Here is a 72,089-nt window from a genome sequence, read left to right as displayed (position 1 = left end):
ACGAACTAGACTCAGTACGCCCACCCAGTAGTTTCTCACTCCTCTTCACTTTGCCTGGCATCCAGCATTCTCTCAAGACACTGCACGATGTACTTGCAGTTTCTTTTAATTCCTCTGTCAGGGAATCCCTACTCTCCTTTAGAGAGAAGCTCCCATAGCACCTTTTCCAGGTAGCCTGCACTGACCTCTTTCTGTCTCCCATGTGGCCAGGTTAGGTGCACCTTCCCCGTGCTGTCATACCATGAGATGTTAGAGCACAGTCTTTACACACTGTGTAGTCATTACTCTGCCCACCCTCCTCCATTCTGGAGAGTGAGGACTCATCCCCATTGCAGATTCTCTGTGCCCTGCCCCAGCTTTTCTTTCTGGGTAACCTTTTAAAGATGTCAAGAGTCCAAGGATTAGTGAAGAAAGAAATTGTAAATGTGGGCTAAGATGTATATAAATGCCATAAGCATTAGAGGGATAATTTTCATCTTCATTCTACCACTCAAATATAATTGTTCTGTGTTATCACTAATAGACACCTTTCTGTATTGGATTTCCTTCAGGTGAAAAAGCAAAACCTGAGACCACAGAGCTTACTGCTTCTCAGCTGGCCTTCACTGAGGAAGCCCCTTTTGAGGAACAAGTGACACAGGGAGTCGCAAGGGATTCCAGGTTGGGGCAAGCAAGGGATCAGGAAAAGCTATCAGAAATGCAGGAAGGGAGCTTGAGGACAGGAACAGACCCCCACAAGGAGACATGCACTAGGAAATTGACCCGTAAACATGATGATTTGGAGACAGATGATCGTTTGTGTTTAACGGTTTTACAGGAGCGAGTCACTGCACAAGGTGATCTACAAGAACATGAACAAGGACTAGGAAAAGACCCTGTGATAGATGCAAGGAATAACTTGTATAAATGCAGAGAATGTGGGAAAAGATTTAGCAAGAATTGGGCCCTCGTTCGTCATCAACAGATTCATGCTGGAGTCAAGCCTTATAAATGCAGTGAATGTGGGAAAGCCTGTCGTTATATGGCAGACTTCATTCGACATATGAGGTTGCATACTGGGGAAAAACCATACAAGTGTATTGAGTGTGAGAAGGCCTTCAAACGCAGGTCTCACCTCACAGAGCACCAGCGCATTCACACTGGAGATAAGCCCTATGAGTGCAAAGAATGTGGTAAAACTTTTACCCACCGCTCCTCTTTTAACCAGCATAATATGACTCACACTAGGGAAAAGCCTTTTTTGTGCAAAGAATGTGGGAAAGCTTTTTACTACAGCTCTTCCTTTGCTCAACACATGAGGATTCACACGGGAAAGAAACTCTATGAGTGCAGTGAATGTGGGAAGGCTTTTACTCACCGCTCCACTTTTATCCAGCATAATATGACCCACACAGGAGAGAAACCCTTTTTGTGCAAAGAATGTGGAAAAGCTTTTTGCCTCAGCTCATCCTTCACTCAACACATGAGGATTCACACTGGAGAGAAACCCTATGAGTGCAATGACTGTGGAAAGGCCTTCACTCATCGCTCCACTTTTATCCGGCACAAGAGGACTCATACTGGAGAGAAACCCTTTGAGTGCAAGGAATGTGGGAAAGCCTTTTGTGACAGCTCTTCCTTAATTCAGCACCTGAGAATTCACACTGGTGAGAGGCCCTATAAGTGCAGTGAATGTGGAAAAGCCTTTACACACCACTCTGTTTTTATCCGACATAATAGGACCCACAGTGGAGAAAAACCTTTGGAGTGTAAACAATGTGCAAAAGCCTTCTACTACAGCTCTTCCTTTACTCGACACATGAGGATTCACACTGGCGAGAAGCCCTATGTATGCAGAGAATGTGGAAAGGCCTTTACCCAGCCTGCAAATTTTGTTCGTCATAATAGGATCCACACTGGAGAAAAACCATACGAATGCAAAGACTGTAAGAAGGCTTTTTGTGACAACTTTGCCTTAACTCAACACATGAGAACTCACACTGGGGAGAAACCCTTTGAATGTGGTGAATGTGGAAAAACCTTTAGCCACAGTTCATCCTTCACTCACCATCGAAAAATTCACACCAGAGTTTAAAGGCCTCTTCAGGTTGTTTACTTCAATCAATTTTAGTGACCTCATACTGGTGAAATATCTTTTCTTTTGAATATAACTATTCAGGAAAATCTTTTGGCCAGAGAAATATCTTGCTTGTTACTGATAATTCACACTGAAGGGAAACCTAATTGTCACCCCCGTGAGAGCTTTTTGTGGCAGGGCATCTCAAGGGTCAAATTAGAAATTGACCCAGCCTAGACCCTTACACTACCCCTGAGAATCATCCACAAGTGAGACCCAGTGGTTGTATCTTTGGGAAAAGTGTCAGCAAGAATTCTATGTTTATACTATAAAACCATCTCAAGAGTATTTTAAAAGTGCAATGAGTGGTAGAGGAGGGGATGTAGAAGAGAAAGGAAAAAGAAAAGCATATATGGCTTCTTTCCAGTTTTCCCTGCCAAGGTTGTAATAATTTGTCATTACGGCTGTAGTGGGGGGTGTTGGGCATATGGAGGATAAAAAGACCTCACCCGCATCGTGTTTTTAATATATCCATTATCAGGAGAGTTGGAGCACTGAAGGCAGCTGTGCTGCCAACATTTTTTGAGAATATTCCTTATTCTAAAACATTGTCATTTTTAAGTTTTAGGAGCATAAATGTTCGTGAGAGGTTTAGAAGCCTGAGTCATGAAATACTTAGACACACACAGACATGTATATTTAGTCAATTCTTGTTACTCATTGTAGTCATATTCTATAAATTCATCACAAACAGTGAATTCATGAATACTGAACCACTGCTCCTAGAGGAAATGCAAATTTAGGTTCACATTTTCATCAACCAATTAATGCATTATCTGTCATGGAATTTTTTTTTCTGTTTATAGGCATCTGAATTTAATATATGTTTCATATAAATTATATGCAGGATTATAAAAACACTTCAATTACATCATTTTTGTAGTGTATTGTTATTACACTACTAATTTAACTTAGTCATACAGTTACCACAGTTTAGTACCCACAATAAACACAGTAAACCGTAGAGTAATATGAACACCTACACTATGCTATACTGTACAGTCATGCAAAGAAAGTCCAGGAAAAAAAGGTTAAAATTAATCAAAGATTAACATTTAATAAAACTAGTTTTGATAGCGCTGTGGGCTGTGTGGTGGGGGTAGTGCACTCTGGATAAACCTCTCGACCATGGCTTGCCCTGAGAAAACCAATGTTGTAGCTGATGGTACTCGTGCAGAAGAGGAAGATGATGAGTCCGGAAGACCAACATCTAGCAGTTCTACCTCAGGAGTTTGACTCTTGCCACTTGTTGGTGACACTGGCAGTGTTCTTTCCTGAAGTGGCTTGAAAAATTGCATGAGGCTGCATTCAATGATAGGGTCACATTGTTTCACATCATGGAAAATTCTTCCAAGGCAGACTTTCATTCTGATATTACAGCTGCTGTGAGAGGGCTTATTCACTGAGTGGTAGACTGGTTTTTCAGCACCATCCTCATCACCGACTTCGGTGCCTTGTTTTGCCATCTCTTCTAGGTCTTTGTGGGCTCTACTACCCCTTCTGCCAAAACTTCTTCCACACCTTCCCTCATGCCACTGAAGCTTTTCCCACTATTTGCCACGTGATATGCATTATATGTTTGATACTCTCCTTTATACTTCTTGTAATACTTTCAAAACCTTTGAAATTTTATTTTATTTTTTTTTAAAGATTTTATTCATGACAGAGAGAGAGAGAGGCAGACACACAGGCAGAGGGAGAAGCAGGCTCCATGCAGGGAGTCCGATGTGGGACTTGATCCCAGGTCTCCAGGATCACGCCCTGGGCCGAAGGCAGGCACTAAACTGCTGAGCCACCGGGGCTCCCCAAAACCTTTGAAATTTTAAGTTTTACAGGCAGTCTGGCCATTTTCCCAGACGTTACTGATAGTAGTCTGCTTGATATGATCCCAGGCTCTGCACCACAATCACTGATAGTTCATGTAGTGACAGACTTCCAATAGTCCTCATGATGGTGTCCTTGTAGGTGTTGTGTGCTTTACTGTAAAGTTCCCTCATGCTGTGCACCGTGAAAGCTTTATTACGTCCCGATGGAGAGGTTAAATGACAGACTTGCTGTGTAGGGGTATGGAAAGTACATCTAGGTTGGGGTGGGCATTTGCAAGCTCTTCGTGGCAATGGATCGGGGCATTATTCAAAATCAATACAACTTCGTGGCAATGGATCGGGGCATTATTCAAAATCAATACAACTGGAAATAGTCCACTTTTTGGATGAGCAGCTGTGGAAGCAATCCTGGAATGTTTCTGACATCTCCTATGTTACATGTCAAACTCCTGAACCAGAGTTTCCTTTTAAGTTCTTGTGAATTTGGAGTTCTGTACACCTTGAGGGTTTGTACGTAAAGTCTGTTGCTGTTGGTATTGACACACAATAGCAAGATTGCATGGTATCTGGATAATTTGAAGACTGGGATTTGGAGGCCATTTGCATTATATAGGTTTTATTTGCCAAGAGCCTAGTAAAGCAAGTCAGTCTCCTTGGCATCAAAATCTGCTTTCAACATAACACTGTATGAACATTTAGCAGGTATTTTAAAGATTCCACAGCATCTTGATCTGCAGGACCTGCCTTCTCTGCACACTGTTCATATTCTATTGCCTCTTGAAAATGTGCAAGCCAGCTAACACTAGCTGATCCGGGTTTAACATTTTCCCTATCTCCGTAACATGACTAAATTTTGGCTTTCTGCCTCATGACAATGCCTTCCCAAACTTTTTAAATGGGTCTTCATTTTGCAAATCCACAACTTTACCTGCTTTTCCATCTTTTTTGTAGCTTAACCACAAATTATAAAAGTTACTTTTAACATTTTCTGGAGTGGCTTCATGTACAGACCAGTGAATTTCTTCTTCCTACTTTTGGATGTGCCGTATTGTTGATTCACTCACACTGAACTCTGAGCCAACAGCAGCACAACTCCTGACTGAAGGTAGCCCAGCTAACTTAACGTATTTTCTTTATGGTCCATGAAAGCCTTTTGCATTTAAAAACCCTGGACAGCCCTGGATGCCTGCATGGCACAACTGGGTGTCCAACTCTTGGTTTTGGCTCTGGTCCATGATCTCCGGGCCATGGGATCCCAAGTCCTGTGTTGGGTTTCACACTCAGTGCAGAGTCTGCTTAAGATTCTCTCCCTCTCCCCCCATTCTGTTCATCTCTCATACGATCTTTTTCAAAAAAAGAAAGTATATGCAAATTAGAAGTAAATGATAAAGCTAATAGCAGAAATGGAAAATAAACAAAAATACACTAAAAATGGGTTTTTAAAAGGTTAATGAAATTGACAAACCCCTAGAAAAATTGACCAGGAAATTAAAAAAAAAAATTTCCAGTGTCAGGAATGAAGGGAATCATCAGGAATCATCACTGCAGATTTGACAGAAATTAGGATAAAAAAAAAAAGAACAGGATAACAAGTGACCATAAACCATTGTATGAGGAAAATTGCACATCCATGTGGTTTTCCTATAAATTGTATCAAAAGTATAAGCTATAAAAAAAGTATAAGCTATTTTACTAAGGTTACACAACTTTTGAAAACAAAGATGGAAACTTTCATTCATTCTATAAAGAAGCTCTCATTACCCTAGTTAAAACAATGAAATTTAAAGATTAGTATCCCTCAGGAACATGGACATAAACATCTTTTTTTTTTTTAAGATTTTATTCATGAGAGACACACAGAGGCAGAGACACAGGCAGAAAGAGAAACAGGCTCCCCGTGATAAGCTCAATGACGGGACTTGATCCCAGGACCCCAGGATCACACCCTGAGCCAAAGGCAGATGCCTAACCACTGAGCCACCCAGGTGTCCTGACATAAACCTCTTTAATGACTATTTCAGGAAATAATCCAGCCAAATACAAGGATAATTTTGGGTGGGGTTTGTCCCAAGAATTAATGCTTAACATTTAAAGAATCCAATCAATGTAATTTATATTTACAGAATAAAGGAGAGAAGCCATATTATTATCTGAAATCTGTAAGTGAAGTAATTGACAAAATTCAATGCTTCATGCTCAAAGATTACTTCAAAGTAATCTCCACCAAAATAGAGATTGGAGGGCATTTCCTTGATATGATGAAACATATACAAAAAGCCTTCAGCTAATAGCATACCAAACACTTCTCTTAAGATCTGGATCCTGGAAAGGATGTTCCTTATCTTCACTGGATTCAATATTTTACAGCGTGTCAGAGCAAATGTAAAGGTAAAAAGAAGTAGTAAAAGGCATATTGATTAAAAGGGATTATGTAAAACTCTATTTACAGAAAACATGAATATATTTTTAAGAAGTCCTTTTTTTTAATTTGTTTTTTATTTTTATTTTTATGATAGAGAGAGAGAGAGGCTGAGACACAGGCAGAGGGAGAAGCAGGCTCCATGCACCGGGAGCCCGACGTGGGATTCGATCCCAGGTCTCCAGGATCGCGCCCTGGGCCAAAGGCAGGCGCCAAACCGCTGCGCCACCCAGGGATCCCTATTTTTAAGAAGTCCTAAGAAATCTACAAGAAATAACCAGAAGCATGGAGTGAATTTAGCATGCTTCCAGGATACAAGGTCAATATATAAAAACCAATTGTATATTTTATATGCTACCAGCAAAGATCTGAAAACTAAAATTTAAAAGATAACATTTACAATAGCATTTTTTATTTTTATTTTTTTAAGATGTTTTATTCATGAGAGACAGAGAGAGAGGCAGAGACACAGGCAGAGGAAGAAGCAGGCTCCATGCAGGGATCCTGACACGGGACTCGATCCTGCCCAGGATCATGCCCTGGGCTGAAGGCAGCACTAAATCACTGAGCCACCCAGGCTGCCCAACAATAGCATTTTTTAAATCTCATAAAGTACTAGAATAAATTAGGAGATACTGTGTAAGACCTGCACACTAAAAAGTACCAGCAGGGGTTGGCAAGCTTTCACTATAAAGCACAATAGGAAATAATTCAGGCTTTGCAGAAGTGGTGTCTGACATATTCTGGTGTTTTTTTAAATGTTAACATCTGAGTAGGGGGATAGGGGAACTGCATGACAGGCGTTAACAAGGGCATATGATGAGATGAACATTGGGTGTTACAATATTAGTAAATTGAACTTAAAAAAGTGAAAAAAAAAGTTAACACCATTTCAAGCTAATTGGCATTACAATAACAAGCCATGGGCCAAATTTGACCCACGATCTGTCATTTCTGGAACTCTGCTACAAAATAAGGAGAAAAAATTTTTAAAGACTTAAAGGAAAAGTACCAACTAATGAACTAGCAAAGTTAATATTGGTGAGTTGTTCCTCTTGACTGTGACCTTGAAAGCTGGTCTGTGGAATTATTACAAGAGATATTGGTGCCCTTGGGGCAAAAGGCTTATAAGCCAGGATAGATCCAGTGCACAACTGGTATGCGCCTGTTCATGAACCTGAAAGACCTCTCATAGCTGCAAGGTTCATACTGAAAAATGTTTGATAGGGATGAGTTACCAACTCACAATCCCTGTAGTACGTTTTCTGAGACTGAAGCCTCATGTGGCCAATGGTAGACTTACGAGTTGAGCCAAAAAAAGATCTCAAAGGCAGTGACTGCTCATTAAGGGTATGTAGCTGTACTAAGTATCAAAAAATGGTAATACAGGTGCATACCACAGTCTGGTAGCTAAATGCGTGAGCCCTGGAATCAGACAGCCTGGGTTAAAATTCTTGCTGCATTACACCTGTGTGACTTGAAAGTTCTAAGGCTTTCACCAAATTTGTGAAAACAAGGGAAGAGAACCTGTCTGTCAGAAAAGGATGTGCTGTGGTGTAGTATCTATGTCTCCACTGGCATTCGGAAACCTAGTAGTCCAGCTGGTGATGCTCATGACACTTGCCTTTCCAGAGTGACCACAGAAAAGGCGCCCCTGGCTCCAGGAACTAAGGAGGAGCTAGAGTGGCCTTTGGAGGAGGTGGTGTTCTGAGTCATGACCTACTGGCAACAGAAGGGGTAGGGGATAGGTTGTGAGAATTAACTGGTGGCTCCTGTGGTCATTACCTGAAAGGAAGAGACTGGGGTAAATTTACTGCCCTCCCACCTTAGCACATACCCTGCTGCAGCCATCCCCTACTGTCTGACACACCATTTGAGTGAGACACGGCCAACCCCCAGTCTCCCCACCTTTAGTTTTTTTTACCCCAACCTCCCATAAGCCATGCCCAAGGCATTGAGCAGTCTCTGCCCTCTAGTGATCACTGGGGGGAGGGCTAGTGACCCCCAACCACAGGTTTCCTCTGTTTCTGCCCTCCGTTTAGGCGCTAAGGTGACAGTCATTCAGGGTCTTGGAATTTATCGTCTTTAACGGTCTCACTAAACTGCCAGGCCCAGCTGGTGTCAAACACCTGCAACCAGCAGCAAGAACAGAAGTGCTAGAAAGTCCTGCTGGGATTCAGCCCCTGGGCCTTGCCCTTTGGCACTTTTTCCTCATGCCCTTTGCTGGTGTAGGCTCAGCTGGGTGTCCCGTGTTCCAGTGCCATGCCACAGCATCAGGCTGGAGAGTGCACGGTTTGCCACGGAGGAGCAGGTAGCTAGGAGAGCTCTCCAAATGTCACACGACACTTCCAAGACCCAATTGCATGAACTCTTCTTCATGGGCAGCTTCCTCAGCAAGCTTCTCGCTTGTGCTGTCCCTGGCCCTCAGCACACATGTGTCCCTCTTCTGGCAGAGATTGCCCTGCTGCCTCTGCTGCCCCTCCCCTTGGCCCCTTTCCTAGACAGTTCTGCCCGGATCCACTGCCTTTGCCTCTCCGTGTCCCATCCCCCTAACGGGTAGTATCCGATGAGGCAGCCTCAGCAACCCTCTAAAGGTCTTGAGGGGACTGACTCCCCGAAGAAGCTGCTGCTCTCTGCATGTACCTCAAAGTGTGTGTCCACTCTGGAATGGTAAAGATCCTTCCTAGGGCACACAATGACTCTCCTTCCTTTGTCACCTAATCAGGTAGTCCCCTCTATAAGGCGAGGGCCAGCCAATCACCCTCCAGATCCTTGCTTAAAGGAGACTGAGCTGAAGTCAGGAGTGTGAAGGAAGGGGATTGTCAAAGAAAAGTGTGCAAAGGGCAGGACTACCCAGAAGGGGGTTCCCATAGCAGTGGGTATGTACCATCAGCATCTAGGCTCCTGGTGACAGGTGGAGTTGTCACATTTTGGGGAGCATTCTGAGCCTCAGAAGGGAAATCTCTATTCGGAGACGATAGCACACACACGTCCCATGAGCTCCTTCCCCAAAGGCCATGCCTTCAGCAGCTCATACAGCCCTGCTGGAGGCTTCATGCCTCTGCAGGGGTGGTCCAGGTGCAGTGGGGTTCTGGCCCAGCCATATTCTCTTCTCAGATGCTAGAGAGGTTGAGAAAGAAAGAGCATGGTGAAAGCCCCTGACTTAGCTCTCTACCCTAATTGAAGTCAAAGAAGAAATCTCAAGAGAGAAAAGCTTTCAGATACCCTGTCAAGGAGAAATTCTCCATTCATACCTGTCAGTCGTGGGCTCTCTAAACAGTAATTTTCAGTGCCACAACTGCTGCTACTGCTGCCACTGCTGCTGCTACTGTCACTGTTTTGGGCTCAGAGGGAGCCTGCTCCCACCTCCTACCTTCCTTGTATGGTCATTGCTGAAGACCTCAGCTTGGAGAAAAACAGCACCAATGGAACCACAAGGTTGGAGGCTAAAACTCAGACCACTTTAGACAGCAGTGCCACTCAGCCTGTCTGTTCCTTCCTCTGTCTCTTGCGGGGAATACAGTTACTTTGCCATTGGTCACTCTCCCCTCGCAGATTCCAGAAATTGCCAAATCAGCAGTCATGGACTTGACTGACTTGTCTATGGGGGCCCAATCCTGTCTACCCCTTTACTTAACCCCTACACCAGATACTGATCATGAAATGGGATGCATAATTTCTAACTCTCCTTTTGCTGCCACTGCCATCATTGCTCACTTTAGATTCTGACCCATTTTTGAGGTTCCTCTTAACAATGAAAAATAGAGGCCCTTTGCATTCCAATCCCTCAGTCATGTTTGCGGGATCTTCTGCTTCTCGTACCATTCCTCCTAAACACCTCATCCCTTTCTATCTCCCTTCCATAGAATCGAGTCACCTACACCTGTGTGTGTGGATTCTCCTTCCTTTTTCTTACAGACTCCTCTTCAAGTCCCTTTCACCAGTGTCCCTGTCTTCACCAGCCAGCCCATCACTGCCTCCTCAGTCACCCTCAACATCCCAGCGGGCACCATCTGCGGATTGGGTGGACCTCAGCGGGTGCTTTGGACTTGGTGTAACTGGCGTAGACACAACACCACTCTGCCTTGCCAGGCTTTCATTTTCAGATTTCCACCAGGATCCTGCATGAGCTCCATCCCATGGGACCAGCTTCTCCCAGTGTGGAACAAATAACTCCTGCAAAGGCTCCAGTTGCCACCAGCCCACCGGCTTTTATGGCTAGCAGCCCCACTGGCACTTTCACCCTTCCCTTTAGGGCAGGAATCACCCATTAGCTGCAAGTTGGGAGCCTATGTGGACAGCAGCAGGAAGCCACTCTCTTCAGTGCCCCTGGTTTTGTTTTTTGTTTTTCTGGTCCATCTACCACTGCTTCTGCAGTAGCCTCACTCCAAGACTCTTCAGACTCGCCAACCAAGCCTGCCTTTGACTCTGATGAAATCGATGTGGATACCATGCTCAATTCCCAGCCTGCTATCTTCCTGCCTCTTTTTGCCAGCTTTAACAGCTCTTCCCCTTTGGGAAAGCTGGCAGCCCCAGCAGAACCTACATACCTAGCCTATACTATAGCAGTCCTGGAACCCAAGCAGTCAGCTTTTGGGAGTTTTGACACCCCTATGTTTCAAATTTGGCATCTCTGTCAGCACCCAGCCAGCTTTTGGTGGCACTTCAGTTGTTTTCCCCAATGGTATGGCCACTCCTTCCTGCTCTGGAGCTGCCACCAGCATGCATAGCACTGAAGATCACTGCTCACTTTTGCTAGTACTACTACAGACCCATTTGGGTTTATGGGATTTGCTACCTTATGGGTAGTGGAAGCTTTGGGGTCATTGTGGATGTCCCAGACTGTAGCTTCATGTCTGGAATACTCAGTTTTGGAGCAAGGCCAAGTGTGACACCAGCACCACAGCTCATGTTGGGAGGTGCTGTCAGTCTGTTGTATCCCTATTGCAATTGGAAAGGCCAGTACTGCTGAGAGCAAATCGGTCCATGGAAACACTTTCCTTCCTACCTATAATCAGAGCACCCAGAGCCAGCCCAGCTATCACATGCCTACTACTACTGGTCAAGAGAGCGTCAATGAGAAGGAACACATGCCATAAGACACTTTTGTTCTTCCTGTGGTCAGATCACCTGGAATCCATCCAACCAGGGTACATCTACTGTAGCCAAGAGGACAACATCATACCTGTGTCTGGGGGGGCTTTATGTTCCTATCTGCAGTCAGAGGTCTTGGGTCCCACTGGAAGGAGCACATGTTTTACAATGGGAAGGGCTGACCCCATAACTGTGTTTGGAGGATTTTTTTCCTGTATCTGGTCTGAGCACTTGGGGCCCATCTAGTCACAGGAAACCTGTTACTATTGGAGAAGCCTCCACCACTAAAAGATGTATGTCATTATACATCTGTTCCTGTCCTCCATCAGACACCTAATGTCCACCAGGCCAGAGCACATCTGTTGCTGTCTGAAGGGCTAGCATCATACCTGTGATTGGAAATGCTATGTCAGGGTACTTGATGGACGTGGTCCAAAACACAGGTGATACTGTAGGAAAAGGCAGCACCATAGCTGCCCTTCTGGATATTTTTGTTCTCTCAGAGCAGCTGGGGCACTCACAGTCAGAGCACATCTGTTGCGGTCTCATGAGAACATCATACACTTTTAGGAAGATTCTCTATTCACAGGAACATCATACACTTATAGGAAGATTCTCTTTTCACAGGAAATCCTAATTCACAGGAAAATAGGAATTCAGGAATTCTCTATTCACATCTTCACTCAGAACATTTGGAGTCTACTTAGAGTACTCTCTTTGAATAGTGAACACCACACCAAGGATATGTCCAAATTTCAGCACTTTTGTTGCTGTCTTTCAGAACAAATGTAGCTCTGGCATGGGCATGGCAAGCAACGCTCTCACTTTGGGTCACCATTATCACCTGCCCAGTTTTCTTTGGAGACAGAAGTGTTGGATCACCAACCCTTTCATTTTCTTCTACTGAAAGGGAAACAATATCTCAGCAAAAGCTTTCTAGAAATGGTGGGTGACCACTAATTGCCATTAACAGGGAGAGGCTCAGCCCCTCTAGTTATGTCAAACGAACTTAACCTACACTCTGTACTCTCAGAGCAAGCTGAAGCCCAATACCTCAGGGCGTTTGTATATGTGTAAAATGGTGTGGTTTCAGATGAGGCTGATCCGAAGTCAACACGCTGACTGACCACGAGAAGTTCCCCTGTGGCAAGAAGAAAGAGATCAGTAAGTATCAACCATGTCATACCTGGTTGCAACTGCTAACCTAGCAGACTCAAGCTATGGGCCAGTTTTCCTCTATTCTTGGGTAGGCAGGACCTCCTGCTACTACCCAAAGCTGTCCCCTACTGCATTTGCATTACCCATTTGCCTCAGTGGGCTTCTTTCTTACCCAGATTAGATAATATATAATATGACAAATTATGCATCATAATGTACTATATTATGTAATATACATATAACACATATACATTATTATATAAAAATATATAATATTATATATTACAATATATTAGGATATACCACATCCTATTTGCCGAACCACAGAACTTTAAAAAGTTAAGCCTGACTCCACACATTACCATTCACACAAGTCAATTTTTCCTCCACAGTTGAATAAAAGAACAAAAGATGTATGAACAGCAGATAAATTAACGAGAACAAGAAAAAATATATGTATATGGTTATGGTATAGCCACACTTTACAACTGCACATGCTGAGGTCCGAAACCTCTCTTTTAAATGTAAGGGATGGCAACCATGAGGAAGTGAAGTTCAGAGGCGAGAGAGATGGGTGGCCCTTTCCCATCACTCTGATTTCACTGTAGGTCAGATCATCCCTAATGTGCATTAGCAAAACACACTTAATAATTTTTAAAAATAAATGTTGTCATTTGTGTCTTTTTTAAAAAAAAAGATTTTATTTATTTAACAGAAAGAGAAAGAGACAGCCCAAGGGGGCGGGGGGCGGGGGAATGGCAGAGGGAGAGGGAGAAGCAGGCTCCCTGCTGAGCAGAGATTCCCAATCTGGGGCTTGATCTCAGGATCCTAGGATCATGACCAAAGGCAGGTGCTTAACCAATTGAGCCACCCAGGCACCCATTGTTTGTGTCTTTCTCTTTATTTTGAACTTAGGCAACCATCCCCACACATAATTCAACTAGAGAGGATGGATATGGCATCTAGGCTCTCTTGCCTTAAAGAACAAAGGGGAGAAAAGCTCACCACTGCTTTGTAATTATTGGAAATTTTAGGTTTAGAATGCTTCATATAGCAGTGTTTTCATGCTCCGTAAGAATTCGGAAAAGATTCCTTCTTCAAGAGAACTACTAGATATAGCCTGTTTGGAAAAATAATTGATCTGGCATTGCTCTAAACCTCTAAACTAGCAAATCACAACAGTTATAATTTCACCCAGTTCTGGCAGGCTGTAGAGTCCCCCTGTATCTCCACTACTTAACTCTTGAAAATACACTGCTTTCTAAGACAATTCATATCCTATAAGAACTATCTGAAGCTGGGAAAAAAAGAAAATATAAGCAGTTCCCTCATCTTTTACATATCATTTTATTAAATATTTATCCAGTTGATGATTCTACACTAGACATCATGCTGCCAGAGCCTAATAACAGAGTTGAGAGACCTCTCTTGCCTGAAAGGAATTTACAATATAGTAGGAGAGGACAGACGAATATATCAAGGTTAAAACTGGAGGGGTTGTTGGTAGGGATATGGGAGCAGGTAAGAAAGACATAAAACTAAGAATACCAATTCCTCAGAAACTCCATCCAGAAAAGAAGAGGGGACTTTCAATTCCACATTGAAGGAGCTGGGAAGTCACTACTCTGTCCTAACAAGGAGAGAAGCTGAACAGACGGAAAAGTCAACTACTCTTTTTAGATCTGTGAGAGTTAAGGACACTGCCCCTAGGATTGGAAAGACAGGTGAATATAGGGCATCATGGTTTACCAGAGACTCTTGAGTGGAAAAACCACTGTGGGAACCAGTGCCAAGGTTGGAAAACTATATTGTATGGCTGGAGGTTTCTGTGATTTGTCCCGCGTAACTGATCACGCTGACCTGCACGTACACAGGCAGGCTAAAGAGTATTGTTTATGAGACTCGTGCCACATAAGTGACTTTGGAAGCCCGGTTATTGACAGTGCTGGCCTCCAGATCAGAACTGGCCCTTCTAGGGACATCTGGGTGGGTCATGATCCTGGGGTCCTGGGATGGAGTCCTGCATCGTCCTTGCAGGGAGCCTGCTCCTCCCCCTGCCCGTCTCTGCCTCTTTCTCTGTGTCTCTCATGAATAAATATATAAAATCTTCTAAAAAATTAAAATGAAATAAAATAATATTATGTGTGGTTATCTATCTATGGTTATATATGCTTAGATATAGGTGGAATGAGTGACAGCAATGATACAAGGAGGGAGTATTTGGATTATTTTATTATTTTAAGGTACTCACCTGTGAGGTGGTATAGTATTACTTAAAGATAGACTTGTGTCAGTTGTAAATGTATATTGTAAACTCTAGGGCAACCACTAAGAGGGAAAAAGTGAAATATACCTGATATGTTTAAAAAAAGGAAAGAAAATGGAATAAAACAATTGTGACAGAAAAAGCAGAAGACAAAAAATAGGAACATAGAAGAAAGCAACAAACAAAAAAATAAGAAATATTAATCCAACTATATCTATGAACGGTGAAATAAAATGGAGTCGCTTATGTCAAGGGGTTTTATTATTTATTTATTTATTTATTTATTTTAAATAATAAATTTATTTTTTAATGGTGTTCAATTTACCAACATACAGAATAACACCCAGTGCTCATCCCGTCAAGTGCCCCCCTCAGTGCCCGTCACCCATTCACCCCCACCCCCTGCCCTCCTCCCCTTCCACCACCCCTAGTTCGTTTCCCAGAGTTAGGAGTCTTTCATGTTCTGTCTCCCTTTCTGATATTTCCCACACATTTCTTCTCCCTTCTCTTATATTCCCTTTCACTTTTATATTCCCCAAATGAATGAGACCATACACTGTTTGTCCTTCTCCAATTGACTCACTTCACTCAGCATAATACCCTCCAGTTCCATCCACGTTGAAGCAAATGGTGGGTATTTGTCGTTTCTAATGGCTGAGGAATATTCCATTGTGTACATAAACCACATCTTCTTTATCCATCATCTTTCGATGGGCACCGAGGCTCCTTCCACAGTTTGGCTATTGTGGACATGGCTGCTAGAAACATCGAGGTGCAGGTGTCCCGGCGTTTCATTGCATCTGAATCTTCGGGGTAAATCCCCAGCAGTGCAATTGCTGGGTCGTAGGGCAGGTCTATTTTTAACTCTTTGAGGAACCTCCACACGGTTTTCCAGAGTGGCTGCCCCAGTTCACATTCCCACCACATTCCCACATTCTCACATTTTCTCCGCATCCTCTTCAACATTTGTAGTTTCCTGCTGTCAAGGGGTTTTAAAATGGAGCCAGGAAGCCCAAAAGATGGGCTTTTTTGTTTTAAGATTGTATTTATTTGAGACAGAGAGAGAGAGAGAGAGAGAGCATGCACAAGCAGAGGGGAGGGGCAGAGGGAGAGGGAGAAGCAGGGTCCCAGCTGAGCAGGGAGCCCGACTCCGGGCTTGATCGCAGGACCCCAAGATTGTGAACGGAGACACCCAGGCACCCTAAGGAGATGGGCTTTAATGCAGGTCCTCTCCAGGTAGAACCTTGAACTCTTGAATTGAACCAAACCACAAACACCCCCCAAGGATTCTGCACAAACGCCTGCAATTTGCTACAGTAATGGACCTATTTTTGCTTAGTGATAGCTGTAGCAACCAGTTATGTTTGGCTGAGATTAGTTTTCTGCTGCCAACACCAATCAAAATTCTTTGTAAATAATGTGTACACGCATTCCTTTTTGTCTTTAAAAAATAATCCATTTTTGCTTCCTAGTGGGACACTATTTGAATTGCTACCCAAATCTGTGTACCCCAAGTTGCAGTTTGATCCCCTGATCAGCAGGGAGTCTGCTTCTCTCTACCCCTTCCTCTGTCCCCCCACCCTGCCCCCAGCTCATGCTCTCTCTCTCAAAAAAATAAATAAAATCTTTAAAAAATAATAATAGGGGCACCTGGGTGGCTCAGTGGTTGAGCATCTGCCTTTGGCTCAGGTTGTGATCCCAGGGTCCTGGGATCGAGTTCCATGTCAGGTTTCCTGTGGGGAGCCTGCTTCTCCCTCTCCTATGTCTCTGCCTCTCTCTGTGTCTCTCATAAATGGATGAATAAAATCTTTAAAAATAATAATAATAATAAATCTCTAAAATATTGTGAAAGAATTTTTAATGTCAGTGGTCATGAGAGTTATTAATCCATTGTGTTCTTTTTTGTTAATGTCTGGTATTAGGGTAATGCTGGCCACGTAGAACAAATTAGGGAAAATTTCCTTCTGTTTTTTTGAAAGAGTGTGCAGAACACTGGCAAAATTTGATAGAATTCACCAGTAAAATCATTTGGACCTGCAGTCCTTTTCCTGGAAAGGTGTTTTTAGTTCTGTTACTTGTTCAATATGTTTCATATCTGTATTCACTCTATCTTATTCATATTTCTAGTTATTTGGGGTGTTTCTTAGAGCTTTATTGAGATATGGTTCAGATACTCATACAGTTTACCCAATTAAAGTGTACAATTCAATGGCTTGCAGTATATTCACAGATACATGCAACTGTAATGGAGACTCACACTCTTGTGTCTCTTGCCTACTCTTACACTACCACACCACTACACTTCTGATACCAAACATGTAGGTTTTCTACGTATCAAGCAATTCTCCAATTCTCAGCAGAGTCCTACAAATTTAGCTCAATTCTGACACCGTCTATCTGGAGATAGTGTCAGATCCCTTAGGTTAAGGGCCGAGTCCCACAAGACCACCCCCATTTCAGGTGCCAACCACAAGTCTCAGGTTGTTACTCGTGCTTCTGATTGGCTATATATTGGGGGTTCCCATGACTTTCTCCACAGGTTCAATTAATTTGCTAGGGCAGCTCACAGAACTCAGGAAACCAGTTTACCTACTAAGCTGCTAGTTTACAATAGAGGGTTTAAAGGATATAAATGAATAGCTAGATGAAGAGATACACAGGCCAAGGTTGGGAAAAGTCCCAAACATGGGAGCCTCTTTCCCTGTGGAGTTCGGGTACACCACCTTATCAGCATGCATTCTGATTCACAAACATGCAAGTTGTCTGAACCCTGTCCTTTTGGGTTTTTGTTACATAGGCACGGCTGACTTAGTCACTGGCTATTGGTGATTGAACTCCATTTTCTCCAGTCCCTCTTCCCAAAGGTAGGTAGAAGGACTGGAAGTTCCAACCCTTTATTGATATAGTTGGTCCCTTACTAACATAACAAAAAATAACTATCACTCTTGTTACTTAGGAAATCCCAAAGTTCAGCAACCATCACCACCAAAATCAGTTAATCACCTCGAAAAGAAACCCCCTCCTGTTCAGCCACAACTCTATCTCCCAACCTTTCCAAGCCCTAGGCAAACCACGAATCTATTTTTTGTGTCAACACAGTCTATATTCTGGACATTTCATTTAAATGAAATCATATAATATGTGGTCTTTTGTGATTGTCTTCTTTCACTTAGTGTAAGGTTTTCAGAGTTTTATCCATGTTGTAGCATAAATCAGTGTTTCACTGCTTTTGTGTGGATACACTAATTTGTTTATCCATTTATCAGTTGACGGACATTTAGATTATTTTTACCTTTTGGCCTTGCTGAATAATGCTATAATCATTCAAATGCAGTTTCTATGTGGTCATATGTTTTCACTTCTCATGTACATATGCCTTGAAGTAGAATTGCTGGGACATAGGATAACTCTATGTTTAATATTTTGAGGAATTGACACACTGTTTTCCAAAGTGTCTGCACCCTTCTACATTCCTACTTAACAGTGTTTGAGGCTTCCAATTTTTCCATATTCTCACCCTTATTTGTTATCTTACTTTTTGATTCTAGTCATCCTAGTTGGTATGAACCGGCCTATCATCGTGGTTTTGATTTGCATTTCCCTGATGACTAATGCTGTTGAACACCTTTTCATTTGCAAATTGGCCACTTATATGTCTTACTAAGGAATGTCTATTCAGATACTTTGTCGATTTTTCTATTTTTTTGTCTATATCTTTCTATTATTGAGTTGTGTTACTTACAATACATATAGATACAAGTCCCTAATGAGATATATGAAGTATACCCATTTTCTCCCATTCTGTGGCTTTTCCTCTCAATTTCTTATTTTTTTAAAAGATTTTATTTATTTACTCATGAGACAGAGACACAGGCAGAGGGAGAAGCAGGCTCCATGCAGGGAGCCCAATGTGGGACTCGATCCCGGTACTTGGGATCACGCCCTGGGCGGAAAGCAGGTGCTAAACCACTGAGCCACCCAGGCATCCCTTGCTCTCCTTAATGACCATCACCCAATTACCCCATCTCTCCACCCACCTCCCCTCCAGCAACCCTTAGTTTGTTTCTTATAGCTAAGAGTCTCTTACGGTTTGTCTCCTTCTCTGATTCCATCTTATTTTTCCCTCCCTTCATCTATGATCCTCTATTTTATTTCTTAATTTCCATATATGTTTGGAAAACAGTATGGAGTTAGCTCAAAAAGTTAAAAAATAAATCTATCTACGATCCAGCAGTTGCACTACTAGGTATTTATCCAAAGGATATAAACATAGTGATTTGAAGGGGCACCTGTACCCTTAAGTCTATAGCAGCAATAGCCAAACTATGGAAAGAGCCCAGATGTCCATTGACAGATGAATGGATAAAGAAGATGTGAAAAAAGAAAAAAAAGAAGATGTGGTATACAATGGAATATTACTCTGCTCATTTTAAAATCAGGTTATTTAGTTTTTTGCTATTGTGTTATATGAGTTATTTCTGTTTTAGATATTAACTTTTTATCAGATATAGGATTTGCAAATATTTTTTCTCACTCAGGTTGGCTTTTCATTTCATTGATTTTTTCTTTTTTTTTTGTGCAGAAGCCTTTTGGTTTGATGTAGTCCCACTTATTTTTACTTTTGTTGCCTTTGCTTTGGGTGTCAAATCTAAAAAATCATTGCCAAAACCATATATACATACAGATACAGATATCTATGTCTATATATCATCTGTATCTGTGTCCATCTTTATCTGTACCTATTTCTCTATATACCACAGGAGTGGACTAGAAAAGTGAATATTGTTAAGTAGTAATTTTCAGCCAGGACCCCAAAAGCAGGTTATGGAATTATTTTAAGATATATTAAAAAAAAAAGATATATTGCAGTCCTTGGCTTTTAAGCTAGGGTGGATACTTCACCCACCTGAAATACATCTCCTCTCCTTGCCTCTGGGAGAAGATCCCTGATAGCCAGCTATGTAGTCAGCTGCAGGCTCAACTAGAAGAGAAATGCCCCGAATTGCTGTGCTGACAATTGTTGGTCCCTGCAAATGTAGGAGGTAAGAAAGAAAAAAAAAAGACATGCAGATTAAATAAAAGTAAAGCTGACTTTATTCAGAGATGTATGATTTACAGAAAATACTATGTGTATGGAGAAAACTCAAAGGAATCTGCAAAGAAACTACCAGAAGTAAAAAATTTAGCGAGGTACACACCCACATATATATACATATATACATATATGTATGTGTGTATATGTATATATTGTATCTCCACATATATCTAGAGGGGGGGGAGGGAGGGAAGGAAAGAGGGAGAGAAGTGTATTTCCCAGGTACTACTAATTACCTATTTAAAAGACACCATTTAGGGGCAGCCTGGAGGGTGCAGCGGTTTAGCACCTGCCTTTGGCCCAGGGCGCGATCCTGGAGACTCGGGATCGAGTCCCACGTCGGGCTCCCGGTGCATGGAGCCTGCTTCTCCCTCTGCCTGTGTCTCTGCCTCTCTCTCTCTCTCTCTCTCTCTCTCTCTCTCTCTCTCTCTCTCCCTCTCTCTCTCTGACTATCATAAAATAAATAAAAAAAAATAAAAGACACCATTTAGGGGCAGCCTGGAGGGCGCAGCAGTTTAGCCCCGCCTTCAGCCCAGGGCCTGATCCCAGGGTCCTGGAATCGAGTCCCGCATTGGGCTCCCCTCTGCCTGTGTCTCAGCCTCTCTCTCCGTGTCTCTCATGAATAAATACATAAAATCTTTAAAAACTATGTTAAAAAATGGTAATACCTGAGGCCTACAGGATGAAGAGGCACCACAGTCGAGTGGCTACATTGAGGAGCTCTGCCAGCCAGGCTGGGTTCCAGGGCTGCTCGGCCACGACCACCTGAATAAGGGGAGCAAAGTTCTAAGGCTTCAATGCGGTTTTACCGAAGTCACACACACACACACACACACACACGCACGCACGCACACACACACACACACGCACACACAGCAGCAGTGAGGAGAACCTGCCCGCTGGGACGAGCCGTGGACAGCAGCTTCCAGGCCGTTGGGGGCATCTGGCTTGCACCTCGGGGACGTCCCCGGCCAGAGCGGGTGCCCCTCCCGGCGCCGGGACAGGAGAGGCTCGTGGGGGGGGTGGGCAGCGGCGGGGGCTCCGCGCTGCCTGAGTGCGGGGACGGAGGGAAACCCTGTCCTCCCCGGGGCTGCCCCGAGGGTCGCGCGGGGGGTCCCGCACCGGGCGCGCCTCCGCCGTGCTCGGCAGTCTCGGCCCGGGGGGGCGCTCTGGGGCCCGACGCCCGCAGGCGGGGCACGGGGCGGGGGGCGCCCGGGCTCGGCTGGCCGCCGGCCGTTGGGCCCTCGCGCCCCGGGCTCGCGCTCGCCGTCTCCGCCACCCGTTGCGGCCGAGGCGCAGGACAGCCGCTGGGCGGCGCGGCCCGGTGGCCGAGCGGGGGGAGCGGGACGGCCCCTGCGCCCCAGGCCGCAGCCCGCACCCCGGGCCGCCGCGCCCCCCGCGCCCCCTCCTCCGCCCCCGCCGCCCCCGCCGCCCCCCAGCAGGGTTTCCCTCGGGGCTGGCACCGCCTCGCTCCCCCTGCGCCCCCGCGTGTCTCCGCAGGCTGCTCTAATGCAGTCCCGTGTCTTACGGCCCCTTAGTTTGCTCGCTTGCTTGCTTTTAAAGAAGTTTTATTTATTCATTCATGAGACACAGAGAGAGGCAGAGACACGGGCGGAGGGAGAAGCAGGCTCCACGCACGGAGCCCCACGCGGGACTCGATCCGGGGACTCCAGGGTCGCGCCCTGGGCCGAAGGCGGCGCTAAACGCTGAGCCACCCGGGCGTCTCTCATTTCTTTTCAATGATCTATTTTTGGCTATTTGGGGCTGCTCATATTGTTTCTGTTTTTTCTTTTCTTTTTTTCTTTTTTCTTTTTTCTTTTTTTACAGATATTTATTTGTTCATGAGAGACACACAGAGAGAGGCTGAGACACAGGCGGAGGGAGAAGCAGGCTCCATGCAGCCAGCCGGCTGTGGGGTCTGGGATCACAGCCCCAGCCCTAGCAAGGCAGACGGTCAACCGCTGAGCCCCCCTGCTGTCCCTCATACTGTCTTTAAGGACTTAAACTTAACCTTTTGATTTTAATGAGAGACCTAAGCATTTTGCACAAGTGCTGTGTAGTGAGCTCGATAATCCCCGTGTTTGATTCTATTTCTTGAGAATCCTACCTTTAGGTTCATTTGGACACCAAGATGAGAAACACGTCATTAGTATAGAAAAATGGGGATCCCTGGGTGGCGCAGCGGTTTGGCGCCTGCCTTTGGCCCAGGGCGCGATCCTGGAGACCCGGGATCGAATCCCACGTCCGGCTCCCGGTGCATGGAGCCTGCTTCTCCCTCTGCCTGTGTCTCTGCCTCTCTCTCTCTCTCTCTGTGACTATCATAAATAAATAAGAATTTAAAAAAAAAGATTTAAAAGGGTTGCAATAGTGTTAACATAACAATAAATTCTCTGAGACTATCTGATCATCCATACAGAAAAAATAATACGTTTGAATACTGGAATACTCACACTTTATCAAGTTTGCCATCCCTGTGATCAGTTTCTAAAGACAAAATAAAGTACACTTCTATCAATGAGAACTAGATGAGGGGAATAGGTAATTTTTTAAAAATATTTTATTTACTTATTTGAGAGAGAGCTTGAGCAGGAGGGCAAGAGGGAGAGGGAGAAGCAGACCTCCTGCTGAGCAAGGAACTGGATGTGGGGATCTTTTTTTTTTTAATTTTTATTTATTTATGATAGTCACATAGAATGAGAGAGAGAGAGGCAGAGACACAGGCAGAGGGAGAAGCAGGCTCCATGCACCGGGAGCCCGATGTGGGATTCGATCCCGTGACCCCAGGATCACGACCTGGGCCAAAGGCAGGCGCCAAACCGCTGCGCCACCCAGGGATCCCTGGATGTGGGGATCTAAATTGGTTCAGCCACTATGGAAAACAATATGGTTGGAGATCCCTGGGTGGCTCAGCGGTTTAGCGCCTGCCTTTGGCCCAGGGTGCGATCCTGGAGACCCGGGATCGGGTCCCACATCAGTCTCCCTGCGTGGAGCCTGCTTCTCTCTCTGCCTGTGTCTCTGCCTCTCTCTGTGTGTCTCTCATGAATAAACAAATAGAATATTTAAAAAAGTAGTATGGTGATTTTTTTTAAAAAAATTGAATTACTATGTGATCCAGCAATCAATCCCCCACTTTGGGGTATATATCCACAGGAAATGAAAATAGGAGCTCAAAAAGACATCTGCACTCCCATGTTCATTGCAGCATTATCCACACTAGCCAAGATATGGAAACAAGCTAAGTGTCCGTGAACAGATGAATGGATAAAGAAGATCTGCTACACACACACACACACACACACACACACACACACACACACACACACAGTGGACTATTATTCAGCCATGAGAAATATGAAATCCTCTTATTTGTAGCAAAATGGATGGACCTTGAAGGCAATTATGCTAAGTGAGATAAGTCAGACAAAGAAAGAAATGTATGCTATCACTTACATGTGGGATCTGAAAAAGCCAAACTTGTAGAAACAGAGTAGAATTGTGGTTGTCAGGGGATGGGGGGCATGGGGTAACTACTGGGGGGATGTTGTTAAAGTGCACAAACCTACAACTAGAAGATGAGCAAGTTTTGGGGATCTAATGCACGGCGTTGTGATTATAGGTAACAATACTGTACTATGTACTTGAAAGTTGCTAAGGGACTAGATCTTAAATGTTCTCACCACAAAAAAAAAATGATAGTTATGTGATGGAGGTGTTAGCTAATGCTATGGTTGATATCATATTGCAATATATAAGTGTATCAAATCAACAATTCCATACCTTTAACTTATATAATTATATCTCAATTTTTTTAATTAGATGAATTAAAATTTTTTTGAAAGATTTTATTTATTTATTCATGAGACACACAGAGAGAGACAGAGGCAGAGACACAGGCAGAGGGAGAAGCAGGCTCCATTCAGGGAGCCCCGTGAGGGACTTGATCCGGGTCTCCAGGATCACACCCTGGGCTGAAGGTGGTGCTAAACCGTTGAGCCACCCAGGCTGCACAAAAAAAGAAAATTTAGGCCTCACCATACCATTTCCTTCTTGATATTTTGCCCTTGAATTAGACCTTGATGACTGAGACTTTTAGGGAATAGAGGCACCAGACTAAGAAGCATTGGACCAGAAGGGAGAGGGCCACCTGGTGACATGGTTGTCAAAACACTAACAAGGTAATTGGGGGACCTGTGTGGCATAGGTGTAGGGAGCCCAGGCCCCTAAAGGATGTGAATTTAGATTAATTGGCAATAGCAACCCCTTAGTGTGATCAATTTGCCACTTTTGTAATGTAAATAGTAGTTCTTTGAGATGCTTATTGGTCTTTCAATGAAACTGGCTTCCTGAGGTGCACAAAGTAGAATGTCCACCAAAAGCCTTCTCTAACAGCCCAGCACTGGCTATTCTAAGAAGTGAAATGGATGCCTTGGTCATTATCTGCAATGTCCGGAACTCCAAAGAGGATAGGGAGAGACCTGGGGAAGCTTCATACAGCTGACTCTTGAACAATGTGGGTCTGAACTGTGCTTACGTGGGGATTTTGTACAGTATGGTGCTGTAAACGTATTTTCTCTTCCTTGTGATTTGCTTAATAACCTTTTCTCCAGCTTACTTTATTATAAGAATACAGTATGTAATAAACATACGGAATATGTATTAATTGACTTTCTGTTATCAGTAAAGCTTCTGGTCAACAGTAGACTATCAGTAGTTAGGTTTGGGGGGGGGAGTCAAAGTTATACATGAATTTTCGACTATGCAGAGGGTCAGTGTCCCTAGGCCCTGTGTTGTTCGAGGATTAACTGTATTGTGGCCTTACTATATGCAGAGACATTTGCTATCTTGATTTACATCTTAGATCTCTGTGAGCCAAGAGATTCTCAGAATTCTTTATACCAAAGGGGGCAAACTTGGACAAGAAATTGTGTTTGTTTGTTTGTTTGTTTGTTTGTTTGTTTGAAGAAATTGTTGATGCCTTTGGCCAGACTAGACAGACCATGGACAGTGACTCAAAAATGTGTAAAAAATATGCAAATGGGGGCAGCCCGGGTGGCTCAGTGGTTTAGCGCCACCTGCAGCCCAGGGTGTGATCCTGGAGACCCAGGATCGAGTCCCACGTCGGGCTCCCTGCATGGAGCCTGCTTCTCCCTCTGCCTATGTCTCTGCCTCTGTCTCTCTCCTCTCTGTGTATTCTCATGAATAAATAAATAAAATATTTTTAAAAATATGCAAATGGAGGGATCCCTGCGTGGCTCAGCGTTTTGGCGCCTGCTTTCTGCCCAGGGCATGATCCTGAAGTCCCAGGATCGAGTCCCAGGTCAGGCTCCTTGCATGGAGCCTGTTTCTCCCTCTGCCTGTGTCTCTGCCTCTCTCTCTCTCTCTCTCTCTCTCTCTCTGTTTCTGTCTTTCGTGAATGAATAAATAAAATCTTAAAAAAAAAACATGCAAATTGGGCCATTTGTTGGCCAGGGCACTCAGTGCTAAGATTATTGCTGAAAGTTTGGTCAACTGTTCTGCTTTTGGGGGTTCTATCCTTTATTAGGGACATCCTGGTTAAGGGCTGGGAAGCAACAACATTCCACTAAGCTCCATCACTTATAACAGTGCAATGCCATACAAACTCCCATTACAGTTCACTTAATTAATCGCATGGGCTCCCTAAGTAGCCAAGGTGTATGGGAGAGTCTTCTTCCAGCACCATACCGTCTGGCAAGGGACTGAGGACAGGGGAGGCCACCCCCACCTGCAGGTGGAACATGCCTCAGGGTGCAGATTGGGCTTATTTCTATAGCAAGGAGAACTTGGTGGGCCAATTTATAAGTAATAATATCAATGAGATTAAGTAAAATTTGTAAATGAGGAATAGGTAGTCTCCATGACTCCAGAAGGACTACGAGGTGTTGAACTGATGTGTCCCTAGTGAGTTTGTCAAACAAGTGTTCTCCTAGGAGGTTATCATCAATATGTCATAACCACACTCCTGGAAAAAGGTAGATGTAGTTAATATTATGCCTGCAAAGATAGTATACAATGACAAGGCTGCTGAAATATTCCACAGTAGCCTAGTAAAGGTGTATTGCATCCCTTCAGAAGTCAAGGCAGACTACAACTGAGAGGCGATTGAAATAGGCCCTGAACAGAACATATAAGCCAAAGCAATAACAGCCTATATTTGCCAGCTACTGAGTGGATGGAGTCAGTAATTTCAATAATATTGAGTATTGGCTATTATGGATGGGACCACAGCATTGAGGTTGCCACAGTCCACTGCAAGTCTCCATTCATTCTTTCCAGGCTTAGGAAAAGGCAAATTTGGGCTGTCAAGTGGCCAGGCAGTGGGGACAATCACCCCTTACTAAGTAGGTCTTATATAATAAATTGCAATCCTTGAAGCTTTGTTGTAACTTCCATGGGGCCATATTAATTATTTTAACTGGGGGGCCCCCGGGGGTCCCATTTTGTCAATCCAATGTATAGGGCCATGATGTAATTTAATTTTATTACTCATTAGATCAAAGCATTCAGACTCACAGTGGAATATTTTAGTGCAATTGTGCTAAATAGGAAATTCAAGCAGGGTGATAATTCTAGTGGTTAAGGTAAGGCAAACTTATTCTCTGTATCATATTTTGTTTTTGGTGTTTTTTTTCTGTATCATATTTTGTAATTCCCCTAAGATTACAGGGATTACAACATTTAAATTTAGTAGCCCCATCTATAGCTGGGTTTTAACCCCCCATTTTTTTTGAGAGAGCGCGTGAGAGCAGGGTGGAGGGTGCAGAGAGAAAGAGAGAGAGAATCTCAAGCAGACTCCCGACTGAACATAGAGCCCAGTGCGGGGCTGGATCTCATGACCCTGAGATCATGACCTGGGCTGAAATCAGGAGTCAGACACTTAACCAACTGAGCCACTCAGGTGCCCCTAAACCCCAAATATTGATGAAGCCCCCATGAAGTTTTGCTAATGAGTACATTATAGCAGATGTGAAAGTTAACTCAGAACCTAAGTTGTGGAGGTACAAAACCAATCATCTCCCTTTAACCTTTTTTTTTTTGTATAAATTATTTTTAGTGCATTTTGGATTTCCAATTGAATCTAATCATGGACTTTTGTTTCAACTTAATTATATACAATCAACCCGCAATAGGCAACAGATCCATCTTAATTAGAAATATAATTGACATGGGTATGACTTGAGCCTAATATATATTTAAAAAAGAATCCAAAGAAGAAAAACACGATGTATGTGCAGATGACTTATTGTATTATATATTACTTGAGCTTCAAATAATTGGAAACTCTTGAGATATCTGGCTCTTAAGAGAAAAATAAGTAAAATGTTATTTTATTATAAAACAAAATAATTTGTAAACACCCAAATTTCCTAATTATGGTGACTGAGTTAAATTGAGTAGTGCTTACTTTATTAAATTGGATGAAATTAAATTGCAAACATTTGACCTCTTTTGACTTAGACAATGGCAATTTCATGTGGCTCAAACTAAAAGTTTGTGAAAAAAGCATAAGGCTACAGTCTATATTATACCATCACCTCAGTGAGAAAGTGTGATGTGATTTTATGTAAGTTTGTGAACAAAGGCAAGAGGTAGGAAAGACCAAAATGGAGATGTCAGCTGTTTGGTTCAATTAGAAAAAAATGCACTTGTCCCGTTATGTATATTTTTCTCCATTTAAAAAGATGTATCATAAACATAACTGCTATTAGGAAAAGGATTAACATTCTGATTTATATTTCATTTATGTGGGCTACATAGGTTATTGTGTGTTTTCCCTACTCAAATCCTTTTTGGCATTAGGATAAGGTGAAGGAAAGACTCTCTTAAAGTTTATAGAACTATAGACATTAGGAGAGAAAGCAGAGAACATAGTCGAGAGGACGTATTGGAGGAAAAATAAAGTGCATATCTGATAACCAAATTGATGGATTGTCTTAAAAACTGGCTAGACACTGAGGCAGGGGCAGGTGTCGTCCTGATTCCTGAGAATAAGGCATGAATAACAGCCTGTCACCTTATGTCACAAACATGAAACCATGTCAACTACACTCTCCACTCTTGCCTGAGGGAATAAACCCAGATGTTCCAAGGGTTGAGTCATGTAGCCTAAATCATGTAGCCTGAATCATCCCCTGGGTAATTGGTCTATCTTTAGTTTATGAAACCTCCTGCATGTGCTGTTTAAAAAAAAAAAAGTAATCTGGGAAGCCCGGGTGGCTCAGTGGTTGAGCATTTGCCTTTGGCTCAGGGCGTGATCCTGGAGTCCTGGGATCGAGTCCCACATTGGCTCCCTGCATGGAGCCTGCTTCTGTCTCTGCCTCTCTCTCTCTCTCTCTCTCTGTGTGTGTGTGTGTGTGTGTCTTTCATGAAAAAATAAATAAATCTTAAAAAAATCTGTCAAATGGTATAAAAATGTGCATTTATGTAAAGTTAAAATATAAATACTACCTATGAAGCTGCTTGCTGAGACAGGAGTCACTGTATTTTATGTTTTGACATAGATCACCAGTGACTCTGCAAAGGGTCCTCTTTCAGCTTTATCCCATGACAGGAAGGTATGCAGGACCCTTGTGGTGCTAATGCTAATAGTAACAGTTCTATAACAGCACTGTGGTGCACCAGGCCCTGCTTTTCATGTCACCTGCCATGAAATAAATAATAGTCATTTCCCATTAAGCCATTGGACTTTTAATTGAACTCGAGTTGATATTGAAAAGCCTTTAAGGGTGTAAAGCAGAGTGCTGGGCTCCACCAGAATCTGATTTAGTAGGTCTGGGGTGGAGCCCAGGAACTTGGATTTCTTACAAGTTGCTAGGTGATGCAGATGCCTCTGATTCAGATACCACACTTTAAGGACCCCCTTGCTACTACTGCACTGACAGCCTGGAGTCAGGTATTGTCTTTACATGTGGGTCCCTATTGGCTGGAAAGGCTTGCCCAGGTCCACATAGCCTGAGAGGACTGAGACTCGGTGTGGAGACTGTGACCACCCCAAACCCTCAGGACTCATGTGTCCAAGACACAGGTCACCTAGTGGAGATTTGTTGGCCAGGCGTGGCCCACAAAGCCACGGAAATCTGGGTGTGGCCCTTTAAGAAGAAGCACTGTCCCCATCCCTGGAATCTGGAGACAGTGTTTCCCAGCCGCCCTGGTGGTGGTGCCTGTTGGCCTTTCCCAGGACTAGACGCTTTCTCCTAGCTTGGCAGGAATCCACACAAACACTGCATCACTCAGGCAGCCTGGGCGGCTCAGTGGTTGAACTGTCTGCTTTCTGTTCAGGTCATGATCCTGGGGTCCTGGGATCTAGTCCTGCATCAGGTTCCTGGCAGGGAGCCTGCTTCTCCCTCTGCCTATGTCTCTGACTCTCTCTGTGTGTCTCTCATGAACAAATAAATAAAATCTTAAAAAAAAAAAGAAAAAGAAAAAACGACATCACTGGATATCCTATGTGACATGGGCCATTGGGCCAATCACAGCCCAGATGGGATGCGTCTGCAATAAGAGTCCCATCACCACGCCCTTGTGCAAACAGTGCTGCCTCAAGGACATCTTTGCCTTTCTGAGATTGTGTCCCTGACAGTAGGACTGGACAGATGTCCTCCGGGCCCTGGGTGTGGCACCCTGTCCCTTGTGTGCATTTCACTTGGGGGTCACTGAGACTGGCAATCCGTGGAGGTCCCACCCCACCCAGAGCTGGGAGGAAGAGGTCTAGCGAGGCCGCAGACACCCCCTCCCCATTCGCCCACCTCTCATTGCCTCACTCTGCCCACATCGTCCCTCACCTTCTCAGACTCCCACTTAGAGGGCATGTGTGGTGTCTGGGACTCTTCCCCTCTCCCTGTTCCTGTCAAATAAAAACAAATCCAGACTTCAATAAAGAGAGATTATTCAAAAATACTATTGCAATAGAGAGAACTCTGATCTCAGACATCTGCAAGCATTTCAATTACAGAAAAAGGCTGCCTTGGTTTTTTTTAATAGCGAGTGATAAGCAAAAGCAGAAACTTTTTTTTTTGGAGTTCAATTTGCCAACATATAGCATAACACCCAGTGCTCATCCCGCCAAGTGCCCCCCTCAGTGCCCATCACCCAGTCACCCCCACCCCCCCCACCTCCCTTTCTACCACCTTGTGTTTGTTTTCCAGAGTTAGGAGTCTCTCATGTTCTGTCTCCCTTTCTGATATTTCCCACTCATATTTTCTCCTTTCCCCTTTATTCCCTTTCACTATTTTTTATATTCCCCAAATGAATGAGACCATATAATGTTTGTCCTTCTCCGATTGACTTACTTCACTCAGCATAATACCCTCCAGTTCCATCCACGTTGAAGCAAATGGTGGGTATTTGTCGTTTCTAATGGCAGAGGAATATTCCATTGTATACAGAAACCACATCTTCTTTATCCATTCATCTTTCGATGGGCACCGAGGCTCCTTCCACAGTTTGGCTATTGTGGACATGGCTGCTAGAAACATCGGGGTGCAGGTGTCCTGGCATTTCATTGCATCTGAATCTTTGGGGTAAATCCCTAACAGCGCAATTGCTGGGTCGTAGGGCAGGTCTATTTTTAACTCTTTGAGGAACCTCCACACAGTTTTCCAGAGTGGCTGCACCAGTTCACATTCCCACCAACAGTGGAAGAGGGTTCCCTTTTCTCCGCATCCTCTCCAACATTTGTGGTTTCCTGCCTTGTTAATTTTCCCCATTCTCACTGGGGTGAGGTGGCATCTCATTGTGGTTTTGATTTATATTTCCCTGATGGCAAGTGATGCAGAGCATTTTCTCATGTAAAAGCAGAAACTTTTAAGGGGAAGTTGGACCAGCAAGAGGAAGCATGATCACTGCCAGTTTGATAGGAAAGTTGTCTTGCTCTCCTCAGCCAATTCTCCGGATAAGCTGATGGAGAGGAGGGGGGTCATGTGCTGCCCTTTAGTGCTTGTTCAAAGCTTGGGGACCCAGAAGGACATGACCCATAGGACCAGCCAAGAGAGTCCTTGGCTTCACATCGGTTAGAAATCAAACAGGACCCAAAGTGAAGGCTGTTGTGAGACAACAGCGGACAGTGTCTGGGAGACTCAGAAAGGAAAGGAGAATGAGCCTGGTTGCTTAGGGTTAGGGATTTATATTGGAAAGAGTTCTGTGTGTTTCTTTGGGAATCCAGGTAGGGTTGGGTCAAAGGCAAGTGTCCAGTGAACAGTAGGCGTTAGTGCGTAAGTTACGGAAGGTTGGGGTGTTGATACCAGTGTCAACTGAGGTTTGTTTGAAGCTAGTGTCCTGGAACATGTATGGGATCTGGTTCTTCTTAGATGTTATTAGGTGTTTGGCGTCTAGGACAAAACTCAGAGAATGGCTTTCTTCCTCCTTGAAGTGGGAACATATCTTCTTTGGCTTATTCAGAGGCAAATATGGAACACGAGTAAATGGGGCCTAATAGAAAAAATAGCAGAGGTCGATCCTTCCTAAAACAGAGTTCCTTCAGCTTCCCTATCTCAAGACAAAGGGGAGAGGAGAAGCCTGACTAGAGTTTGGTCCAAATAAAGCAGAAGATAAGAAACTGGGCAACCGAAAACACTTAGTGGGTTTGGAGATCCTGGAAGGATCCCATCACTTCTGCCCAGGGGCCTGAATCTAGGGGGTTTATGGAAGGGTTTCTATTTCTGATTCTAACCTTAAGTAAATCCCCTCACTGCCTTTAGATGCCATTTCCTTTGGTCTGGAAAGGAAATCATGACAGGTCCTTCTGGGTTGTGGCGACCTGATGAAAACAGGTGTGTGATGTGTGTCCCCTGTGTCCAGGGCATCCCAATCCCAGGGAGCAAGGCCCTGCATGCTTTTTCAAGGAGACAGCTTTTCTGAGGGCTCATCTTTGGGACAATCGTGGAGCCTTCTTGGACTGGGAGAATAGGGAAAACCCGCAAGAACATAGGTGGGGAGAGCAGCATCTTTAGCATTGTTGCTTCTCTGCTAGGGCACGAGGGCCCCTGGGCAGTCTGGAAGTCGGGAAGTTCACTGGATTTATCTTTGTAGTTGCCATTTGTTCATGGTAAGTGTAGATGGTTTTCTATTGACAGAGAATCTACATTTATTATAAGACATTTATTTACATTTGAAAAGGGAGCCTTTTAGAATACTCAGTAATGATAGTGTGTAGGAGTGTTGTGTCCCTTAGGGTGTAAACATGCAATAGGACCTGGGTTCTTCTCTAGCGTGTCCTGTGGACACTCTTATTCTCTAACATGTAGTCCTGTTGACATTCATTATAGCCATGATCATTGTCAGGACCTTTCCTTTCTATTCATTTATTTCCATTTGGCTCCCTCACTTCAGCCCTGCCTTGTGCTAGCATCCCATCCTAAAGACATCTTGCCCAGTTATCCCATGTAAGTCACCCCAAATCTCTTTAATCTCTTTACTTCTATTTGGTTGTCTTCAGAACTAATATCATCCTCATTTAGTTCCTTTTTGTGGATCTGCCTTTAGCCCTGGAACATGAGCTACCCTTCACCACTCTGTCCCCAAGATTAGAACAGACTGGGCCTACCCCAGCCAGTGTTCACTAAGTGGATGAAGAATGCATGATGCTGCTTGTGTGGAAACCAGTTTCACAAGTTGATATTGCCTCTGTGATTTAATGCCATTTTCCCTGAGAAAAAGGTATAACTTATGATGACATCCAATGTGTTTCAAAGTGTTTAAAAATGGCAGACGTAAGGGTACCTGGGGGGCTCAGTCAGTTAAGCATCCAATTCTTGATTTCAGCTCAGGTCATGATCTCAGGGTAGTGAGATCCAGTTCAGCAATGGGCTTAAAGGGGAGTCGGCTTGAGATTCTCTTCCTCTCCCTCTACCCCTTCCCTGCTCATTCTCTCTCTCAAAAAAAAAAAAAAATAAATCGGGGATCCCTGGGTGGCTCAGCGGTTTAGCGCCTGCCTTTGGCCCAGGGCGTGATGCTGGAGACCCGGGATCGAGTCCCACGTCTGCCTCCCCGCATGGAGCCTGCTTCTCCCTCTGCCTGTGTCTCTGCCTCTCTATCATGAATGAATGAATGAATGAATGAATGAATGAATGAATGAATGAATAAATAAATAAATAAAAAATAAATAAAATACTTAAACAAAATAAATAATTTTTTTAAGAGAGAGAAGAGCAGATGTGACTTTTTTAAAAAAAGATTTTATTTATTTATTCATGAGAGAGAGAGAGAGAGAGAGAGAGGTACGGGAGAAGCAGGCTCCATGCAAGAAGCTGGACACAGGACTCGATCTCAGGACTCCAGGATGATACCCCAGGCGGAAGGCAGATGCTCAACCATTGACCCACCCAGCTGCCCCTAAATAAATAAATCTTAAAAGATGACCAGATCTGCAAGTCGAAGTGAATTTTGACTGTATTCAGGTTTACAACTACGTTAAAATGAAAAGAAAAGAAAAAGATAAGATAGGAATGTCACAAAGCCTACAGATCGTTCAGACAAGAATTATTGGAAGAGGAAGAAGAAAGAGTAGAAATATCCTGATGTATGACACAGAAAAAAACATTTCTTTTAAATATATATATGTTTATATTTTTACTTGTGTTTCATGTCACTTTTTTAAAAAAGGAAACAGAACAATTGTAAGTCAGTATAACTATCAGTTTTCTTTATTTCTCTTTTTGTAAAAAAATTTAAACTAAAAAAAGTATATGTATGTTTAATAGTCCTTCAGTACTTACATTCTCCTTTTTAAGGTTCTTGCATTCACGTATCTTAACACACAGTAACAGAACGTACACTATTATTTATTTTATTTGTTTTTTATTTTTTTATTTTTTGAACGTACACAATTTAAACATCTCGTAAGAAGCTGCCGTGTCAGGGGATGGAAACATTTTCCTCAAACGTGTTTGTCTTCCTATTATTAGTTGCCACTATTAGCTCTACCTAATGACATTTCTGTAATAGAAAACGAAACCCTACAGAAAGAAATACTTCCAAACACCCATTTTCCCCTATTTTTATGTGAAAGTAGTAACACAACCGAGGAATGTCACTACTGTGGCCTGGGGACGGCTGGTTCGGTCAGTGCCCCCCGGGTGGCTCCCTGCTCTGGGGCTTCAGGGGCCCCCAAGCCCGCCTCGCCCAGTAGGGTCAGGTACTCACTCGCCTCGCGCCCCATCACACTCGCCCAGCCCTAAAGCTGGCGGAAGCGGGTCGGGGCGTCCCTTCAGCCACGCCTGCGCCTGCGTAATCCCAGGCCCGACGGGAACTCCCAGAAGTCTTCGGGCGCGGAAGGGGCGGTCCGTGGGCCGCGTAGGTTCTACGGTTTTACAGCCCCGGACTACATTTCCCACAGGCAACTGCGACGAGGCCGACTCAGCCTTGGGACTACATTTCCCAAAGGCCACCGGGGCAACGGGGACCTCTGCCTTTCCCCGCCAACTGTTTTTCGTGACTGTGGGCGCGGCTGCGGACCTGGAAGCCGGAGGAGACAGTCCCCCGTCAGCCTCCAGGGGAGGGCTCTGCGGCCTCAGGCCCGCCCACGGGGCGGCGCGGACTCCGGCGGAGGAAGGCAGTGAGTGCGGGGCGTGGGCGGGGCGCGCGCGTGCGCGGGAGCAGCGGGGATGCGGGGCGGTGATGGTGCGGCCCGGGCGACGGGGCTGCGGGGGCGACGCGGGTGGCCGACTGCCGCTGCGAGTTCCTGCGCGTTCTTGCGCGTTCCTGCGCCTTTCCCCGCGCAGCCAACCGGCCTGCGCGAGACTGACGGTCCCCGGGGGGAGGAGGTCGGAAGTGGAGCCTTTGAACGGGAGCTTCCGAGCGGGAAGGCCGGGAACTGACCTGGGGACGGGCCTGTTAGCGCCTTGAGTTCCTCCCGGAGAAGCTCGCGAGAGGACTGGCTGGGACATGCCCCGGCGTGACCTCCCCCCCCCCCCCCCGAGAGCGCACCCTGGTGGGGGACCTCGGGGTGGGGGTGGGGCGCTCTTCACAAGTTTGGGAAGCGCGGCCGCCCCAGAGCGCGGACCGCAGACACCCGCCTTGCTCTCCCTTCCCTCTGCGTGGGCGCTGCGGTCGCGGTGGTTCTGGCCTGCAGGGTGTTTTCTTTTTTTTAAAGATTTTATTTATTTATTCATGAGAGACACACCCAGAGAGGCAGAGACACAGGCAGAGGGAGAAGGAGAAGCAGGCTCCACGCAGGGAGCCCGACGTGGGACTCGATCCCGGGACCCCAGGATCACGCCCCGGGCCGAAGGCGGCGCTGAGCCCTGCAGCGTGGTTTTCTGAGTCACTCCGAACCCCAGCACACAAAGGACAGCTGTCGCCGCACAGGTCTCCTCTCCAGTTGTGGTAGTCTCCAAAAGAAAAACCCAGAAGACGGGAAATATCTAAAAGTTGCGTATCTAAAAGTTACGATTTAGGCGGGTCTGGTGTTTCCTTTTCGTTCACTGAATTGTTTCAGCAGGACGTGTGTTTTCCTTTGCACAAAGTACTCCACGTAACTGTGACCTACTCTGCATCTTTCCAGGGAATGATGGGGTCCTTACAGATGGAGTCCCTCTCATCCCCCCCCCCCTTTTTTTACCCAATATTCTCATTACCGTTTTAGTTGTTATTTCTCGCTGCTGATTACAAATCATTTAAATAAAAAAAATTAAAAAAAAAAACCAAAACAAATCATTTAAATCTTATTCTGTAATCCCTTTTCTTTTTCTTTCTTTCTTTTTTTTTTTTGTGATCCCTTTTCTAAGAATTTCGATGATGTGTTGTGGGAACACAACTCCTGATGTTTGTTCTCGGGCTGTATTTTAGCCTTTGATGGAGTAAAAAGATGAGCGTTAATATTTGGTTGGCGTACTGGATGCTGCTATACTAGATAATTCACCTTCTCCTGAGGCTTCATTGTCAGGTCTAGCAGGATTGGCATGATTGGCTTAATAATTTCGGTGGCATATAACAGTCGTCTTCTACGGGAAGCTTTTAGAAGTGGGAACGCGATTGTAGGTTTGAACATGTCGCTAGGTCTGTGTCCTGTACACAGTTTTTCCTTTTTTAATTTTTAAATTTCATGTTATTTGTTAGGCCTTGTTTCAGATTTGACAGCAGAGTTTGTTTACACATGTCGTTGAACAGTGAGGGGCAGTATTACCACACTGCTGTTGAAGAATAGGAGTTCTGAGTCTTAAATATCTCGCCTTGAATCCGGGCTTTGCCACTACTAAATGTTTACAATCTACATACTCTGCACATTCCCTTTTTGATTTTATTTTAAATTTTAGTTAAATTCAATTAACATATAATGTACTATTGGTTTCAGAGGCAGAGGTCAGTGATTCATTAGTCTTACATGACACCCAGTGCTCATTACATCCCATGCCTTCCTTTAATGTTCATCAGCCAATTACCTTGTCCCCCCATCTGCCTCCCCACCAGTGACACTCCGTTTCCTGTAATTAAGAGTCTTTTATAGTTTGTCTCTCTCTCTGATTTTGTCTTATTTTTTTCCTCTTCCCCCATGATCCTGTTTCTTAAATTCCACATATGAGTGAGATCATATGATAATTGTTTTTCTCTGATTGATTTGTTTCACATAGTATAATACCCTCTAGTCCATCCACATTGTTGCAAATGGCAAGATTTCAAATTTTTTGGCTGAGTAGTAGTCCATTGTGTATATATATCTTCTTTAACCATTCATCTGGCAATGGGCTTCTGGGCTCTTTCCATAGTTTGGTTATTGTGGACATATCTGCTATAAGCATGGGGTTGCAGGTGCCCCTTTGGATCACTACATTTGTGTCTTTGGGAGTAAATACCTAGTAGTACAATTGCTTGGTCGTAGGGGTAGCTCTATTTTCAATGTTTTGAAGAGCCTCTATACTGTTTTCCAGAGTGGCTGCACCAGCTTGCATTCCCATGTGCAGACCCAGGGTTCCTTTCTCTGCATCCTCACCAGCATCTGTTGTTTTCTGACCTATTGATTTTAGCAGTTCTGACTGGTGTGAGGTGGTATCTCATTGTGGTTTTGATTTGTATTTCCCAGATGTCAAGTGATGTTGAACATTTTTTTCATGAGTCTGTTGGCCTTGTGTAGGTGTTCTTTGGAGAAATGCCTGTTCACGTCTTCTGCCTACTACTTGACTGGATTATTTGTTCTTTTGGTGTGAAGTTTGAGTAGTTCTTTATAGATTTTTTGGATACAAGCCCCTATCTGATGTGTCATTTGCAAATATCTTCTCCTATTCTGTAGGTTGCCTTTTGGTTTTGTTGATTATTTCCTTACTCTGCACACTCCTTTTTCTAATTTTTTAAATGGGGGTAGCAATAGTTTTTGCTTCATCGGGATAAAATAAGGATAAAGTATTAGTGTATGTAAAGTCTCTTAAAACAAGGTCTGAACATAATGAGTGCTCAGGAAGTATTAACTGTTCATTTGGTGATGCCGGGTCATTCCTTTCAGAGTTCAGTAGCAATAGAAATAAGCTTAAGTTGTTAAAAACAAATTCTTTTTTTTTAAACAAATTATTAAACTGAAGACTTCCAAGTGACCACAAACCACTTATAATTGCATACAGAGTTATAGTTTTTATGTGTATTTTTCTATAGAGAAACGTTGTGACTTATTCAATTAACAAAGGTGGTATATATAATAAAAATATTTAAAACCGTTGGTGGCAAGCAAGACTTTAATAGTTGGGAATGATCTTGCACAAAATTAGAGTTCAATATTGTATAAAGGTTAAGTACCTCAGTCTACATTCATGTGATGGAATATTATGCAACTAATCAAAATATGTTTATAAAAGATCAGTCACAAGAAAAAAAATGTATGAAGTAGTTTTAAACTACGTACACAGTTATGGATGGTGGTATTCAGGAAAATCTTAAATTATATATGAATATTGGGCAGGCCCGGTGGCTCAGCGGTTTAGTGCTGCCTTCAGTCCAGAGCCTGATCTTGGAGACCTGGAATCGAGTCCCGCATCAGGCTCCCTGTATGGAGCCTGCTTCTCCCTCTGCCTGTGTCTCTGCCTCTCCCTCTCTCTCTCTCTCTGTCTCTCATGAATAAATAGATAAAATCTTTTAAAAAATTATATATGAATCTCACTTGCTATTGTATGGTTTTATAAGATATTTTGCAAGGATGGGTATATATTTTAATTAGTTAGTGAAGGAGAAGAGGTATTTGGCCACATTTATGGAGTATTCCTTGTGTACCCAAGGCTGTTCTCTCATCTTTGCATTCATATTCTCATTCAGTCTGCGGTGGCCACTTAACCTGAATTATGTCTTTCAGAAAAGAGTCTTGGTTTGACTAGATCTAATTATATTGGTAAGCTACAACTAAAGATGTCCAAGTACTGCTTTTCCCTAATGATGCTTTTTTTTTTAAGATTTATTTATTTATTTTTATTTATGATAGAGAGAGAGAAAGAGGCAGAGACACAGGAGGAGGGAGAAGCAGGCTCCATGCCGGGAGCCCGACGTGGGACTCAATCCTAGGACTCCAGGATCGCCCCCTGGGCCAAAGGCAGGCGCCAAACCGCTGAGCCACCCAGGGATTCCCCCCCAATGATGCTTTTTGATCTTGGTTTTATTAATGGCCAAAATGTATCTGCTACCAATAACTGTTTTAATATTGTAAAATTATGGTAAAAATCTTCATATTAAGTTCTGAAGGTCTGATCCTTGGGTGGCTCAGCCGTTTGGTGCCTGCCTTTGGCCCAGGGCGTGATCCTGGAGTCCCGGGATCGAGTCCCATGTCGGGCTCCCTGCATGGAGTCTACTTCTCCCTCTGCCTGTGTCTCTGCCTCTCTCTCTCTCTCTCTGTCTGTCTCTCATGAATAAATAAATCTTTTTTTAAAAAATAAATAAAAAATAAATTCTGAAGGTAGAATTAGTTCAGACTTGTCCTCTCCTCCAAAAAATCAATAATCTAAAGAATTGATGGAAAAAGTTAAAATTAAAAAAAGAAAAAAGTTACCCATAACTCTAACTATTAGACTGTGTGATAATATATATATATCTGCCCCTGGTTCCTACTAATATTTGGTCTTTGACCTGGGTTCCTGACACAGAGCTCCTAAAATCCTTGTGATTTTCCTGAGTAATAGGAGTGTCTGACACAGAGCTCCTAAATCTCTTAGAATTTCCTGGATGATAGGAGCATCTTTTGTTCTAAAGAGGTGACTCAGGTTCTTGGATGGCGCTTGGTGACTAGGAAGACCAAACCATGATTAGAAGCTTGAACCTTCAGCTCTAGCTCCCATTCTTGGGGCAGGGGCAGGAGAGAGGGACTGGAAAATGAGTTGATAAGCAATCTTGCCTACATGGTGAAACCTTCATAAGAATCTCTAAAGTACAGGTTCTAGAGAACTTCCATAACTCCTCAGAAGCTCCTGCGCTTAGAACTCTTCTAGACCTTGCCCTATGTATGTCTTCATCTGGCTGCTCAGCTGTATACTTTATCATATCCCTTAACGTATAATAAACTGATAAACTTAAGTGTTTCCCTGAGTTGTATGAGCTGTTCTAGCAAATTTTTGAACCTGAGGAGGGAGTTGTGGGAACCTCAATTTATAGCCATTTGGTTGGAAGTACAGGTGACAACCTGGGACTTGTGATTGGTATCTGAAATGGGGCAGTCTTCTACTGAGCCCTTAACTTATGGGATTTGATGCCAGCTCCAGGTAGATAGTGTCAAAGCTTAGAGCTGAATTGAATTATAGGGCATCCACCTGGTGTCAGAGAATTGTTTGTGGGTTTTTTTTTTTTTAATGCATGTTTGGTGTCAGAAGCACTATGAGTATGCGAGTAGAGGAAACCAATGCATGTGTCCTAAACACAGACATAATATTAATATTTTGGTGTGCACTCCCTTCCCCCCATTTTTGTTAGCAGATATACAGGATTTTATTGTATCTGCAGAATAGAATCACACTAATTGATTAAAGTAGCAAAGATTCCTCAACTCCTAGATTTAAAAAGGGAATCTATAGGACTCATTATTCTCTGCATGCAGCAGGAAGAAGAGGGGAGCACCAATGATCCTCTTGTTTGAAAAACCTTGTCAGTTTACACCTTTGGGGATTATAGCAATGTCATAAAAAATGATGGGTGCAGATAAAAGGACTTCCAAGGATCTCTTGTACAAATTACTCTTCCAGTGACAAATTTATATAAGAAAAGACAAGATGATAACAGTTATAAACATGTGCACTGATCTCCAAGTTGCACAGAAAGAACAGGATTCAACCTTTTTTTTTCAACCTTTTTTTAAAATAAGATTTTATTTATTCATGAGGGATACAGAGAGAGAGAGAGACAGGCAGAGACACACAGGCAGAGGGAGAAGCAGGCTCCATGCAGGGAGCCCGATGTGGAACTTGATCCTGGGGCTCCAGGATCACGTCCTGGGCTGAAGGCGGCACTAAGCTGCTGAGCCACCCTGGCTGCCCAGATTCAACCTTTGTTATTTCAGTTTTGCATCGTATTACAGAATGGTGCCTCTCTTTAATTTCTATACAGAAGGGAAATATAAATGTCAGAGACTCTTTCCTGCTATTTTTTAAAAGAAGAGTTGCATTCTTAAGGAATGATTTTAAAATGGACAGAAGACCTGAATAAGCATTTTTCCAAACAAGACATACAGGTGGCTAATGACACATGAAAAGATGCTCAGTATCACTTATCATCCGGACAATGCAAATCAAAACCACAGTGAGATATAACCTCACACTGTTAGAATGGCTATTATCAAAGAGACAAGAAATAAGTATTGGTGAACATGTAGAGAAAAAGGGAATCCTCACGCACTGTTGGTAGGAATGCAGACTGGTGTAGCCATTGTGGAAAGGTATGGAGGTTTCTCAAAAAGGTAAAAATAGAACTACCTTAAAATTCAGCAATTCCACTTTCGGTATTTACCCAAAGAAAACAAAAGCACAAATTTGAAAAGATAGCTGCACCCCTATGTTCATTGTAGCATTATTTACAATAGCTAACATATGGAAGCATCCATCAATAGATGAATGGATAAAGAAGATGTAGCACATATATCCATACAGTAGAATATAATTCATCCATGAAAAAGAATAAAATCTTGCCATTTGTGACAACATGGACTGACCTATAGGATATTATGCCAGGTAAAATAAGTCAGAGGAAGACAAATACCATATGATTTCACTTATATGTTGAATATGAAAACCAAAACAATCGAGCAAACAAAACAAACAGACTCAAAAATACAGAGAATAAATTGGCGGTGGCCAGAGGGGAGGGGGATGGGATGGGCAAAATGAGTGAGAGGGATTAAAAGGTACAACCTCCAGTAAAATAAGCAAGTCACAGAGATATGAAGTACAGCATAGGGATTATAGTCAATGATATGCTAATAACTTTGGTGGCAGGTGATAATAGATTTATTGGGATGATGGTTTCATAATGTGTATATATGTCAAGTCACTGTGTTGTACACCTGAAACTGAAAATATAACTATTCTTCAATAATAAAAGTTCCAACTAAAAAAAAAGAGAGAAAGAGAGAATATAGGAATGTAGGCAGGAGAATCTGTTCAAAGTAGAACTATACAGGCCATTATTAGATCCAGCTCAGCCTCCCCAAAATGAAGGCCAAGCCAGGAAACTTCCTGCTGAACTGTCTAATTCTGGCTTCACTGAAGAAGCGCTGTTCTGTATCCAGCTGTGTGCAGCTTGGTTCACTGGGGTTTGGATTTATCCAGAATCCCTCTGTTCTCCAAAATTTTATGTGAGGGTAGTTATAGTATAATTTGGAAGCTGAAATGGGGGAACAGGAAGATTTATTGGCTGCAGTTATTGGGAACACTAAACCTACCTTTTCTTCTCTCAACTCTGGATTTTCTAGAGTTTGAGCTTCTCTGGTAGCGGGACCCCCAGGAAGACAGTTCTTACATTTCTAAAAGCATGGCCCGTGTAAGTTGTTCTTCCTTGAAATATTGGGATTTTTAGACTACGTAGATATTGTCGTTAAGCACCATCTCGATACCTGCTTGATTCCTCCTGTTTGAAACAGTGCCAAACAATTACTGCTTTGTTATGAGGTCTCCCTTTCTAATTGGTGTTCATTATTTTACATGTATTGCCTTATGGATTCTCAGAGCAACATTGTGAGACGTTTTTCAAATTGCTATCAGTATTTTATATTTGAGGAAACTAAGGTTTGGGATGATTAACAAATTTTTCTAATTACAGAGCTTGTTCTTAGAACTAGAATTTAGATAGAGTCTGGCTTATCTTTAATCATCACTGTGCCAGGGACGCCTGAGTGGCTCAGTGGTTCAGCGTCTATGTTTGGCTCAGGGCGTGATCCTGGGGTCCAGGGATTGAGTCCCACATTGGGCCTCCTTGCATGGAGCCTGCTTCTCCCTCTGCCTGCGTCTCTGCCTCTCTCTCTCATGAATAAATAAATAAAAAATCTGAAAAAAAAAGACATCTTAAAAAAATCATCACTGTGCTATTCTGCATTTGTATATTCCCCTTTTAGCAGAAATATATTAATTTAAACAAATAGGTACAAAGTTCTTAATTGATGGATTTTTAAAAAAAGATATTATTTATTTATTAATAAGAGACACAGAGAAAGAGAGAGAGGCAGAGACACAGCAGAGGGAGAAGCAGGTTCCACGCAGGGAGCCCAATGGAACTCGATCCCGGGTCTCCGGGATCACACCCTGGGCTGAAGGCGGCACTAAACCGCTGAGCCACCTGGGCTGCCCAATTGATGGATTTTATATAACTCTTTATTTTTAAATAATTCCTAAGCAGAAAACTTGTGAGAATAATACAGAACATACATGTAACCTTTACTTAGAGCATGATAGTATTTTATATATTGCTTTTTGTCATTTCTCATTTTGACCCTTTTCCTTGAAATGACTTTACTGTAAATGTTTCAGTGTGTATTTCTTTTTTCTCTTTTCTTTTATTTCATTTATTTTAGACAGATAGAGAGAGAGCACACCAGCAGGAGGATGGGCAGAAGGAGAGGGAGAGAGAGAATCCCAAGCAGACTCCCCACTGAGTGCAGAGCCAGACACAGGCTCTATCTCACGACCCTGAAATCATGACCTGAGCCGAAGACAAGAGCCAGATTCCTAACCAACTGAGCCACTAGGCACTCCTCAGTGTGTATTTCTTGAGAACAAGTTCATTCTCCTTATAGCTGTGGCATGATTATCAAAATCAAACTTTGATATATGGGCACCTGAGTGGCTCTGTCAGTTAAGTGTCTGCCTTTGATGCAGGTGGTGATCCCAGGGCCTTGGAATTAAGCTCCACATTGGGCTCCCTGCTCAGCAGTGAGCCTGCTTCTCCCTCTCCTTGCCCCCCACCCATGTGCTCTCTCTTGCTATCTTGCTCAGTCAAATCTTTCTTAAAAAAAAAAAAAAACCAAAAAACTTTGATAAAATAACCTTTGTTTAATTTACAGACTTTTTAAAAAAAAGATTTTATTTATTTATTCATGACAGACAGAGAGAGAGAGGCAGAGACACAGGCAGAGGGAGAAACAGGCTCCACACAAAGCGCCCGATGGGGGACTCGATCCCAGGACTCCAGGATCACTCCCTGAGCCAAAGACAGATGGTGAACTGCTGAGCCACCCAGGTGTCCCTATCTATAGACTTTAATCAACTGTTATCAATTGTCTCAATGATATCCTTTATAGAAAAAATATAAAATTCAACCCAGCATTCAAGACAAAATGGTGAATTTCATTTAGCAGTCTTTTTATTTTAATCTCCTTTAATTTGAAAGAACTCTTTGGTCTCTCTTTGCCTTTTATGACCTTGGCGTTTTTGATGAGTATGTCTCTTTTGCAGATTGTTCCTCAGTTTGAACAATGTTTCACTTATTTGTACAGCATGACCCAGGTATTCTTACTGTATTCAGTTAGTTGTAATTTTCTACTATCATTTTGATATTAAAATTGTTTCATATTTGGCTAATGGGAGCCTCTTCTTGGTAGCCTCTGTGTCCTTTTTTACTTAGAAAAACACATAATGGAATCTGGTCTTAATATGTGAGCTAGAATATGTAATTAAATGGCATTCACAACTTAGTAAAGAGCAACTCTAGTAGGGTATGGAGATGAAAGTGAGGGCAAGAGATGTAGATGCTGGAATCTGCTGAGGAGAGATGGCCCAAAAATGGCTGGGAAGGAGAAATGTCCTGGAAGAAAATGGAGCATCCTAGCAGGGAAGAGAAGGCAGGAAGAAAGAGATATATGTGTGTACTTTTTGATAAAATGAAGGTCTTTTGCAACATTTCAGATACAGTTCTATGGTTGAAAGTCCTATAATTAGGAACAAGCACTAATTCTTTTTCATTTAAAAAACAAAAAAAAAGGGATCCCTGGGTGGCGCAGCGGTTTGGCGCCTGCCTTTGGCCCGGGGCGCGATCCTGGAGACCCGGGATCGAATCCCACGTCGGGCTCCCGGTGCATGGAGCCTGCTTCTCTCTCTGCCTGTGTCTCCGCCTCTCTCTCTCTCTCTCTCTCTCTGTGACTATCATAAATAAATAAAAAAAAATTTTAAAAAGAAAAAAACAAACAAACAAACAAAAAAAACAAAACAAAAAAAATTGGGGATCCCTGGGTGGTGCAGCAGTTTGACGCCTGCCTTTGGCCCAGGGCATGATCCTGGAGACCCGGGATCGAATCCCACGTCAGGCTCCCGGTGCATGGAGCCTGCTTCTCCCTCTGCCTATGTCTCTGCCTCTCTCTCTCTCTCTCTCTCTGTATGACTATCATAAATAAATAAAAATTTAAAAAAAAAAACAAAAAAAATTAGCTTCTTTTTTAAAAAGTTGATGTAAGTTCTGATAGAAAATGTTCACACTTGATGGGAAGGGGGAAAAAGGAGAGAGGGAAACAAACCATAAAAGACTCTTAACTGTAGAGAACAAACAGGGTTGATGAAAGGTGGGTGGGGGATGGGCTAGATGGGTGATGGGGATTAAGGACACTTGTGATGAGCACTGGGTGCTGTATGTGATGAATCACTGAATTCTACTTCAGAAACCAATATTGCACTGTATGTTGACTAAGTAAAATTTAAATTAAAAAAAGTTCATGTTTGGGGATCCCTGGGTGGCGCAGCAGTTTGGCGCCTGCCTTTGGCTCAGGGCGCGATCCTGGAGACCCGGGATCGAATCCCGTATCGGGCTCCCGGTGTATGGAGCCTGCTTCTCCCTCTGCCTATGTCTCTGCCTCTCTCTCTCTCTCTCTCTGTGACTATCATAAATAAATAAAAAAAATTAAAAAAAGTTCATCTTTGAAATATATAATTTTTTCAGACTATTATATTTTATGTTATATTTAAATTTTTTATTTAGTTTCAATTCTGTGTTATACAGTTAGGTGGGCTCCCACCTATTTTTTTTAAAGATTTTTATTTATTTATTCATGGGAGACAGAGAGGCAGAGACCTAGGCAGAGGGAGAATCAGGTTCCCTGCAGGGGTCAATCCTAAGACCCTGGGATCATGACCCAAGCCAAAGGCAGATGCCCAACAGCTGAGCCACCCAGGTACTCCTCCCACCTATTTTTTATTGAAATTGACATTAACTCTCTACTTATTCCTACAATTATTCAGCATTTGCTTAGAGTTGATTTTAATCAGTTTAATCAGAAATGGAAATTACATGAAGAAAAGTTTAACACCTATTTCAAAGCTCTTTTCTTTATTATATACTTACCTTTGTGTATTAGTTTTTGCCATAATAAATCACCATAAACTTGTAAACTAGTTTTGCTGTAACAAATTACCACAAATTTGGTGGCTTCAGGCAATGGAAATCGACTGCCTCATAATTCTCAAAGCCAGAAGTTTGAACTCAAGAAGTCAAGGGCATCTGAAGGTTCCAGCGGAGGATCCTTTTTTTGTCTCTTTGTAGCTTCTGGTGTTTGCTGATAGTCTAGGCATTCTTTGACTTACAGCTACATCACACCTATCTCTGCCTCCGTGGTCACAGTGTGTTCTCTTTGTGTCTCTTTCTTTGTGTCCTCTTCTTTCAGCTAAGGACACCAGTCATTTTAGATTTAGTGTTCACACTAACCCAAAATGACCTCATATTAGTTAATACAAAACCCTATTTCCTCACAGTCAGACGGAGGAGGAAACACTATTTAACCCTATACACTTTGCATCTAATCTACTTACGTTACTTTGAGGATTTTTTTGTTTTGCTTTTTTAAATAAATCATATTGTTTTTAATGGTATATCTCCATACATTACATAGGGTTCTACTGAGTCCTTTTATAGAACTAAAAAAATGGGATACCAGTCATCTATTTTTCCTTTAAGAATAAAAAAATAATGTTCCCTTGGGAAATTTTTCTATTTTTAATCTTCTGAAAAGCTATTTTATCATTACATCAATTATATCCTAGAATGCCAAAAAGGATTAAAATGAGAAAGTGGAAGAATGCTGGCATTGCCCAGAAAGATGATACAGTAGTAAAATAAGTCATTAATACATTGTCTTTTAGTTTTCTCAATGTGTTGCTCAAAGGATTGCATCCATCATCTTTTTATTTTTTTTTATTTTATTTTTTTAAAATGTTTTTATTTATGATAGTAACACAGAGAGAGAGAGAGAGAGAGAAGCAGAGAGAAGCAGGCTCCATGTGCTGGGAGCCCGACGTGGGATTCGATCCCGGGTCTCCAGGATCGCGCCCTGGGCCAAAGGCAGGCGCCAAACCTCTGCGCCACCCAGGGATCCCCATCTTTTTTATTTTAAAGATTTTATTTATTCACGAGAGACACACAGAGAGAGAGAGGCAGAGGGAGAAACGGGCAGAGGGAGAAGCAGGCTCCATGCAGGGAGCCCGATGTGGGACTTGATCCCAGGTTTCCAGGATCACGGGTCTCCAGGATCACGCCCTGGACTGAAGGCAGTGCTAGACCGCTGAGCCACCCGGGCTGCCCCATCCATCATCTTATTTATTTATTTATTTATTTATTTATTTATTTATTTATTTATTTATCTATCTATCTATCTATCTATCTATCTATCTATCTATCTATCTATTTGAGAGAGAGAGAGGGAGTGAGGGCTGGGGACAGAGGGAGAGGGAGAGAGAATTTAAAATGTATCTTAGTATGGACATTAGTATGGAGATATACCATTCTTAAAAGTCTGTTTTGTTTTGCTTTGTTTGTATTTTGCCAGCTGAATTAAAAAGCACACAAGTTGATAGAGTAATGTTGCAATCCTTAAAACCATCACATAGATTCACTGATTTTTAATATTTTGCTACTTTGTTCTGTATCTGTATAAAAAGTTTTGCTGTACCATTTAAGTAAGTTACACAGATTATAACATTTATCCCTAAATACTTAAGAATATATTAAGAATAAGAACATTCACGGGATGCCTGGGTGGCTCAGCGGTTGAGCGTCTGCCTTTGGCTCAGGGTGTGATCCTGGAGTCCCAGGATCGAGTCCCGCATCGGGCTCCATGCATGGAGTCTGCTTCTCCTTCTGCCTGTGTCTCTGCCTCTCTCTCTCTCTGTTTCTAAAACATTATTCGTTATAACCATAAAAAGAAAATCATTTTTTTAACCTGCAATGCCTATAAGAGGACCATCTTAGGCTCAAATGAATATTCAGACTAAGACTTGCCTTTGGTGATCCTGGCTTTGACTATTCGGAATATGACACATACCAAGAATATCAGCATGTTAGGTCTATGTTCAAAATATATTATGAGTGTTACACTTTCTCAGCACTTTCCATCATTAACATTCTAATCCAAACCACCACCATCCCCAGTTTGCACTACAGAATTGGCCTCCTGGTGGCTTTTTCTATTTTCTCAGTCCATAGGCAACTTGTCTTTCAGTGGTCTTTTTTAACATAAGCAATATCAGTAAGAGAGTACACTACTTACCATTTTGTGATCTAGAACAGCCCTGTCCAATAGAAATGTAATACAAGTCACATATGTAATTTAGAATCTCCTAGTGGTGAATTTTAAAAGAAAATGGTAATATTAATAATGCATTTTGTTTATTTCAATATATCCCAAATATGGTCAGTTTTTATGTACGATCACTATAAAATTACTAATAGATCATTTACATTTCTCTTTGCTCAGCGCCTTCAAAACCTGGTATGCATGTTACATTCACAGCACATCTCAATTTAGTCTAGTAACATAACTAGTGGCTCCCATACTGGACAGGCTGCTCTAGAGCTCTGCTTCCTTTCACTTTGTACTCATCTTCTGATTTCTTTGACATTTATGAAATGCCTTTCTTTGTCACTTTGCTTATCTTTGCCATAATGGGTAGAAGATGAAAAATTTTGAATTCTTAACTGTGTTCAATAAAAGCTAATTTTTTTTAAGGCACAAAATTGATGTCTGCAAACTTCTTTGAGGCCTTAAAGGATGATGGATGGGAAAAAAAAAAAAGGATGATGGATGGGAGAGCCAGGTAGCTCAGTCAGTTAAGCGTCTGACTCTTGATTTCAATTCAGGTCCTGATCTCAGGGTTATGGGATTGAGCCCTGTGTTGGGTCCCTCTCTCAGCAAGGAGTCTACTTAGTATTCTCTCTCCCTCTTCCTCTGCCCCCAGCATCCCCTCTCTCTCTTTAAAATAAATAATTTGGGATCCCTGGGTGGCACAGCGGTTTAGCGCCTGCCTTTGGCCCAGGGCGTGATCCTGGAGACCCAGGATCGAATCCCATGTCAGGCTCCCGGTGCATGGAGCCTGCTTCTCCCTCTGCCTGTGACTCTGCTTCTCTCTCTATCTGTGTGACTATCATAAATAAATTAAAAAAAAATTTAAAAAAAATAAAATAAATAATTTTTAAAAGATTTTATTTATTTATTCATGAGAGACAGAGAGAGAGAGAGGCAGAGACACAGGCAGAGGGAGAAGCAGGCTCCATGCAGGGTACCTGATATGGGACTCGATCCCAGGTCTTCAGGATCACCCCCTGGGCTGAAGGCGGTGCCAAACCACTGAGCCACCTGGGCTGCCCATAAATAAATTAAAAAAAAATGATGGATGCAATCCTTTGAGCAACACATTGAGAAAACTGAAGAGCAATGTAATGACTTATATTACTACTGTATCATCTTTCTGAGTGATGCCAGCATTCTTCCACTTTCTTATTTTAATCTTTCCTTTTTGCATACTAGGATATAATTGATGTAATGATAAAGTAGCTTTTCAGAAGATAAAACAGAAAAATGTCCCAAGGGAACATTATTCCTTTATCCTTAAAGGAAAAAATAGATGACTTGTATCACATTGTATATCTTATTTCTATAAAAGGATTCAGTAGAACCCTGTGTAACTGTAAGGTAGAATGAGATTTATTCTATTTTGAAAATAAGTGAATTTTCCTCTTTGGAAGATCTTTAATAAAGAATAAAAGTCAGAAAATATTAATCCTTACAAATAGTTAGAACTGCTTTAAAAAGAAAACCCTCAGTAACTAAAACTTAATCCCATGGGCCCTGATAGTTCATGGAATGCTAAGATAGGTCCTAGGAAGTATGTTTTTCTCAATTTTATGTAACCCAAGGAATTATGTTGGTTTTACTTCTTGGATTCTTCCACCACATTTTTGATCATTTTTCAGCCTTACTTGGAGGATAGAACATATCTTCTTGGGAGCAAAATTATCCAAATGGACACAGCTGTTGGGTGTATCATGATTGTGTGTATATGAAAGTCACTTCAACCTCTGAAAGTGTTGTATTTTCGTATTCTTTTATTTGGAAGATTATTTGACCAGTTGATAAGAAAATGGCAGCATTACAGCACTTGGGACTAGATTATACATTTGAATACCGCAGAGTAGACAATACTAAGAAAAGTATTATGATCAGGATTTCTAATCTGCTTCTAGGCCAGAATCAAAGACTACTACTCAGATTTAGCCAAAAGAACAAATTCCATACCTAATCCAAAGAGCCCACAGAGCCCAATATGGAGGAATTTATCCTAATTACCTAACTTGGTGATTTCTTGCTTGTTTCCTGGATAATTTTAGTGATCTTAAAGATCTCAGAGAGGTCTTTAAAGATGTGAGTACATTTTTGTAAGAGTCATCTCTCTCTCTTGTTGGCCAGTATATTTTCTAAACAGAATCTGTTTTGTACTAGTGCCTATGCAATTTCTTGGAAAAGAGTTCTATACCTTTGTGACATTGTCTAGATCTAGTGTTACTGGGCCATAGTGCTGTATAATTTTCCCCATTTTGAGGTCTTCTGGTGTAGTGTGACATGAAAAGCCATGAGGGCAGAAGAACGCAGTTGAAAATTATCCTTTAATAGTGGTTGGAAGTTTTTTTGACAACAATCAACACCCAGATTTTCCTCTTCTTTGAATCAAATGATCTAAATATCTCTCTTTTTTTCTGAGAATTGGGAGGTTGATAGGCCAAAATGGTCTTAAGAGATAACAGAAATCATCCTAAAGGCAGATAGTTAAGTTAAATAACATGTCTGATTCAATTTTCTGTTGACTTTTGTGTGCAAATTCAGTACTAATCTTTGAGGGCCATCCCAGTGGTCTGGTTCCAGTCAAAATGCCTGTATGGCTTATCACATTGTATGGAAATGTTTTTAAAAGGTCAACATTTTTGTCTGGAATACATCACAGGAGGTGATGTGTATTTTATCAGAAAACACATAGTATCTGGTTGCACTCATCATTAAGGTTGATCACTGGAGGAGTCTTGGATGGCTCAGTTTGTTAAGCAGCCAACTCTTCATTTCAGCTCTGGTCATGATCTCAGGATCCTGAGATTGAGTCCTGAGATTGAGCCCTGCATTGGGCTCTGCACTCAGCTGGGAGTGTGCTTGAGGGTTTTCTCTCTCCTTCTCCTTCTGCTCCTCCCCCCACTCACATGGATGTGTGTACTCATGCTTCTTGCTCTCTCTCTCTCTCTCTCTCTCTCTGTGTGTGTGTGTGTGTGTAAAATAAATAAATCTAAAAAAAAGAAAAAAAGATTGACCACTGGATTAGAGTGATAATAGTCTATAGTCACAGTAGTTAATTTTTCCCCTTGTGACTAAACAGTAATCTGTGTGGTTTTATTTTATTATCAATAAATAGTCATTTCTTTAGGAACCTGTCATGTTGTTAATCCTCATCAGAATAAAAAAAATCATTATTTGTAGGAAGATACTTTGTTACTATTATTTCTTGTGTAAATAAACTAGTAATTTTAGTTGTCTTGAAACATAGTTCCAATAAAAGAGAAAGAGAAATTACTTGAATCTTTACTAGTAGTTAAATACTTTTCCTAAATAGGAGATTATCCAACAACAAAGATTAAAACTTAATTTTTTCTGTTCCCTTGCAAGAATTAATATGGATTCATCTTTTATCCATCCATTAGCACTTGTTCAGAATGTGTAAATCAAAATAATCATTTGTGTGTTCCTTTTGTCATTGTATTTGCCATACGGAGCTCCATATTAAGTCTCTCCTGTTTCTTGGAGAAATCTATGAATCTTGGAAACTTACCTGACTTTTTGGCAAAGATATCTAAGGTTCCTCCTTCCCTGCCTCATTTCAGAAATTGTTTATTTCTTCAGGGATTATCTATTTCATACTAATCGGTTATCAGTGAATTATTTGTATGATACTGTCTTTTAATTATATCCTAATTCTTTTGTCTAGGGATTTGTCCTTTTTTTCCCCTTATAATCTATTTCTGCTATGTGCTAGAAGAGTTATATAGTTCAGTGCTGAATGAAATAGGGGTTGGGCCTGCTTTTAGAGAGTGTGTTAGTTTTCTATTGCTTTGTAACAAATGACCACAAATTTTGTAGCTTAAGACTACAGTAATTTATCATCACATAGTTCTATACATTAGTTCACAGGATGGTAAATCGTAGTATCAGCTGTGACTGCAGTTCTTTAGGGCATGGAGTCTTCTTTGAAGCTCACTGGTTACTGGTAGAATTTATTTCCTTCTCACACTTTCCATGTGGCCCCCTCTGTCTTCTGGCTAGCAACCAGCAAGTCTTGTCCTTCTCACACTTTGATGGTCTCTGACTCCCCTCTGCCCTTAGCCAGGAGAAAGCTCTGCTTTTTTAAATAATATATTTTATTTTATCTTATTTTATTATTATGATTATTTTTAAAGATTTTACTTATTTATTCATGAAAGACACAGAGGCAGAGACACAGGCAGAGGGAGAAGCAGGCTCCTTGCAAGAAGCCCATTGCAGAACTTGATCCCTGGATCCTGGGATCATGTCCTGAGCTGAAGGTAGACACTCAACCACTGAGCCACCCAGGCATCCCCTTCTTTCAGATTTTCAACTGAAGGATGATGAGACAGTCAGCTCTAAAGAAGTACCCACAATTGAGAAGTGTACATCTTTTGGTCTACATCAGAGAATTCTTAATAGAGAGCAATCATGTGAATGTCAGGAATATGGGAAGACTTTTTGTCAAGGCTCAAACCCTGTTCAACATGGGAGAACACATTCTAGTGAAAAACCCTGCAAACGTAAAGAATGTGGAAAGAACTTTAGGAATAGACATCGACTCCCTGAGCATCAGAGACTTCATATTGGTGAGAAACCTTATAAACGTAAGGCATATGGGAAGGCCTTTACTATACCATTTTGTGCTTTGTTCAACATCAGAGAATTCACACTTTTGAGAAACTCTATGAATATAAAGAATGTGGGAAGGCTTTTATTAGAGGCTCAACCCTTGTTAAACATCAGAGAATTCATACTGTTGAGAAATCCTGTGAATGTAAGGAATGTGGGAAAGCCTTTACTGTATATGGACAACTTACTCCACATCAGAGCATTCATACTGATGAGAAACCTTTTGAATGTAAGGAATGTGGAAAGGCCTCTCGACTTAGTTCATTTCTTAATGCACATCAGAGAATTCATGCAGGGATAAAGCCCTGTGAATGCAAGGAATGTGGGAAAGCCTTTAGTCATACCTCATATACTGTTCAACATGAAAGACTTCATTCAGGTGAGAAATCCTATTAGTGTAAGGAGTGTGGCAAGGCCTTTAGTACTGGCTTGTACCTTGTTCAGCACCAGAGGATTCATACTGGTGAGAAACCCTATGAATCTAAGGAATGTGAGAAGGCCTTTAGAATACATGTACATCCTACACAACCTCAGAAAATTTACATTGATGTGAAACCATATAAATTCAAGGAATGTGGAAAAACTTATAGTCATGCCTCATACTTTGTACAACATGGAAGAATTCATCCTGGTGAGAAACCCTATGAATGTAAGGGATGTGGAAAGGCCTTTACCCTGTATGGACAACTTATTGGACATCAGAATGTTCATACTGGTGAGAAATCCTTTGAATGTAAGGAATGTGGCAAGACCTTTAGACTTAATTCATTCCTTACTGAACATAAGAGGATACACACTGGTGAGAAACCCATTAAATGTAAAAAATGCAGGAAGGCCTTTATATACAGTCCAGCCCTAAAAGTACATCAGAGAAACCATATGGGTGTAGATTTACTAAGAGTTTAAGGAATTTGGGAAGTCCTTTATGGATGACTCCAACACTGCTCAGGATTACAGAATTTATGCTAATGAGAAACTTGGATGTAAAAAATCTTGGTATGCCTTTAGAAAATATTCTCATATTAGAGAATTCATAATGGAATTCAGAAAACATGGGGCATCTGGGGGGTTCAGTGGTTGAGCGTCTGCCTTTGGCTCAGGTCATGATCCTGGAGACCCCGGATCGAGTCCCATGTTGGGCTCCCTGCATGGGGCCTGCTTCTCCCTCTGCCTGTGTCTCTGTGCCTCTCTCTCTCTCTCTCTGTCTCTCATTAATAAATAAGTAAAATATTTTTTAAAAAGTACATTGTGTCTATAGTTTTCCATTGGAAATTTGAGGAAATATTTTTGGTATCCAAAACTTATTACCCCGTTAAGTAAATAAGTTACTGACATCACTGATAAATGACTGAAGTTCCAACAAATTTCTTTGCTGTTTCATTATATTCTTGTTAATGAAAATAGAAATATCAACATTTATTTCAACAATAGGCAAAAGATATGAATGTAAATTTTACCAAAGATATGTGGGTGGTAAATAACATTTTTAAAATGTTCAATTGAGATCATGAGTCGTTAGATAAATGCAAGGTAAAGCCACAATGAGATTCTACAACTACCTGCCTGTTAAACTTTTTTTTAAATTTATTTATGATAGTCACACAGAGAGAGAGAGAGAGGCAGAGACATAGGCAGAGGGAGAAGCAGGCTCCATGCACCGGGAGCCCGACGTGGGATTCGATCCCGAGTCTCCAGGATTGCGCCCTGGGCCAAAGGCAGGCGCCAAACCGCTGCGCCACCCAGGGATCCCCTACCTGCCTGTTAAAATGGCAAACATTAAAAATGCTGATCATAGCAATTATTGGCTAGTATATGGAAGAATTGGAACTCATTCACTGCTGGGGGAAAGTAACATGCTATAGGCAGTTTAGAACACAATTTGTTGGTTTCCAAAAATTTAAATATTCCCCTGACTTGTAACAAAGGTATTGTACTTCTAGATTTTATCACAAAGGAAATGAAAGCATAGACCCATCTGAAGACCTGTATATTCAAGGTCATAGCTTAATTTGTAATAGCCAAAAACCCATGTCATGTAACATAAAAGGGTTAAAAAATTCTAGTACATTTGAATAAGGATTCTGGGAAGATAGTAGATAGGAAGCAATAAGGAAGTCATCTCCCTACCCTGACAACAATTATACTGGCAGAATGTCTACTGTAAGTATTTTGGAACTCTGGGGTCCATCGAAGGCTTATAACTTCCAGAGGAAGGCATAAGCAGTAGTAAATTGCAGCTATTTTGGGCCAGTATCAGTCTTTAGCACTGTAGCAGCTACCCATCCCTTATCCACTTGCCCTGTCAGGCAGCTATATGTGTGTCCCTGGAGCAGCTTGCATGCAGTTTTTGGGAGTCTGGGTAGGATCCCACTCTACAAATATTGGGGATCTGTGCTATAAACTGATTGCAGAGGAGAAAACATAGAAGTGGGCAGCCATTTGTGCAACCCTTATCCAATTGTTGCAAGCCCCTCCCTCTGTGGCTGAAGTGACTTCCAGGGAACTTAAGATACCACATACCTTTCCTCTTCATTTTTCTTTCTCTTCTCTTGGGAGCCAAATATTTAGGATTTAGACATCTCAAAGCAATCACATATACAGTAGAATTTTAAAAGTTAAGGCACAGGTTCAGAAAAGACCCTGAGATACACCACACGCTATTCCCCAGTGGAGACAGCCTATGACAATTAAACAAATTAAGTAAAAATGGCAAACCCTGGGAAAAGATGAAGAATCTGATTTCCAGAGTTAACACAGTACTAAATTTAAATGTCCAGTGTTCAAAAACAAAAACAACCCAACAGCCAAAAACAAAACCACAAGAAACACACACACACACACACACACACACACAAAACCAAACAAAACAACAGAAAGAAAAAAACATGGCCCACTTTAAAAAAAAATTTCAGAAACTGTCTCTTAAAAAGACGTGATGGCAGTTCTATTATACAAACATCTATCTCACAGATGGTCAAATAACTAAAGGAAGACATGGAGAAGGGCAAGAAAATGATGCATGAACAAAATGGAAATATCACACAAGACACAGAAAACATAAAAAGAAATAAAAAAAATTCTGGTGCTAAAATTACCATAACTGAAATGAAAAATTTGCTAGAGGGATTCAAAAGCAGATTTGAGAATACAGAAGAATCAGTCAACTTCAAGATAGGAAAATCAAAAGAAAGATTGAAGAAAAGTGACCAGAATATAAAGCACATCTGGAACACCTTTAAATGAAACAATATACATGCTGTGGGAGTCCCAGGAGGCAAACGAAAGGAGAAGAGGGATAACTTGAAGAATTAACTCCCCCAATTTGATGAAATACATGAATATAAGTATCCAAGAATCTCAGTGAACTCCAAGAAGGATGAATTCAAAGAGGCTCAAACCAAGACAAATTACAATTAGTCAAAAGACAAAGAGAAATTTGAAAGGAACAAGAGAGATGACTCGTCATGTACAAAGGATACTCAATAAGATTATCCACAGATTCTTCATCAGAATCCTTAAAGCCAGAAGGCAGTGGGCTGGTATATTCAAAGTGCTGAAAGAAAAGAAAAATGATAACCAAGAATTGTATATCTGGCAAAATTGTCTTTCAAAAGTAAGGCAGAAATTAATTCCCAGATAAACAAAATCCAAGGAAGTTTGTTACCACTAGATATGCCCAGCAAGAAATGCCTAAGGGAGTCTTCCACTTGAAACCAAAGGACATTGGACTAATTCTAAGCCATATGAAGGAATAAGATGACTTGTAAGGATAAATACATAGGTAATTTAAAAAACTATCATTATTGTACCTTTGGTTTATAACTCCATTTTTAAGTTTCTACATGATTTTAAAAGCTCATGCTTTTTTTTTTTTGGTAAGAAGCTCGTGCATTTTAAAAAAACAAACATTATCCTATGTTTTGGACATGAAATGTATAAAGATGTAATTCTGGGATATCAATAACTGAAAGATTTGGGGATGGAATAGGATAGGAGTAGAGTTTTTGCATGGTATTGAAGTTAGGCTGATATAAATTCAAATTAGAATATTAATAATTTTTGGATGTTCAACATAATCTCCATGGTAACCACTACAAAAATAGCTACAGAATATACACAAAAGGAAATAAGAAGGGAACTAAAACATTTCACATTAAAAAAATAAAAAACAGAAGATACTAATATAGGAAATGGAGGACAAAAAAGCTGCAGAAAAAAATAGTAAGATGACATAAGTAAATCCCTCATCAGTAACTACTTTAAATGTAAATGGACTAAACTCTCCAATCAAAAGTCAAAGACTGACAGAAGAGACGTTTAAAAAATTATCCAACTGTATGCTGTCCACAGAGACCCAACTTTACAGCCAAAGATACAAGCAGGTTGACAGTGAAAGGATGCAAAAATATTCCATACAAATAATAAGTTCCCATACCAAAAAAAATTACAACACATATTTGGGCAATTTTATATCATAATAAAAGGTTCTATACAGTAATAAAGTGTTAACAATTACAAACATTTATTAAACTAATAAAGGACCAAGAAAATATATGACTTAAAAACTGGCAGGAAGAAATAGTTTTACATTAGATGGAGACTTCAATACCCTGTGCTCAATAATAGACAAAAGTCATTAAGGAAATAAAGGTCTAGAACAACACAATAAACCAATCATATTTAATGGAAATGTACACAATACTCTAATCACCAACAACAGAAAACACATTGTTCTCAAGTGCACATGGACATTTCCTTTTTTTTTCACATGGACATTTCCATGATAGATCACATTAGGCCACAAATTAAGGCTTAATAGATTTTGAAAGATAAATATGCAAACTATTTTCTCCAACCTCAACAGGATGAAGTTAGAAATTGATAAAAAGCAAACTGGAAAATTCACAAATTTGTGGAAATTAAATACAGGTTTAAACAATCAATGGAACCAAAGGAGAAATCACAAGGAATATTAGAAAATTTTTGGAGATGAAAGAAAGCAAAAATACAGAGCACCAACTGGGTGGCTCAGTTGGTTAAGTATCCGACTCTTGATTTTAGCTCAGGTCATGATCTCAGGATCGTGAGATCAAGCCCTGGGTCAGGGCTGTGCTCAATGCAGAGTCTGCTGTCTGCTTAAGATTCTCTCCCTCTTGGGGCACCTGGGTGGCTCAGTCAGTTAAGTATCTGCCTTTGGCTCAGGTCATGATCCCAGCATCCTGGGATTGAGCCCCGTATTAGGCTCTGCTCAGCAGGAAGTCTGCTTCTCCCTCTCCCTCTCCTGCTTTCCCTGCTCATGCTCACATGCTTGCGCTCCCTCTCTCTCATGCTGCCTTCCTCTCTCAAATGAATAAATAAAATCTTAAAAAGGAAAATTCTCTCCCTCTGGACCTCCCTTTTCTGCTTATGTGTATGCACTCTCTCAGCATGGCTCTCTCTCTCTTTCTCTCAAAAAAAAAAAGGATAAGAAAAACACAACATATCAACATTTATGAGATGTAGCAAAAACTGTATGAAGCAGGATGCTTACATTAAAAAAGAAAGATCTCAAATCAACAACCTTAGTTTACAACTTAAAGAACTAGAAAAAGAACTAAACCAAGAGCTAGACAAAGGAAAATAATAAAGACTACAGATTTAAAAAATACAGAATAGAAAAACAATACAGAAAAATCAACAAAACCAGAAGATGGTTCTTAAAAAGATTAACAACATTGACTACCTTTAGCTAGAATGACTAAAAGACTCAAATACTAAAACCAGAAGTAAAAGTGGGGACATTACTACCAATTTTACCAAAGTAAAAAGGATAATGAGAGTACTCTGGACAATTGTACGCACAAAAAATGGAACCTAAATGAAATAGACTAAGCCCCAGAAACAAATCCTGTCAAGACTGAAGCATGAAGAGAATATCTGAATAAACTTATAATTAGTATAATGAATATACAACCAAAAACCTCCCCACAACAGACAAAGCTCTGGACCCAATGACTTTATTGGTGAATTTTATACATTAAATAACACTAACCTTTGTTAAAATTTTCAAAATACTAGCAAACAGAATTTAGCAGCACATTGAAAAGATTATACACTATGTTTAAGTGGGATTTATTCTTGGGATGCAAGGAAGGTTCAACATACGAAAATCAGTGTAATACCCCACACTAGTAGAAGGAAAAAACAGGATCCTCTCAAATGATGCAAACCCCCCCCCAAAAAAAAAACCCACATTTGACAAAATCCAACTCCTGCAAGATAGAAACACTCAACGAGCTAGGATAGACAGAAACCACTTCATATCTATCTAGCTAGATACTATTCAGAAATTTAAAAAAAATTTTTTTTTCAAAGAAAAAACAAGTGGGGATGCCTGGGTAGCTCAGTGGTTGGGTGTCTGCCTTTGGCTCGGGGCATGATCCCTGGGTCCCAGGATAGGGTTCCATGTTGGGCTCCCTGTGTGGAGCCTGCTTCTCCCTCTGCCTGTGTCTCCACCTCTCTGTCTCTGTGTCTCTCTTGAATAAATAAATAATCTTAAAAAAAAAAACGTGTTGGTGAGGATATGGGAAAACCAGTACCCATATATACTGTTGGTAGGAAAGTAAAATGATAGAGCAACTGTGGAAAGCAGTATGGAGGTTCCTCAAAAAATTAAAAATATAATTACCATAGGATCCAGTAATTCCATTTCCAGATATGTCTAACAGAACAGAAAGCAAGGTCTCAAAGAGAGATTTCTACACCCATGTTCGTAGCTGCATGATTCACAATAGCTGAAAGATGGAAATAAAATATCCATTGATAGATGAATAAAAAGCAAAATATGGCATAGAAATACAATGTTATGAATATATACTATGCATCCTTAAAACGAAAGGAAATTCTGACACATGCCATAAAACATAGATGAACCTTGAGGACATTAATGCTAAGTGAAATATACCAGTTACAAAAAGACAAATACTAGAAGACTCTATTTATATGATGTACCTGAAGCAGTCAAATTCACAGAGACAGAAAGTGGAAGGGCAGTTTCAGGGGTTTAGGCGATGGGGGGGGGGTCTTTGGAATTATTGTTTAATGGGTACAGACTTCCAGTTTTGCAAGATGAAAAGAGCTCAGGATGTGAATGGTAGTGTTGGTTGTACAATATGAATGTACCTAATACCCCTGAACTACGCACTTAAAGATGGTTAAGATGGTAAATTTTATGATGTATTTTACCAGAGATTTTTTAATTTAAAAATTAAGCATAACAAACTGTGATGGATCTCAAGAGAGCACCACTCACAGCAAAAGGAATGAGCTGTTCGTACATACAGCATGGATAATCCTGTTGTGGAAGAAAATAGACCAAAAATAGGGTAGAAATACTTTATGATTCCAGTTGTATAAAATTCTAAGGAAGGCAAACATATCTATAGTGGGAGAAAAAAAGGTAAATCAATAGTTTTCTGGGAAGGCAAGGAGGGAAAGTAAAAGGCACGAGGTAGCTTTGTGGGTGATGGATAGGTCCACTGTCACAGTTCTGGTGTTGGTTCCCTGAGTGTTTACTTACTGAAAAACTTATCAAATTGTGCACATCAAATATGTACAACTATTGCATGACAATTATATCTCAATAAGACATTTAAAGAAATTGTTGCACGTAAAAATCTGATCTCCCATTCATTTTAGAAAATTAGATTTGCCAACCCTATATTGACTCTGCTCTCTTTCTCTGTCTCTGAAGCCTTGGTAGCAAAAATGGCTGGCTATGTCACAAACACTGCATCCCTGGAGTACAAGATCTACCTTCTCTTAGCCCCTATTCTCTTGCCAATGCAGCAATGGCCATGACACAAATAGTGCAGAGAGCCTTAGTATGCACAAAACCTTTCGATTTTTGCTCTGCTGGTGACCTAAGCCATAGGGCAGAGGTCTAAAGGTCCTGAGAATTTCTGCAAAGCCTGAATCCTGAATGCAGAGTCACATTCAAAGGAACATTTGTGGATGCACTTTTAGAACAGGTACATTCCCTCTAGTTTGCTGTAGACTTGCCTACTCCATTATTACCCACAGTTTTTCCATACAAATTATGGTCTCAATTGGGCCCAGTAAGTCTTACAATTAGGAAACCTGTATACCAGATGCTAAAATTCACGGCATATGGCTCCTTGGAAGGTGCCAGCCAGGTAAACAGTATCTGGGAAACAAGAGGCCCTATTCATGTTGCTCCCAGATGCAGTGGAGGTTGTCACAACTGCCCTGTCCTCGGAGTAATCTCTGGCTCACAAAAATTCATGCCATTCAGATCGCATTAGGCCCACAAAGCCCTACCATCTTCCCCTGGAGGCCTTGAGCAGCAACACAGAGGAGGCCAAATTTAGACTAAGAGCTGTTTTCCAACCATCCTGCTCTTCCCTTAGAAGCAATAGGTTTAAGAGGCCCTTTTAGTTTGGTAGACCTCAACTGTTCTCAACCCACTCCACAGTGATCAAGACACATGAGATTTTAAGGTGGCTTTATCACTAAGGCAATGCAAAGTAGGTAGCTGTTGGGATGGGTAATGTGGAGATCAGATAAATCCACCATGAGCATCGTATGAGATCAGCCATGTCCTTGAAAGAAGGGAAACCTCCACAAGCTGCCAGCAGAACTCAGCTCAGGTCTTCATGGTCAAAGATGGGTCATGTCCACAGCTACACTGGTTGGAGGGAGGGAATGACATCTCCCTGTGGCCTCAGGCTCCTCTGGATTCCCTCCTGGGAGAGAGGAGTCTGAAAACAGGGACTGGCTGACCCACACTCTTGGAGACCTGCCAGAGCTAAACGGCTTCTACCACAAACACTCGCAGTGACAAAGGTCTGATAGAGTCCATGGTGAGAAAATGCTACTTTATTCCAGAAAGCTTCTAACATAATTAGCATTCATAGGGAATCTGCCCAGTGTGGACATTGGGATGAACAAGGTTCAACCTCTGGCTGATGGCCCCCTTATAAAGACTGTTCTCAGAGCTCATCTCTACTGCACATCGCTGTGCTGGAGGAGGGTGCACATTTTCTGCACTCCTTTCTCTGGTGTGAATTTTCTGGTGCCGGACGAGGGTAGGCCTCTGGCTAAAGGCTTTTCCACATTCACTGCACTTATACGGCTTGTCTGATTTGTGAACCTTCTGGTGCTGCCTCAGATTAGATCTTTGCCTGAAGGTTTTCCCACATTCCAGGCACTCATAAGGTCGCTCGCCAGTGTGAAGCCTCCGATGGTTATTGAGGCTGGAGCTTTGGTTAAAGAATTTCCCACATTCAGGGCACTGATAAGGCCTCTCGCCAGTGTGAAGTCTCCGATGGCTATTTAGGCTGGAGCTCTGGCTAAACAATTTCCCACATTCGATGCACTCATAAGGCCGTTCCCCAGTGTGGACTCTCTGATGCTTCATGAGGTCGGAGCTTCGGCTGAAGGCTTTCCCACATTCACTGCACCTGAAAGGCCGCTCGCCAGTGTGGACTATCTGGTGTTGGATGAGACTGGCGATGTGGCTGAAGAATTTCCCACATTCATTGCACTTATAAGGTCTTTCTCCAGTGTGAACCCTCAAGTGTTTAATGAGGCTGGAGTTGCAGTTGAAAGACTTCCCACACTCACTACACTCATGCGCGCTTTTGCCAGTGTGAACCCTCTTATGATGAATGAGGTTGGAACGCTGGCTGAAGAATTTCCCGCATTCACCGCACTCATAAGGCTTCTCTCCAGTGTGCACCCTCTTATGCTGAATGAGGTTGGAGCTTCGGCTAAAGAATTTCCCACATTCACTGCACACATGAGGGCTTTCCCCAGTGTGAACTCTCTGATGTTTAACAAGACTGGAGTGTTGGCTAAAGAACTTCCCACACTCGCAGCACTCATAGGGCTTTCCTCTGTTGTGATCTCTCTGGTGCTGAAAGAGGCCAGAGGCATGGCTAAAGAATATCCCACATTTGTTGCATTCATAAGGCCTTTCTCCAGTGTGGGTTCTCTGCTGCTGAATAGGTGTGGGTTTCTCGCTGAAAGCATTCCCAAATTCACCGCACTTGCTGTGGCTTTGCACTGTGTGACAGTCCCCCACACCAGTGCTCTGGGGTGGCTCCTCCACTCTGTGAGCGACCTGATGCTGTGGAAGGTCAGATGTAGCTGTCCCACCCACAAAGTCCTTCCCACCCTCCCTGACTGTAAAAGGTTCTTTTGATGTGTCATCTCTGCAGCTCTTCACAAATGAGGCCCTGTCCTCATCCCTTCTGACAGGCTTGTCTATACTCTGCTGCATCTGATGCTTGTAAAGGTTTGCTCTGGACTTGGACTCTCTCCCCGGTGCCTCACACATGTATGGTTTCTGGCTGGGATGTGTTGCCTGGTGTTCAGCCAGGTGCAAAATGTCTCTCAAGTGTAGGCCACACATGTCACAGGAGTAGTCCTTCTGCTTGGACAGAGCCGCCTTGAGCTTCCTGTCCTGGGACACTCCTGCTACAGACACACTATGCTCAGCCTCTGTTGCACAGCAAAAACCTGAAAACAGAGAAATGCTAGTGAAGTTACTAGGAGCTCTGATGGAAGGAAGCAGCCCCATGACAAATGCACCCCTGACCCTGGAATGGGTCCTCAGGATAGCTGGCAAGACGAGAAGCCTGAAGTCAGGGTAAGGGATGATCTGCTCTGCAGTACCGTGACTGGCAAGGTCACAAACCAAGGGTGGCCTTGCCAGGACCAAGGACACAAGTATGGGCACAGTATTGGGACAAAAGGTGAGGTCTCCAACTCACTTCTCTAAAGGCTTTTCAGCAGGGCCTTAGCTATTGCTAACACACAAGCCCTGTGCAGAATGGCGTGTCCAGGCCCAGGAAAATCTGATTGCAACTGAGTAGCCACTGTTTAAGGACTACGAAAGGGAAATATGCACATATCATGACATATTAAGTGTATGTCCTGGTGGAGACAGTCACAGGGGGAGCTGTGGAAAGAGTGAGTCAGGTGTCACAAGTTAGAGCAGAAATGACAAATGGGCGATGTGTCAAGAACAGGAAAGGTAGAAGAGAGATGTGGCCATGGGCTTGGGCACCAAAACAAGGATGAACATGAGAAAAGCTGCAGGTGTGATGTGAGGACGGTAGTGATGTCACCTGCCCCCTCACCCCCCACTCACCAGAGATGGGTCCGCTGTATGCCCCTCTTGCCATGGCTGAAGTCATGTCCACCCTGTCAGGTACCCATGGCTCTGCCCCCATCTGCAGCTGGGCAACTATGTAAGACCTGAAAGACGTAAGTCCTGAGGGAAAGACATGACAGCTAAGTGGCCAGCACTTGGCCAGGTGAACTACCTGATGACAGATCACAGAAAACAAGGTGAAATATTACAAAAGGAACACACAGTGTTCCCAGCAGTCAGGCCCCAGGACACATCAGCTCAAGGACAGGGTCACCCAGGCAGAGAGCAGCTGAGCCAGCCGGGATCCATGGGGCTACATGCAAAACTCCTCACTCCCGTCCCCTTCCCCAAAATGCTTTGGGGCAGCAGGTGTTGGGGCGGCTCAGGGAGAGGATGGGACACTGCACATGGCACAGGCCTGCAATGTGCACCACATATCCTGGGAGAACCGGGAAGGAAGTGGTGCCACAGTCTGGCCATAGGAAGGAACAGGGGACAGGCAGCGTGAGCTCAGGACATCAGGTGGGTGGGAAGGCCTTACCCAGCGAGGCTATAAGTGCAAAGTTCTCCAGCATCACGTCGCAGTACAGGAGTCTCTGAGCCTCATCAAGGAGCCCCCACTCCTCCTGGGAGAAGTAAATGGTCACGTCCTCAAAGGTCACACAGCCCTGCCATGATGGGGACAGTTCATGCCATGATCAGCTTCTCTCCTCAGGACTCCCTGTCTGTCCCCTGCACTGCCTCCTCCCTAGCTCCCAACTCAGAGGAGACTCAAGGCCCTGGTTCCACCGGTGTTTGCCTTTTTCTATGCCTCACCTGACCACTGTGGTGGTCCACAACATCAACAGGCAGGGGGGAGAGAGACACCATACGCTCTGGGCCCGAAGTGCAGGACTGAACCCCCTCCTTTGTGGGCCCCCCTCCTATGTCATTAACAGACAAACATGGACTCAATCTTCTCCCTTAATTGCCAGTCTCAAGGTCCTGGGCCAAGAGCTTGGACTGCACCTTCCTCAGACTCTGGACCACACTGCTGCATCCCCATTGTCACCGTGCCCTCCCCCATATCAGCCCACATCATAGCCATCGCCATGGACCCTCATGTTACTCCACACATGACATCTGGAAAGTTCTTGGCAAAGACAACCATGATCCCATCTGGGATGGCTCCCACCACCAAGGGCAACACTCGCCAGGGAGTTAAAGGTCCCCTTGCTTGGTCCTTTCCTGGCTTCAATCCAAAGCTATGCAGAGCCACACATATCAGACACCCTTGGGCCTCTTCCTCTTCTATGTTGCACATGGGTTCTCCTACCCCCACCCACTCAGGGTCACCTGCTCCCAGCTGACACCATTTGCCCCTAAGCTAATTCACCAGCCCAACTGAAAATCCCCGGCCCCACCAAGGGGTACCACAAAGTCCTGCTGAGGATGTGGAGGGGTGACTAAGCTCCAGCCTCCATTACTACTGATCCTCTTCATCCCATCCATCTCTACACCCCCGGCCACACCCCCTTTCCCTACAGAGCACCACCACCACCACCACCACCACCACCACCACCACCACGACCACCACTACCACCACCACCACCACCACCACCACCACCACCACCACTATTCTTCCATGTCAGTCTTCATGAAGCCAAACAAGCCAACCATGCTGTCCCAGCAACAGACCCAGTGCTCAGTTCTCAGCCCCCACCTTCCTCTTTCCTGCTGAACATCGTTGCCCCCAGGACCTGAAGGTTCGGACACACAACCACATGCCACATTTTAGATGTTTTAGCTGCAGAAACACCAACCAAATAAGAAAAGCCAAGGATGTTTATACTGAGCTCGCTATGGCGAGGGAGAGAGCCGCCGTCGCTCCAGTTTTGGCAGACCCAAAGGCAGGCAGAGGAGTGGGAGAGCTGTGTAGCAGAAAACAGAAGCCTTCAAGTGGGTGCTGACCGCGGGGGGGGGGGGGGGCGCTGCTGGCACGGGGAAGCTGGAGCCAGGCTAACCAGAAGCGGGCCCCCTGTGTGACTGGTTAGGGGTGTACATTTGGTTCTACTTGGAAGAGAAGAGGAGTTGGAAGCAGGAACAAAAATTAGAGAAGCTGTCAGTTGTTAATGAAGCCCTGGTCATCTGGGGCCAGTTGTTAGAGAAGCTATTGTTCCTGGCTTGTCACTAGAGATGGCAATCTGGCTTCCTGCGAGTCTCTAATTTAAGCAGGCTACTAGCTTCCTGGGTTGTTTATTGTAGATAAAGAGGTTGGTTTCCTGGGCAGGTCCCTGCAGGTTGTGGGTCGGAATTCTATTTTTGGATAAGGCCTAGCCTTTGTCCCTTTGTGTAGTCAGTCCTTCATTACCTTAACTCTACGGCCCGCAGACACCCCATAACTGGTGTCTAGCTGCCCGCTCAGCTCCGCTCAGGGGTCTCTGGAACACCAGAGCTCAGCGGCGCCAAAACCTCACTTCTACTTTTATACTGAAAATTCCTTCTACAACCAACTTTCCCATCCAGCCTTCCAGCTGCTGAAGCCAAAAGCCATCCCTTCCCTTTCTCACCTTCCACGTCAGAACATCTGGTCAGCCTGACTTAAAAGAGGGATCCAGAATCCAGTGACTTCCACCTCCAGCCCCTGCAGCGCCCATCCGAACCAGCGCAGCGGCGGCTCCTGCTCTCCCTGCCTCCACCCTTCCCCCGGGTCAGCTTTCCACTCCGCGTCCACAGGGAGCCTGTCAAGACCCGAGTCAGATCACCTTCCTCTTCTCCTCGCGACCGGCTGTGGCTCCCACCCCATCAGAACACAGGCCCAGCTCCTCTGCCCGCCATCCGGGGCTCCCCGTCTCCCGCCTGCTCTCCGGACCCTCAGCTCACTCTCCCCGCCCAGCATCTGCACACGCCCGTCCGTGTGCCCGGGAAACCCTTCCTCGCCTCCTGCCACTGGATTTCGGAAGTGGGAAGCGCCCTGTATCCTCTCCGGCCTGGATCCAGCACCCCAGGCGGGGCGGGGCTCCCCTCCAGCGCCCCCAGACTCCAAAGCCGAGGAGAGGCGGGCGAGGCTAGCGGACAGACAAGGCCCCCGCCGCGGCGGCTACCTGCGCACTCACCTGCGCCCGGTCCCCGAGCGCCGCCGCCGCCGCCGCCATCGGTGCCCGGGCTCGCAGCGGATCCGCCCGGGACTCGGCCCCCCGGGCTCCCCGGCTTCTCCCGCCCCGGGCGCGGCGGGCCTCGGGCCTCGGGCTGGTGCACGCGCCGGGGACGCGGGGCGGAGCGGGGTCCCGGCTCCCCCGGCCTCGGCCCCCTGGCTCCGGAAAGGCCACGGGGGACGCGGGCGCGCACCCCCGGCCCGGCGGGGACTGGCTGGCCTGGGACGCAGGAAGTTCCCGCCCCGAGCGGCGCCCGGCTCCCGGCTGTCCTTGGCCCCGAGCCAGGCGCGGACTCCGCGTTCAGTCCCCCGCCGGCGCTTCCCGTCCCGCCCACGGCCGCGCTGTGGGGGACGGAGCTGGGGGGACGTGGGGGGTAAACCTGCCGGGGGGCGGGGCGGGGCGGGGGGCGGTGCTGGGTGGAGGGGCTGGGGCGGTGCTGGGTGGAGGGGCGGGGCGGGGCTGGGGGCGGGGCTAGGTGGTGGGGCGGGGCTGGGGGCGGTGCGGGGGCGGTGCTGCGTGGTGAGACGAAGCTGGGTGTAGGGGCGGTGCTAGGCGGGGGGGCGGTGCCAGGGGGCGGTGCTGGGTGGTGGGACGGTGCAGGGGCGGTGCTGGGGCGGTGCTAGGTGGTGAGGCGGTGCTGGGTGGAGGGGCGAGGGGCAGGGGCGGTGCCAGGTGGTGGGGCGGGGGCGGGGCGGGGGCGGGGCGGGGGGGCGGTGCTAGGTGGTGAGGCGGTGCTGGGTGAGGGGCGAGGGGCAGGGGCGGTGCCAGGTGGTGGGGCGGGGGCGGGGCGGGGGCGGGGCGGGGGGGCGGTGCTAGGTGGTGAGGCGGTGCTGGGTGAGGGGCGAGGGGCAGGGGCGGTGCCAGGTGGTGGGGCGGGGGCGGGGCGGGGGCGGGGCGGGGGGGCGGTGCTAGGTGGTGAGGCGGTGCTGGGTGAGGGGCGAGGGGCAGGGGCGGTGTTAGGTGGTGGGGCGGGGCGGGGGCGGGGCGGGGGCGGTGGTGCTCGGAGCGCGGTGCTGCGGGCGGCGGTGCTGGGAGGGCCGTGCTGGGTAGTGGTGGGGCTCGGGTCTGGGAGGCGGTGCTGCGTCGTGCGGCGGGGGTGTGGGTGGCGGTGCTGGGAGGGCCGTGCGAGGTCGTGGTAAGGGGGGGCGCGGTGCGGAGTGGTGAGTGGTGGTGCGGCGGTGGCGGTGCCGGGTGCTGGGGCGGGGGGCGGTGCCTGGGAGGGGCGGGAGACCCGGGCGACGCGAGGGGGCGGTGCTGGGGGTGGCGCAGGGGCGGGGCGGGGCGGGGATGCGAGGGGCGGGGCGGGGGTGTCCGTGCGGAGGGCGGGGCGCGCGCCTGCTCCCGGCGTCTCGCTGGTTCGCGCCGGTCCTCGGTGTCGGGGGCTGTTCCCGGGCTTCTCTGTGCCGGGAGCCCCGTCCCAGGCGCCCGCGGGGGTGCGCCACGGGAGACCTGTTTGGGCCTCCACCTCTCGGACCCTCGGGAGGGCCCAGGTTCGCGCTGACGGACGAAGCTAACGCCTGATCTGCGGGATCTGTAGGTTCACTCAGTGCTTCTCAAACCAGCATCAGCATCGTCTGGAAATTTGCTAAAAATGCAAAGTCTTGGGCAACAACCCAGGCCTAAGGACTCGGAAATTCGGCGGCTGGGGCCCGGCCTTCCGTGTGTGGACAAACCCTCCAGGGGACTCCAATTTGAGAAAGGGGAGCCTTGGTAGGGTCACAGGGCCCACACGTATTTACTGCGGGGCCCTGAGCCAGCAGCAGCAGGATCTGTAACGTCGTCGTCACGGGTCACGAACCCCCTTGTGGGAGGGCAAACCAGAGACCGCGCTCCACAAATAATGACTCAGCAAATAACTGCATCGGTGATGGTGCAATACTTACATGAAAACACACTTTTAACCATTTGGCTGTTTTATTATTTAAAATACATTATAGAAAAAATGCATCATGCAGCAAAGTTTCACAAACAACAAGTCGACTGCGCAAAGGACGGATTCTTACAGGTCACTTGATTCAACATTTGAGAACATCGGAGTGAAACCTCAGGCATGAGTGGACACAATGGAACGGACATGGTTTCTTTCAGTGGTTTCAAGTTTAATACATTACTCACGTCTAATTCTCAGGCATTAAAGGAAAAAAAATTCAGGACACTTGTTGAGAATGATAAGACAGACGGTTCAGAGGCCCTATTGTGCCAGGAATAGGAACCTCTGCAGTGAGAGCTTGTAGTGAGAAGGATTGAGATCAACTCCAGGTAGAACAAGGAAAATGGAATTTATAGCAAAGCAACAGGTGGGGCTAGGGGATGGGATATTACTAAAAGAAGACTTCAGAAGATAAGAGGGGTTCTGGCTAAACCAACCTAACAGAATTCTTGCTGAAGGCAGCCTAGGAGGATCAGATGTCACCAGGGGGGTGTTGGGGAATGAGGGACCTGATCAGATATCACCAGTGATCAATACGGAGGGTAGTTCTGGTCAAACTGACTTTAGGATTCTTGCTACAATTAGACAATGCAGTGAGGACCATGGAAGCCTGAAACAGGGCCCTGCAGAGAAGAGAATTCAGAACAGACTAAGTAGAGGTTGATCAAGGGGAATATCTTTGTCACAGGAAGCAAAACTTTCCCTCCTGACTACCCTATGGCATTCAGAGCAGCCAGATCCAGGTACAAATATATGATCACGAGATATCCCAGCTTGATGTCCAGTGGCTGGAGGGGACCAGGCCTGTCCTCATCAATGTTGAATCGGCCCACCACCTGAAGCTTCAGCCCACCAGGGAGCACTAACTCCTGGAGAGGTGGAAACAGCAGTCCAAGGAGGCCATACCGGGAAGAGGCACAAAGGGAAGATGTAATGGAGACACAAGTTCACAGTTGCTTCCGTCCATTTTTCACTGCCCCAAACTCATTTACGTGGTCCAAATTAAATGTAAGGGAAGCTGGGTGGACAGAAAGAGATAAAGCAATTGGTGAGCATATAACCAGTTTCAAGACAATCCATCAGTTTGGTAACCACATACTCCTCTTTTATTCCTCCTACGCATTCAATACTCATTAACCCTCTTTTATAGGACAACCCCAAAACCTCATCCAGTCACTACCTCAATTTCAGTCTTAGACCTTAGGCTCCTAACCTAACCTATAACCAGGAGGCTATAACAAAATAGGTTACTTGTCACCTCTCACTCCCACTATAAGTTGTGGTTTCAGGGACACTATGCAAGGATCTTTTCAAACTACTGAAGAAATTCCTGCCAATCTAGATTTCTATACATAGCAAAAGTGACTCTCAAGAAAAAAAGATCTGAAATGAGATTATTTCAAGCCCCAAATGAAAATTTTAGTGGAAAATTAACTCACATAATATGCAATTCTAATGACTATAATTTAAGAGCAATGAAAATGATTCCAGGTGAAATCTTTGGGGTGATGGGAATGAAGATGTGAGAGACGAGTGTGTCTGTGGATTCGTGTAACTGTTCATTCTCTGTATAAAATGTGAATATTATCTCCTGCGGAATTTAAATGATGGCATTACCATGCGTACCATAAAAATCATAGTAATGAAAATGGGACAAAGTGATGAATATTCCAAGTTCCCTATACTGTCCAGGAGGAAGATAAAGGTATTTATAACACTCTGCGCTAATGTGTTGAAATAAGTATTTGTAATTTTTATTTTTTTATTTTTATTTATTTTTTATTTTTTAAAAGATTTTATTTATTCATGAGAGACAGAGAGAGAGAGAGAGGCAGAGACACAGGGAGAGGGAGAAGTAGTCTCTACACAGGGAGCCTGATGTGGGACTTGATCCTGGGTCTCCAGGATCAGGTCCTGGGCTGAAGGCAGCGCTAAACCACTGAGCCACCCGGGCTTCCCAGTATTTGTAATTTTTAGCTTAAATAAAATAAGTAGGGGCCCCTTTAGGCTGTTTACATTAGAGTCCACTGTGTTATGCTTTGAAGACAGGGGAACTGAAAGGATCCCATTTTTAAAGCTGCTCTTTTTTTGTCCTTTTCCTGCTTCTATTCTTGCTAGAAGCTGCACCCCCACCTCACATATGCCTTCATGTATGTCCTCCTTGTGAAGGTCAAGGAGTTAATGATTTCTTTGGAATCTTCTAGCATAATGGCTGACATCTAAAGGGGTGACCAGGTGAGATCATCATGTACATTTTCCAGGGCCACTGATTCCGGACACCTTGGGGCCAAGACTCCTGGCCTGAGGGTATAAGTGACTTAAGGGGGACACTTGAGCACTTGTCCTTGTTAGATTGGTTCCTGGATGCCTAAGGATACGTACACCAGACCACCATCCTCAATAAAACTCCAGACCCCCAAACAAAGATGAGAATCTCTCTCCTTTCCTTTCTGAGCGTCCCAGATGTTCCATCTGTACCTGCTCTGTCTATAACTGCAGTAAACTCTGCTCTACTTCCTGAGGGCTCATATTTGATTTCCATCCTGGATGAAGCCAAGGATGCTCTTAGCTGGTCTTGTGTGACCCCCTCTGGGTCCTCAGACCTGGCTTACCTACATCACTTTCTAGGGGTTTTGACAAATATATAATATCATGTGTGGTGTCTGAAGGAAGTGTCTCTTCTGATCAGATGAGGGGCCCCAAATGTGGAGCGACAATTGGGTGGAAGCCAGCGGGAGGGGCCCTGAAAGAATTCACCCAAGGCAGAACAAAGGAGGTAGAAGTTTACGGAATACCCTGCAAGGGAGCAGTGGGCAGGACAGCAGAGGAGAGTCTGTCTACCAGGAGGCAGTGAGTAGGGACTGTTTCTAAAGGAGGAAGAGGAACAGTTATGACAATATATGGAATTCTCCATTTTTGGTAACTGTGCCTGGTTGTAAGTAGCTCATTGATCAGTTAGGGCCTGTAGATATTTTGAGGCAGGTCACCTGATGACCTGTCTGTATTCACCCAGGTGGTCACTGTGGGTCCTTTCTACATTCCATCGCTCAAGTCCATTTGCCTAAAAAAGCGACCTCTACATCATCCATTCACCATCATATAGTTTCATACAAAATACTTTCACTGCCCTAAAAAATAAAATCCCATGTTCCATCTATTCATCCATCCATCCCCCCCAACCCCTCAAAACTCTTCATAACCATGGGCCTTTTTTACTGCCTCCATAATTTTATCTTTTCCAGAATGGCATATGGTTGGAATCATACA

The 72,089-nt window shown here is 43.7% G+C and overlaps 3 protein-coding genes across 9 annotated transcripts in view; 2 read left to right on the top strand and 1 right to left on the bottom strand.

The window, feature by feature from the left end:
- Positions 1-3,514, top strand: part of ZNF599 (zinc finger protein 599) — a 14,246-nt gene extending 10,732 nt beyond the window's left edge. For 2 of the 3 annotated variants that reach the window (XM_055311426.1, XM_055311427.1), the window contains one exon: positions 818-3,514. In XM_055311426.1, the coding sequence (XP_055167401.1) occupies positions 818-2,074 (1,257 nt within the window). In that variant the 3' untranslated portion in view covers positions 2,075-3,514. Of the gene's footprint in view, positions 1-551 lie in introns of all 3 variants that reach the window. The other variant, XM_055311425.1, reaches the window with a different exon arrangement.
- Positions 3,515-35,975: 32,461 nt separating this feature from the next.
- On the top strand, positions 35,976-53,796 carry LOC129500146 (zinc finger protein 30-like). Its single transcript, XM_055310269.1, is given in 2 exon segments — positions 35,976-35,985; positions 52,581-53,796. Coding segments are annotated over 2 exon segments (936 nt in total). The 3' UTR covers positions 53,507-53,796.
- Positions 53,797-57,369: 3,573 nt separating this feature from the next.
- ZNF792 (zinc finger protein 792) lies at positions 57,370-67,210 on the bottom strand. Of its 5 annotated transcripts, none has more exons than XM_055311276.1 (4): positions 66,854-67,210; positions 64,300-64,426; positions 63,756-63,878; positions 57,370-63,121 (listed from the first exon to the last, which is right to left on the bottom strand). In XM_055311276.1, exons 1-4 carry the CDS (start codon positions 66,890-66,892, stop codon positions 61,503-61,505), a joined length of 1,908 nt encoding a protein of 635 aa, XP_055167251.1. In that variant the 5' UTR covers positions 66,893-67,210; the 3' UTR covers positions 57,370-61,502. The 5 variants fall into 5 exon arrangements, with proteins under 5 accessions (XP_055167251.1, XP_055167252.1, XP_055167254.1 ...); XM_055311277.1 differs by having other exon boundaries at positions 64,300-64,384; XM_055311279.1 differs by lacking the exon at positions 66,854-67,210 and adding an exon at positions 66,308-66,834 and having other exon boundaries at positions 64,300-64,681.
- Positions 67,211-72,089: the final 4,879 nt, after the last annotated feature.

The sequence above is a fragment of the Nyctereutes procyonoides genome, unplaced genomic scaffold, assembly GCF_905146905.1.
Source record: "Nyctereutes procyonoides isolate TBG_1078 unplaced genomic scaffold, NYPRO_anot_genome, whole genome shotgun sequence".
Classification (NCBI taxonomy): Eukaryota; Metazoa; Chordata; class Mammalia; order Carnivora; family Canidae; genus Nyctereutes; species Nyctereutes procyonoides.
The sequence above is the reverse complement of the archived record's forward strand: the minus strand, read 5'-3'. Positions and strand labels throughout refer to the sequence as shown.

Coding starts and splice junctions, on each gene's coding strand:
- ZNF792 (XM_055311276.1), bottom strand. CDS start 66,892: ATGGCGGCGGCGGCGGCGGCGCTCGGGGACCGGGCGCAG. Junction 64,427..66,853: donor CGCTCGGGGACCGGGCGCAG/GTGAGTGCGCAG, acceptor CCATCATGGCAG/GGCTGTGTGACCTTTGAGGA. Junction 63,122..63,755: donor ATACAGCGGACCCATCTCTG/GTGAGTGGGGGG, acceptor CTCTGTTTTCAG/GTTTTTGCTGTGCAACAGAG.